This window comes from Trichechus manatus, unplaced genomic scaffold (genome assembly GCF_000243295.1).
Source record: "Trichechus manatus latirostris isolate Lorelei unplaced genomic scaffold, TriManLat1.0 scaffold00006, whole genome shotgun sequence".
Taxonomy (NCBI): domain Eukaryota; kingdom Metazoa; phylum Chordata; class Mammalia; order Sirenia; family Trichechidae; genus Trichechus; species Trichechus manatus.
The window spans coordinates 6,691,166-6,758,751 of NW_004443942.1; the positions used below are offsets into that span (position 1 = coordinate 6,691,166).

General features: G+C 36.4%; 2 protein-coding genes across 4 annotated transcripts in view; both read right to left on the minus strand.

Annotated features, from left to right (window-relative positions):
* Positions 1–12,493: 12,493 nt before the first annotated feature.
* COPB1 (COPI coat complex subunit beta 1) lies at positions 12,494–54,824 on the minus strand. 3 transcript variants are annotated; one of them, XM_023737409.1, is made up of 23 exons: positions 54,706–54,824; positions 53,871–54,020; positions 52,004–52,018; positions 50,156–50,385; positions 49,585–49,754; positions 47,847–47,961; positions 46,537–46,629; positions 44,588–44,725; positions 39,505–39,624; positions 38,169–38,276; positions 37,945–38,091; positions 37,347–37,492; positions 36,124–36,220; positions 29,817–29,977; positions 28,796–28,916; positions 25,328–25,555; positions 25,001–25,180; positions 19,642–19,786; positions 18,523–18,642; positions 15,084–15,229; positions 14,377–14,466; positions 13,309–13,464; positions 12,494–12,829 (listed from the first exon to the last, which is right to left on the minus strand). In XM_023737409.1, the coding sequence occupies exons 2-23, from the start codon at positions 53,959–53,961 to the stop codon at positions 12,770–12,772; spliced, it is 2,877 nt and encodes a 958-aa protein (XP_023593177.1). In that variant the 5' UTR covers positions 53,962–54,020; positions 54,706–54,824; the 3' UTR covers positions 12,494–12,769. The 3 variants fall into 3 exon arrangements, with proteins under 3 accessions (XP_023593177.1, XP_004369725.1, XP_023593192.1); XM_004369668.3 differs by lacking the exon at positions 52,004–52,018; XM_023737424.1 differs by lacking the exons at positions 12,494–12,829; positions 13,309–13,464; positions 14,377–14,466; positions 15,084–15,229 and adding an exon at positions 15,252–15,449.
* Positions 54,825–59,411: 4,587 nt separating this feature from the next.
* PSMA1 (proteasome 20S subunit alpha 1) overlaps positions 59,412–67,586 on the minus strand; it is a 16,994-nt gene continuing 8,819 nt past the window's right edge. The window contains exons 5-10 of the mRNA XM_023737436.1: positions 66,967–67,055; positions 65,817–65,887; positions 65,571–65,700; positions 64,276–64,355; positions 61,151–61,261; positions 59,412–59,777 (exon numbers count right to left, since the gene is read on the minus strand). Of these exons, the coding sequence (XP_023593204.1) occupies positions 59,721–59,777; positions 61,151–61,261; positions 64,276–64,355; positions 65,571–65,700; positions 65,817–65,887; positions 66,967–67,055 (538 nt within the window). The 3' untranslated portion in view covers positions 59,412–59,720. The remainder of the gene's footprint in view (positions 59,778–61,150; positions 61,262–64,275; positions 64,356–65,570; positions 65,701–65,816; positions 65,888–66,966; positions 67,056–67,586) is intronic.

Here is a 67,586-nt window from a genome sequence, read left to right on the forward strand (position 1 = left end):
ATATATAAATAACATTTTATTGTGGTTTGGTTAAAAGTTTACAGAGCAGATTAGTTTCCAATTCAACAATTTATACACATTTTGTTTCGTGACATTAGTTGCAATCCCCTCAATGTGACAGCACTCTACCCCCTTTCTCCCTGGGTTCCCTGTTTCCATTTGCCCATTTTTCCTGCCCCTTCCTGTCTTCTGAACTTTGTTTTTGGGCAAATGTTGCCCTTTTGGTCTTGTATGGTTGATTGTTCTGGGGAGCACGTTCCTCACTGGTGTTATTGTTCACCTATTGTTTGGCTGAAAGGTGATCTCTGGGAGTGGGTTCTGTTTCAGATTTGAAGGGTGTCTCAGGACCATAGTTTTGGGGGTTCCACCAGTCTCTATCAGACAAGTAAATCTGTTCTTTTTTATGAATTTGAATTTTGTTCTACATTTTTCTCCCACTCTGTCCAGGACCTTCTACTGTGATTCCAATCAGAGCTGTCAGTAGTGGTAGCTGGGCACCAACTAGTTCTTCTGGTCTCAGGCTAGTGGAGGCCGTGGTTCATGTGGTCTATTAGTTTTTTGGACTAATTGTTTCCCTGAGTCTTTGATTTTCTTCACCCTTCTTTTCTCTGGACAGGAAGAGACCAATAGTTGTATCTTAGATGGGCGCTTGCAAGGTTTTAAGACCCCAGACATTACTCATCAAAGTAAGATGTAGAAAATTGTCTTTATGGACTATTTTTACACCAGTTGAACTAGATAGCCCCTGAGACTCTGATCCTAAGTCTTCAAGCCCAGTGACCCAGTACTTCAAGGTGTTTGGTTATGGCTAAATAGTTTTCCTAACTTCGCCCCCTGTGTGCTGTACTATATACATGGATGTGTTTGCAGCACAAATACATACGTAGATCTTCTGCCAAACCTATATATGCTTGCTATATGTGCCATCCCACACTTGTTCAGCTTACATATCTACTTATGTATCCACTTGTAAATTATTGTTGGTTATTACTGTTACTGCAGGATTGTGTATGTAATAGTATTTACCATTGTTTCCTTTTACTCTTGCGTTCCTCCCAGTGTCTTCCTTTGCCTTCGTCATGTTGTGCTGACATCCCCCTTATAGTGTATTGCCTTTCCCTTTACCCAAGTTAATAAGTGTCTACTATCTTTGTGATTTTCCCTCCTTCCCCCTCCCATACCTGGTAACCATCAAAGAATGTTTCTTTCTGTATGTAAACCTTTTCTTGACTTTTTATAATAGTGGTCTCATACAATATTTGTCCTTTTGTGATTGACTTATTTCACTCACAATAATGTCCTCCAGGTTCATCCATGTTGTGAGATGTTTCGCAGATTCACCATTACTCTCTAACATTGCATAGTATTCCATTGCATGTACGTACCATAGTTTGTTTATTCATTCATCTGTTGATGGGCACTTAGGTTGTTTCCATCTTTTTGCTATTGTGAATAATGCTACGATGAACATGGTTGTGCTTATATCTATACATGGTAGGACTCTTATTTCTCTAGGATATATACCTAGTAGTGGGATTGCTGGATCATAAGGTATCTCTATTTCTAACTCACCTCAGGGTCTTGTTACTCTCTTACTTCCCTGAAACCCTTTCTATGTTACTCCCATCCACCAAAAACCAAACCCAAACCCATTGCTGCTGAGTCAATCCTGACTCATAGCAATCCTATAGCTCAGAGTAGAACTGCCCCATCGGGTTTCCAAGGCTGTAAATTTTTACCAAAGCAGACTGCCACATCTTTCTCCTGCAGAGTGGCTGGTGGGTTCGAACTGCCAACCTTCCAGTTAGCAGCTGAGCATTTAACCACTGTGCCACCTCCACTATTTATCCTATTAGTCAGTTTATTTCCTTTATAATACTTATCCACTATGAAAATATCTTCTTGTCACATGAATGTAAGCCCACTAGTACAAAGATTTTGTCTTTCTTGCTCACCATATACATGTTGTGACAAGAACAGTGCCTGCACAATGTAGAAGCTCAATAAAATATGAAGTAATGCAAAATCAGTACCTCATCAGAGACCAAAAATGTTGAACAGGCAAACTGAGGAGGGAATGCAGCTGAGCAATCAGGACCCAGGAGTGCATGTCAGCGGTTGAGGAAAGGTTACTGAACCCATGGGTTAAGTTCCCAGGAGAGGGGATGATTGGCAATTATGAGTTCAACTTTCAGAGTTAGATTCACAGTCAGGAATATAAGAAAATAAATACCATTTCAACTGCTGTTTTTTTTCCTTTGCAAAAGGCAATTACCACATTTTAAAAAAAAGTGATGACACTTTCAGAGGAATATGACACAGTCTGTATGTATGAGTTTATTGGAAATGTAGGCTAAATGAGTAACCTCCTGAATGACATGAAAAATGATGAGACTTGTGGCATTCTGGAAAAACTTGACACAAATTGTGCACAGAAGTAATTCCATGAAATGATGTTTGATAATTTAAATGGCCACTCAGTCTAAAAGATTTTATCTTGAAGTTATGACAGACGAACATTTCTTATACACACCCAAATCCCTGGCATGCAGCTATAACTTAGATTTCTGGGACAGAAAGAAGCAGATAACCCTGAGAGTTCCGTGCTAAACTTTCTATGAAGAAGTAAGAAAACTAAAGAGGGGAGGGACAGGGAACAGTTGAGACTAACTTTTATTCAACATCTTTTATATGCCATGTACTAACAGGGCTTTTTTTTTTTTTTTTTTTCATTTAATAACCCAACAAGACAGGCATCATTATTTCCATTTTCCAGATGAAAAAAAGTAAGGCTGAAACAGACTGATTTGCCCACGATCACAGCTAATAAATTACAGAGGAAAATCTGAATCCAGGTCTCTTTGACTTGAAGCCTGTACACTTTCCCTCTACCACAATTGCCTCTCCAGCATTCCTGAAAATCTCCTCGATGAAATGTATTGTTACTCTTAAAAAAAAAAGCAATGATATGGCCTAGCAGGGGGCAGAAATAGGAAAAACTAAGTAATCCACAAACTATTAGTTTTGATTATGTGAAATTGCTGATATTTGACTGTTTTTAATCCATAAAAGAGGCAATTTCATATTGTTCAACTCTGTGGCATTTGTTCTGTGAATGAAGATCATTATGACAACGATATTAATAATTATTCCATCTCCCATTTGCACACACCTTTACAGATTACATTTCATTGTCATTTCAGTACCACTTTAAGACAAGAAGGGTAAGGATAATCGTTTCCATTTTATAAATGAGGAAAAGGAGATTTGGTAACTCTATCTGCTTATCTGGAGCAGTATTTGCCCTTAGGAAAACCTGTAACCAGGGACAGATTAACCAGTAAGCAAGGTATGCATGAGCTTAATTGTGTTTATTTACCAATCTGCAGTGCACAATTTCACAGTGAAATTGGGCACTACAAATTGGTAAGTAAACACAATTAAACCCGTGCGCACCTTCCTTATTGGGTAATCCATCTCTGCCTGTAACTGTCTTTAGGCTCCTACCTATCCTCCAAACCCTGCCCCAGCTCTCCACATAAGTTCTATCAAAATAACTCCTGAATTTGATTTCTGTGCTTCATCACAACTACCATAATTTCAGCTCAGGTCTTCATCATTTCTCGCCGGTAACAATAGTCTCCTAACTGGCCTCCCGTACCTCCAATCTATTCTCCAAACTGTAGCTAGAGGTTTTGCTAAATGCAAATTTGATCATGTCATTCATCTGCTTAGAACTACTACTCCTTAGTAGTTCTTCATTCCCTACAAGATAAATTTTAATTGCCTTAGCCTGTCATTCATAACCTGACTTGTCTACATCTCCAGCCTCGCCATCTGCCACTGCCCGCCAACATGTTGAATAGAACTCACCTCTCTGCCACGCACCTCTGTGACTTTACCCAACTGTTCTGTTGCTGGAATGCCTTCCCCGCCCCCTCACCCAATCTCTCATCTGACATTCAATAGGCAAATTTATTCTTTCCAGTGCTTAGTTCCAAGGTCACCTTTGTCTGATTTTCTTCTGTTGGTGGTTGTTGTTAGTTGTCATACATGGCAACCCATGAACAAGAGAACAACTTTTCCCAGCAGTCCTGCTCCATCTTCATGATCATTGGTATGCTTGAGCCCATTGTTGCAGACATTGTGTATTTTGAGTCCCTTCCAACCCACGGGTTCATCTTCCAGAACTATATTGAACAATATTCTGCTGTGATACAAAGGATTTTCACTGGCTAATTTTCAGAAGTAGACTGCCAGGCCTGTCTTCCTAGTCTTAGTCTAGGAGCTCTGCTGAAACCTGTCCACCATGGGTGACCTTGCTAGTATTTGAAATATTGGTGGCATAGCTTCCAGCATCATAGTAACGTACAAGCCACCACAGTATAACGAACTGACAGACGGTGGTGGTTTCTTCTGGTAGTCACTCCTTTTCTGTGTTGACAGCAGTTGGTACATTTTTCTATTGTAAGACTAAGTAGTGCTGTTAGGTGTTTGCTCTTGAAATATTTACTAGACTGTATCTTACTCTTTGTAACTTCAGGATGTAGCATAACACTAAACACACAGCAGGTGTTATCAGTCAAAACCCAAGGGTTCTAGAAAGTCTCCATCTCTTACTCCTTAGGTTGAAGAATGACGGAAAAATCTTATTTACAGGTTGAGTGCTAAAAGCCAGGGTACACTCTTCAGGGCTTTTCCGGAGTTCTTTGCATTGAAGGCATAAGCCAGGGACTACTGAATTTGGATTTAGACTTCATTACCAAGGCTTATTTCCATTAAAGTAAACAGTGCTTATGAGTATATGATCTGCATGAATTACACAAGAGCATTTGGATTTTACAAGATATATTTTACAGCAGAGCCCCATGCCCCTTGTGGAACACCTAGAAGTCAATGTGCCCTTTATTGTCATCACGAAATATTGACGCATTTAATCCAGTTGGACAAAGAAACCATTTACTAGCAGAAAATATACTTACGCAATATAAAACCACCAGGAGCATACATGGCCACAAAGACAAGCTATCAGGCCAAGAACATTCAGCTAGCCAAATATTCCCATAATGCTTTATTACTTTTAAAATTTGGTAGCAGATATTAAAGTGCAAAAAAAGAAACATACGGAAAAGAAACATAAGATTGAAGAAGTTCTTTTCACCAGTTTGTGTTTTCCTGCACAAGGAAAAAGACCATTATTTGATCTTAGCTGTGGGAACACGTTGGTCTAGCTTATGAAATATTTGTGTTCTAGTGGAGATAGTTTGAAAACCACTTTCCTAGGTAATAGAAAATAGTCATACCTTTACTCAAAGCAGGAGGTTATTGGAAAAAAAAAGTTTTGACCTTAAACAACTTCATAGAAAGAACATTTTGATTACAATTCATTAAGTTCAATTTTTATGTTGTTGGGCTTTAAGAAATGGTTTGCATAGTTTAGTAGAGGTCAGTAATTTTCCAGGACAGACTCCTTGGGCCAAACCAGATGGGCGCTTTCCTCAAATTCTGGCTGGTGAAGTTCTGTGTGGTAAGCTTCAGTACCCACCTAAGAGAATGCAGTGCTTACTTACAAGGGGATGTCAGCTCTCTGGGTGGGCCCAGAAGAAACTGCGGTTTCAGTCACTTCGAAGCCTGAGAGATCAAGATCAAAGACCTAAAAATCACAAGAGCTGGAATCAGGGATTCCAGCCAATGAAATACCTTAGCCCCACCCAGTGACCTAAGCGGGTGGACAGCATTTATTTTCAACATGTATTAGTGATATGACTGATGTGATATTTTGATTTTCTACTCACTTGGAAAGACAGGCAATACAGCTATAATATATCCTAGTTAATCTTAATATAGGAGACATACAATCCTACAAGAGTGGTGTCGTTTTCTCACCTAACGTTATTTCATAGGCACACGTCAATGCTGCAATTTAATCCACACCACTTATTATCTCTAATGGCTACATGTTTCATTCATTCGCTCAACAAATACTGAGTACCTACCACCTACTGGTACTCTGGTACTCACTGTAGATACTTAACACCATTTGCTTGCCAATCCTCATTTTGGGGTGTCTGGATTGTCATTTTTTTTTTTTTTAAATTGTGCTTCCGGTGAAAGTTTACAAAGCAAATTAATTTCTCATTCAATAATTTATACACACATTGTTCCATGACATTGGTTCCAATTCCCGCAATGTGTCAGCACACTCCCCATTTCCACCTGGGTTCCCTGTTTGTCTGGTTTTCCTGCCCCTTCCTGCCTTCTCATTTTTGCTTTTGGGCAAATGTTGCCCTTTTGGTCTCATATAGTTGATTGTCCTAAGGAGCACTTTCCTCACAGGTGTTATTTTATAGGCCTGTTATTTGGCTGAAAGGTGATCTCCAGGAGTGGCTTCAGATCCAAGTTACAAGGGTGACTAAGGGCCATAGTCTCCGGGGTTCCTCCAGTCTCTATGAGACCAGTAAGTCTAGCCTTTTCTATGAATTTGAATTGTGTTCTACATTTTTCTCCAGCTCTGTCCAGGACCCTCTATTGTGATCCTGGTCAGAGCGACCAGTAGTGGTAGCCAGGCACCATCTAGTTCTGGTTTCAGGCTAGTGAAGGCTGTGGTTCATGTGGCCACTAGGCCTTTGGACTGTTTGCTTCCGTCAGTCTTTGGTTTTTTTCACTCTCCTTTGCTCCAGACAGGAAGAGATCAATAGTTGTATCTTAGATAACTGCTCACAAACTTTTAAGACCCCAGACCCTACTCACCAAAGTAGGATGTAGAACATTGACTTTGAGTTGTATGCCAATTGACCTAAATGTCCCCCGAGACTATGGTCCCCAGCCCTGAAGCCCAGTAACTCAGTCCCGTGAAGTATTTGGTTATGTCTAAGCAATTTCCCTGTGCTACTGTGCTCTATTGTATATATGATTATACATGCAGCACATATGAATATTTAGAAATATCCACAACTTAAGTCTATATATGCATGTGGGTGTACTCCCATATGCCCTCTCATACCTATTCAGGTACATATCTGCGTATGTATCCACTCAAATTGTTACTATTGTTACAAGGTTGTAGTATTTAGGTAGTTGCCTTTTATTCTTGTTTATCGCTCAGCATCTTTCTTTGTCTTGGTCATGTTGTGCTGACTTCCCCCATACCATGTACTGCCTTTCCCTTCACCAAAGTTAACATGTGTCTGTTATCTAGCTGGTGGTTTTTCCTCCCTCCCATCCCTGGTAACTATCAAAGAATGTTACTGTGTATGAACTTTTTTTAACTTTTTGTAATAAGTGGTCTTATACAATGTCCTTTTGTGATTGACTTATTTCACTCACCATAACATCTTCGATTCATCCATGTTGTGAGATGTTTCATGGATTCATCATCATTCTTTATTGTTGCCTAGTATTCCATTGTGTATAATACTTTTTTTTTTTTAATTGTGCTTTAGGCGACAGTTTACAGCTCAAGTTAATTTCTTATACAAAAATGTATACATATTGTTTTGATCCTAGTTGCAATCCCTATAATGTGACAGCACACTTCCCCTTTCCACCCAGGGTTTCCCATGTCCATTCACCGAGCTCCTATCCCTTTCTGCCTTCTCATCCCGCCTCCAGACAGTAGCTGCCCACTTAGTCTCGTTTACCAGTTTTCTTATCCATTCATCCATTGGTGGACATTTAGGCTGTTTCCAACTTTTTGCTATTGTGAGTAATGCTGCAACGAACATGGGTATATGCATTCTTCTTCTCATGGCTCTTATTTCTCTAGGATATATACAAAACAGTGGGATTGCTGGATCATATGGAATTTTTCTTGCTTTCTAAGGAAGCATCATACTGTTTTCCACAGCAGTTTTTACCATCTTACATTCCCACTAGCAGTACATAAGCGTTCCAATCTCCCCACAACCTTGTCAGCATTTGTTGTTTTCCAATTTTTCGGTCAGTGCCATTCTTGCCTGGGTGAGATGCTATCTTATTGTAGTTTTGATTTGCATCTTTCTAATGGCTAATGATAGCACGCATCTCTTCATGCGTTTGTTAGCCACCTGATTGTCTTCGTTGGCGAAGTGTTATTTCCATTCATTTTAAAAAATATTTAAATCTTTGGACTCGTTTTTTCTTTTTTAGTATGTCTCCCAAAGTGGTATTATCTGAGAAACAGCCTGACCAGGTCAAGGAACTATACAGCTACTGTTATATGCGGTCAAGATTAAAGCATGGGCTTTAATTTTAGAATTATACATGAAATTTATAGTTAGGCTACTGCAGTAGAACAGGCTCAAGATGACAAGAATCTAAACCAGGGACATGGAACTACGAGTAGGGAAAAAAAGAATTAGAGGAAAATAGAGGGAGAACATGGAGCTTGGCACCTGATGAGATGTAGATGGTGAGGGTAGAGTTAAGGGTGACTACTGGGTTTTTAGCATAAGTGACCACAAAGAGAACGTAATAGAGAAACAAGTTTGGGGGGAAAGACAAATTCCATTTTGTAATGCTGATTTTGAGGTGCCTGAAGATAATAGCCAGATAGACATATCCCAGTTGATTGTAAAGTTTGTTGAAGAGGTAGCTGTAAAAACACAAGGCTTTTTAACTATAGGTTTTTTTTGAGCCAGAAACACTGGATGTCAGCTATCTGAATTATTTCATTTTACAGATAAGGAGAGAAACCCAGACAGATACATCCTGCCTATTTTTAAGAAAGCTACTTACAGAATGGGGATTAGATTTAGGAAGACTCATTCAGGGCTACTTCAGTTCACCATGCTGCAACCCATTTGTATATCTTGTTGGTTTTACAATTACTCAAGAATATTCTCAGAATCCTATGATTATATACAGAACCCCAGATAAAAAGCACAAATTCCACTTGCATTCTTTTGTCACTGCATAACCAGCTTCTTAGTCAGAGAGATCCTGCTTTCACCAGATGGAGAAAATGAAGAAAAGTGGTGAGCTTATGCAACGTTAACTTCTGATCATAGTGAGCAACCATAAATATCACATTTTTTAAGGTAACTTAGCTGAACATATCTGTGTTCAGTTTTTAAAGAATCAGTCATTTGATTGTCATTCTGAAGGCAAATAAAACCAGTATGTTCATCAAAGACCATCCATCACATGAAGAATATGGGTTGTGACAGTTATTTAACTGTGATAACAACAGTTGTCACATAAAAGGGTTAAGAGCTTATTTTAAAAAGCTGACATAATACTGTTCTTAACTTGAGGGCCATGATACCCCAATTAAAGAATTCTCCAGAAATGAAGCTTCTTTTAAGTAAGTTACTGGTGCTAAAAACAAAAACAAAAGCATATGAGTACAAAAATAGGACCAAAATCCTGAGGGAGGTATGAAGATCGTAAGGAGAACAGATTTCAGTATTCTCTATAGCACAAGGAAGGACAGTGAATGGCGAAAGAAATGCAATGAACACTATTGATGAACATCTACTATGCGCCAAATACTTATAACAAACACATTACATCATTCCCTACTTGCATCAACCTTGTGAAGTAGACATTATAAGCACAATACAAATGAGGACACTGAGGCACAAAGAGATGATGCAATGGTGGCAACGTGTGATTAGTTACAAGGGCTTTAGTGTCAGGTATTCTGGCTTTGTATCTGGGCTCATCTCTTACTAGCTATTAGATCTTGAAAGTAACTTAACCTCTCTAAGACTATAACATCATTTGATATTGATATTAATTGTATTTGTGTCATACAGTCATTGTGATGATATGAGATGTGTCATGGAAAAAGATGTGTCATGGCACAAGCAAGCACTCAATAAATTAGCTATTACCATTGACTAAGACCACATAGCACAGAAGTGGCAGAGACAGAATACTATGCTTTTCTATTTCTAAATTGTACTTCTGCACTATACCTGGTTATCTCCTAAGGCTTCTGAGACCCTGGAGATGGAGAGTGGAGCTCAGGTAAAGGGATGGATAATACTGATGGTGTACTGAGAATCTGGGAGAGGGTAGTAAGGAAGGGAGCTGGTATGCCTGACCCTACTTTGAGGACAGCATTCAGAACTGTTAAGACAAAAGACAAAACTATAATTTTAAATTCCATCTTGATTTAAAGGTAAGGTGACAAATTATCAGCTGACTACAACATTTATCAATGTAGGCAGAACAAGTCACCAGTAAAACTACTTATGTTACCCAATACATAGCACAGATCTTTCACATTTGATACGAGTTTCTAAAAATACCCTGAAGTGAGTTCTTTTGCCACTTGTATTATTTTTATATCATGTAGTAGTTTCTTACAGCTAGCAAAATATCACCATAGACCTCCTTACTAACAGACTCACCTTGCTTTCCCTTCTTATAAAAACAACTTTAATCACTTCTAATCCCCAAAATGAAAGTAACTGCACAGAGCTCCCTCTAGCGTCATGACACTAGGGAAATATATCCAGTTGAACCTAGTTGCTGTTGAGTCACTTCCACTCATGGCAACCCCATGTACGTCAAAGAACTGTGCTCCACAGGATTTTCTTTCTTTTCATATTATTCTAAAGTTTATAGGGCTAAACATGGGAGGATTCACCTCCAGCTTTCAGTCAGCAACTGAGAGCTTTAACCATTTGCATCACCCAGGGATTTCAGTAAAATTTAATAAAGGCCACTTATTTCTCTCTTAAGATTTACAAGTTTATTCATTCCGTCTACTCATACATTACGCCTTCACTTGGTGTCAGATACTATGTTCATTCTCTTACCAGATATCATGGTCCTAATTATATGGGATCTCCTGATGTAAGCAACCACAACCTTTGAATGTATACTCTATCCAAATTAACAGGGTATAGTGTGATCACCTTCTCTAAAGAAAGTGCTGCTATCCAATTCACATTTATTTTGTGCACAAAGCTAAAAAATGCTAATGAAGTAAATAGCTTAATATAGGGACCTGAAATTATATTAACTTTTTTCTCTTTGTTCTCCTTATTTATTAATTTAAGAAAATGGCAATGTAAACCAATCTAATCTCAACAAAATTAAGCAGGCGATTTTCTGAGATCATCAGCAGACATACAGAGGCGTAATTCCTTGAGATTTTAAATGCAAACTGGTTGACTGTGACTTCAAGACTAAAATGCTAAGTTATTTTTCCTGTCCTATGTATTGTCAATAGATGTTCCACGAAAAAAAGATTCCTTGGTCAGATAAGACTAGGAAATGCTGGGTTAAACCAAACTAATTTGTTAATATGCTAATGTATACTATGAATTCCCAGTACAGGAGAGTATGCAGCTTTTTCCAAACTGACTTGACTATAGGATCCTTCTTCTCCCAGAATATGTACTGACTTCTAAGGCAGCTAATGTTCAATGGAACAGACATGATCGAATTCAAACAAAGTTACATCAGTTCCCCTGCTCTCATCACAAATCTCCAGCCCTTGACTCAATATATCAAACTGACCCCTTTCTTGCATTCCTAGTATCTTTCCCATTTGGGCTTTGTTTTGAGATCTCAGTGCTCTGAAATCTCAAATGCCCTGTATTCTTTGTTTCTTTCTGATTAGAAAAACAAGTGGCTTCAAAGTTTATGACATCATACAAGATATCAGTCTCCTCACACTCCAAACAAATCATTCCATTCTCACTCTAGGGCTGAAATAGAAGATGCTGCTTTCACTCTTTCATGGACTTTATCTCTGGGCTCATCCTGAATGGTGAATGTCAGAAGACAAAGTGTAACAGTTTAATGTTCAGACTTAGCTAACAGACCAGACTACTTTAATCATCCCCAAGGAGGGCAAGGGTCAAAATGACAGTACAATTAGAGAGACTCTGGGAAACTCAGCTCAGAAATGTATTTGGAATCAAACTGGGAGGTGATGGAGCTCAGCCCTAATGTAAGTTGAAGAAAAAGGGAGGATGGAGTAAGGCATGGGGGCAACATAGAGGACAGGTTTTTGAATCCTCTGGGGCTGAATCCTTCCAGTGCAGCTTTAGTAATCGGCTAGAATCAATTTACTTCCTAATAAAAGATTGTATTCCTAAATAACAATTTAATTCCTAATAAAAGAACATCCAAAGCTAAATGTCCACGATTTAAAATCGATTTCGGATTATCGACCCTACTACTTTTCATTATGACCCAGAATAATCAAGAATAACCTGTCTATTTTAGTCAGGGTTCATAAACTCAAGATGGTTCTATTTTCTCAAGTTATTCTGATACTTTTTCCCTAGAGTTAAATTCCAGAGAAAAGCTATAGAATTTGATAAAGCATTTTTAGATACTGATGTTGAAATATTAAATAAGTAAAAATCAATCAAGTTAAATCAAAGCCTGTCTCATGTTATATCACTCAGTTTATGTTAAGTCGCATATAGTCACAACTCAGAGTAATTTAAATTTATAATAGAAACTTATAACCCAATTAAAGAAATCATTGCTGCATAACTAAAATTATGTAATTATACATTTATTTATAAAATAACAAAAAATTTAGGAATAGATTTGTTTATTATACTGTGAAAATGGCCTTGGTACATGTGAGAAATATACTTTGAGGTCAGCATTCAGAACTGTTAAGACAAAAGATAAACTACAATTTTAAACTCAATCTTGATTTAAGGGAAAGACTATAAATTATTGGCTGGAATGCATTCAGCATGAACTCAGATTCTATATAACATAAAGCATGTAAGAGTATAAAAGATATTGGAGTTTAATAAGCCCATACCTAAATTTTAACTGTAAAGCTACAAGGACTTTTTGTTTATTCTTATATACTGGTTTTCTTCTGAGACAAGTTGATTTTATCTCCAAGACTTAAGGCCATTCCCTGTAAAGAAGAATGAAGATATTTATAACTCTTGAAACTACACACAATCGACAAGTTATTCCAACTTAACTAAGTCTCCATTCAATGACATCACATGAACAACAAAACCAAGGATCTACAAAACAAACTCACCAAAACTTTACTGGGCTAAGTACTTTTGGGGCTATAATTACAAAACAGCCACTAGATTTGTACCCCAGATTAAAAAAAAACTTTGAGGAACTCATTTCACAAATGCCCACAGGAATCAAAGTGTTAAGCAAATTAGCCGAAAAGATAAGCCATTTCAATGAAGCAAAAGCTGTATTTCTATTCACAGATTATACACACACACCCAATGTATATATGTATCATATATACACATCTAATGCACGAAACGCTAGTATGGTAGAGGATACTACAGATAGATGTAAAAAAGACATAAATTCTTCCTCATTTTGTTCAGATCAGAGATGATCTCCAAGAAAAACAACTGTTACCTGACTCTTTGCACGAATTCTTATATGGCCAGTAACAGGGGCCTCTGGTCCCTGGTGAATTGGCTTCTCAATGCTGACATTCGCAAGTGCGTCTTCTCCAAATATGGAGCGAGCGTAGAGGTTGGCTGCCATAAAGCCACAGTAGCCAGAGAGGGCCTAGAAGAAATTTGTGATAAATACTTTACTAGAGAACTACACATATAGGCAAACCAAACAGCACAGGCAAACCATTACTTAAAATAGTACTTATTGTGGTGGTAGTTACCCGACTATATGAGTTTGTCAAAACTCATAGAGCTATACATGTAAAAAGTGCAAATTTTACTGTGTGTATATTATACTTCAATAAATCTGACTTAAAAAAAATAGTACTTATTCCAATTTGTATATTCTGTTTGCCTCCTGCAACAGACCTTAAAATCCATGAAGGAAGAGACTATTTTTATTTTGTTCATTACTATGTATCTACTAGTTCATGGAGTACTTGGTTTAAACACGGACTCAGCATTTGTTGAATAGATGAATACACGGATTAAAACCTACTTGTTTGGGAGCATTCTTTTATTGATAAAATCAAGATTATAATATTAGCAGAAATTTTACAAGGAAAAAAAGTCCCTTAGAGCCCCACTTGCATTTTTCTTTCTTTCTAGTCTTTTTTCATAATATACATACACAGCACAAAATCAAATTACATCAACAATTCTGTATTTGAGAAGATACACTATGGCCTAAATCCAAGGCAACAAAGAGGTCATGGACATTTTCTAATCCAGTACCACAAATATAATATCTTGGAATAAGCCTCTAGCTGAAAAGGAAAGATGGAAAAAAAAAATTGGTTGACTATTCAATTCGATAACTGCACTAGGAACAAGCTGGCTGGTGTTCAGTGAGAGGTAAGCAGATTCACATATTCTCTGGGATAACTTATTTTAGCTACTCCAGAATGACAATGCTTTTCGCATGCTGAATAATAGCAAAAATACACTAGAGAAAATACAAAAAAGACAGCAATCTACCACAGTACTCTTTATCAGATTTAAGAAGTTCGCAATCAAATCTTACCTTTTCTGGAGTGAGGCATTTCATATTGGTTGACTTTAGTATGTGCTGTAAGTATTCATTTAAATCAATTATATTTGTGTTAACCGTCACCTGTAGAGAGGGAAAAAAAAATCAAGGCGATCATAATTCTTACAATGACAAAGTTGTGAATTTCTTATTTTGGGACTGAGGAAACAATCACTGGTATTTCATACTAGAACTTCCTTCCAACTAATTGGTGGGAAGGATATGCAACAAAAAAGTTAATGACATCTTCTATCAAATGCAACAACCGCAGGATGGTAACAGTACTTTCAGATATAGACGACTTCACAGAAAAGCAAAATGCTGCATGTAGAATATTTCTAATAAAAAAAAAAAAATCAAGGCTGGAAGTAATGAAGTTCCTTAGCAGGTCCCTGACTTTCAAAGCCTCTTTTAGACACGAGACTAAATAGTAAATTACTATTCATACCTAGAAGGGATGGGACAGTCCATAATATTTTGATCAGATTAATTATAGAAATGCTACTCTCCTCAGTATACAACAGCAACTTAGAAAACTACTTCCATCATTTCCACTTAAGCTAATTTATAAGAACAGACATTGAAAGTCTTTTTGCTTCTCACATCTGCCACTTTTTAATGGGATTAATTTTACATGAGAACGCCTCAACACTAGGCAAAATCAAGAAAGAGAAGTACAAGAAAATCTCTCCAGGACTAACTTTGTTTTCCCATTCAAATTCGGCCCACATTTGACGGAATTCAGCATCCGTGCAAGTTGCAGGCTGGATATAGTCCATGATGTCAATGTGGATATCACTGAGGACCACACAATTTCTGTCACTTGCTGCTCCAGAGACATCATAAACTGCAACATACATATACAAAAAGATTCCCAATTACCAGGGTCAAATTTTAATTCATAAGTTTTAATATTTCTAAATAATAATAATGACATTAACAAATATTTATATAATGCTTATTAGGTGCTGGATTCTATTCTATGCGCTTTATAAATATTACCTGCTTAAAACTCCCATCAATCCCATGTGACAGTATTATTATTTTCCATCTTCCAGATGAGGAAACTAAGGCACAGAGAAGTTAATTAAGTTCCTTAAGGTTAAACAACTGATGAGTGGCAGGGCCAGGATTCAAACTCAGGTACATTTTGTTTTTTGTTGGTTTTTAAAATTCAGTAAGTATATAGTAGTTGCAAAGTACTAGACACTGCAGGGAATACACAAGTAGTACAGTAGATGTTTACTATTTTTGAATGAATATTGCTGAGCCATAGCACTTAATGATGCAAGATTATTTGTTTATATGACTCTCTCTTCCACAGTAGAAAACAAACGACAAAAGAAAAAACAAAAACAAAACTTGGCATCAAGTCAATTCCAATTCATGGAGACTCCATGTGTTTCAGAGTAGAACTGCACTCCACAGGGTTTTCACAGCTGTGACCTTTGGAAGCAGATCACCAGGCCTTTCTCTGGATGCTCCTCTGGGCAGGTTTGAACTGCCAACCTTTCGGTTAGTAGCCCAGTGCTTAACTGTTTGTGCCACCCAGAGACTCCACAGTAGAAAGGCCCTTCATAATCCGACTGAAGCCTACCTTTCTCTTCTAGCCTCTTCTCCTGATACCCCCTCACCCTACCTACTTTCAGAGAAAACTGAGGTTACCAAGCATAAGCTCCTTTAATTTTCAGTTCCACATCTAAAAATAAATGTATCTCTCTCCGAATCCACTTTACCACCTTCCCTTTTGTGTCAGAGAAGTGCTGTCTCTTCTCTTCAAGGTTTATAATTCCTGCCATCTGCGATCCCTGCTTTGACCCAGGACCTCACTCCATCAATCATTACCTCTTTCACTCTTAAGTCTTTACCTTCCCGTTCTCTACTGACTTTCTTCCCTTGTAGTCTATAAACATACTCAAGGCTCTCTCATCTTAAAAAAATAAATCTTTCTTCATCCTTGCCTTCTCTTCTGGCTACTGCCCTCTCTCATTCCTGTCAAAGCCAAGTTCCAGAAAGAAGAGTCTGCACTTACTATCTTTATTTCCTCATCTCCTATTTAGTCTTCCACTGATCACCCTCACCTGACACATACCACAAGAAATGTTTTAAGACCACCAACTGCTAAATCCAAAGGAGTTCTCTTTCAGACTTCGTATCACTTGATCTTTGCAGCTTCAGTTAGTTCTTGAGGTTTATTCCTTACTTCTCTAATCACACTTTAGATTACTCTGTTGGTTCTTCCTTCTCTGACCAAGCTTTAAATATTGCTGTTCTCTCAGATTCTGTGTTCAAGTCTTCCTTTTTTCTCACTCTTCAGCCCTCTCTAGGTGATTTTTCCACTCCTATGGCTTCAACTACTGAAGATTTAAACAAATATTTATCTCTAGTTGAGACCTCCTGTTCAAGTTCCAGGCGCATATCAAACTGCCCTCAAGTATCTGTACACACTTTAATACTCAACCTGCCCAAGGTTTAACTTATTATCTGTCTCTCTCAAATTCGTTCTTCTCTCCTATATTTTTTGGTGACTGATATAAACATTAAACCAATAAACTCAATCCAGAAATCCTTGGGTTACTCTAGATACCTCCTCTTTAATCAGTAACCATGTCCTGGGCATTATATCTTAACATCTATTATTAACAGCTCATCTCTCCATTTTAGCAACTACTGAGTTGGTTCAAGCCCTCCATCATCTTTCACTTGGGCTACTGCAAGTCTCCTACTAAATCTTCCTGCCTTTTCCAATCAATCTTCTATAGTGCTGCCATAGATATATTTAATTATGTCACTCAATTCCTCAATGGCTCCCCTTTATGCCCAGAATAAAGCCCAAATTCCTTAGCATAGTAAGTAAAATATGGCTGCTGCTAATCTTCCTAACTTTATTTATTTTTTCTACCACCATCCTCCAGCCCAGTCTAAACTCCTGGTATATCGCACTACTTGTTTTTGTTGTAGCTATATCCTCAACTATCTAGACAGCACTTACTGATCTTTCAAAACCCCACTCAAGCATTACCTCCTCCATGAGGAAGAGCTTTCCTAAGGAGGAGCCTTTCCTAAGCTCCCCATGCTACCCTGAGAGAACTGACTAAAAGTCTTCATGGACTCCCACTTTACCTGGAACAGGTTCTTTCATACTTGTCTGGTGCCATCAAGTCAGTTCTGACTCATAGCAACCCTATGTACAACTGAACAAAACGCAGCCTGGCCCTGCGCCACCCTCACAATCATTGCTGTTTGAACCTATTGTTGCAGCCACTGTGTCAATCCACCACGTTGAGGGTCCTCCTCTTTTTCGCTGACCCGCTACTTTACCAAGCATGATGTCCTTCTCCAGGGACTGGTCCCTCCTGATAACATGTCCAAAGTGAGATGAAGTCTCACCATCCTCACCTCTAAGGAGTATTCTGGTTGTGCTTCTTCCAAGACAGATTTGTTCGTTCTTCTAGCAGTTCATGGTATATTCAATATTCTTCACCAACACCATACTTCAAAGCCATCAATTCTTCAGTCTTTCTTATTGTCCAGCTTTCGCATGCATATGAGGCGATTGAAAATACCATATACTGTACATATCTATCTGTGTTCCCTCATTTGACTGTAATCTATCCGAGGACAGAGATCTTGTTCTTCTCACCATGGCAGCTCTATCCCTAACCACAGAAGTAGCTAAAAAAACGCATACTGACTGAATGCCTCCATATGAGCTAATCCCTACATCTGGAATACCCATGTATGCCTGGGAATAAATGCCTATATGGAGTTTCAGACTGAGTTCCAATGTTATCCTTGGATAATAACATATCCTTCATAAAGTTTTCTATACTGTTAGCACTTTTTTCCCCTCTATGATCCCGAAGCACACAGTATATAAACTAGCCCTTATCACACTGCATTGTAATGATCTATTTACTATCCATCTTCTTCTGCCAGATCATTTCTTGAGGACAGTGACCCTATTTGGTTCATTCTGTACATCCAGTACCTAGTACAATGCCTGGCACCAATGACCCCATACATGATGAATGAATGAATATATTAACTTCCTGTCCTCAAGCAATGTCACACAACCATTCATTACAGAAAATCTTTAATAAAATTATTCAAACATCAGATGCTATAAAAGTTTCTTACCTATATTACCAAAAATTATTCCATTTTCTGTTGATGCTACTTTGACATTAGCTTTAATATTTGCAAAATCATGAGGAGCAAGAGTCAAAGGAGATGGCTTTTCCACAAGTTTCAGATCCCCTGAAAGAAAGAGTTTGGACATGGTTAAAAAAATATACATATTAACCTCGTAAATCATAAAACCTTAAAATGTATGATGCTGAATAGTATCTAACAAAATAAGGAATAAGGGTTATGATTCAAAGATTGTAAGGACAAGATAAAGAAATCATTTAACACCCTCATTATTCATATCAATATGCATATTTTCTTTTAAAAGGTAATAGGCATCTCAGAATAATTCTATATTTAATTCATGTATACATACAGGTACTTTGGGCATAAAATTCTATTTCAATGAACAAATACAACTTTCTCAAAAAATTTAGTTCTTAAAATATATATTACAAAGAAAGATAAAACAATCTGCACAAAGATTTGTAAATTCTTAGAGACACAGCTCTTTATTGGAGGCATCAAGCTATGCTGAAGACAACGTAAAAGTATGTTTTCTCCTATAATCCCTTAACTCTTGCCTAAACCATATGGAAATGCTAGACGCACTGCACTGTTCCTGTACACAATCTACATTTTTCAACTTCAAATTCAGAAGTAGCAGTGGTCAGAGTGAGTCTGATTCATGTGTCTTTCATAAAAAGAAAAAAAGACATCTCACGTTGCTAAATGTGGCAATATTACTTTGGCTACATATCGTACCTTATCAGTTATGGACTCAGAAAATACCTAGCTCTGTTCTAAGCCAATTAAAAATTTAACTAAGTGAGCTACTGGGTAAATCTGTTAACTTAAACAGCTCTTTTTTACATCTACAAAAACTGACATATGCTAGATCAAGCTCAGTGAATAACCCATCTAAATGTATCAAGGACATTAAGTATGACAAAAGTTCAGAAAACTGGAGTTGAAGGGACTAAATGTTAAATGTAAAACTAAGCCTTAATTCAAAATCTCACAAATGGCTCAAGATAATTCTTATATTGAAATTTGTGTACTTCTCTTAATAATCTGTAATAAAGATCTACTATGTAACAATCTTTCCTTTATGGTAAATTTCCTCACCTAGAGTAGCTAACTCTAAGGTGCAGTTCTGCAAAGTATCACTGGTTTGGTTCACAACAAGTACATCCAGGACGATATCATACTGGTTGACATGAACATAAGCTTCTGCATATACAGGATCTGAGAAGCCTGTCAATTGGGTGACCTGTCAAACAAAAATAAAGAGCTAATCAAATGACGACTGAGACAATTTAACCAAACATATCCTCGCCAAAGGACTAAGTATGATAGGTAATTAACAGAGGTGCTTAGACAAGCCATTTTGAAATAGATATAATAAAATTGTTTTGTAATGCAGAAGTAGAAACTGAAACTGTGATATCAGAAAGATCCTAGAGTTTACAAAAAGTTCTTAAAAGAATACGGAATTTAAAATTCTAAATTAAAAGCTGATAGCCAGGGCTCCTACTGGTTTTTAAGCTCTGTAGTTCAGTATACAGATGTTATATATGTTGACTTCGTGCTCAACAGCAGATAGATAATAAGTATGCTTAGTAAATATATTAAACATTATGCCAACTTACCAAGTAAATAGATTAGGATATATTTTCAGATGAATCTATCAATATCTAAACTATCTGCTCTCCAAAACTCAGGAATAAAGTAATTTTAGATCTTGTGGTATCCCCTACTATCCAAGCTCAAGAATTAAACTGATAACTTAAAAAGAAATGCTTGTAATGCCAAAGAGATAAACAAAATTAAAACACCCAAAATATATAGCACTTTAAAAATGTAATGTTGTTGATATCAATTCCTAATTTTAAGGGAGAGAAAGTGTTTTAGCAGTTCCAGTTCTGCCACTAACTTAATCCTGGACAATAAAATCAATTTGGGAGTGTCCATTCATCTAACAGACAAAGAGAATAAACTAGATAATTTCTTTTTTTTTGTGGTAAGTATAAACATATACATATTAAAAAACATTTGTCACTTCAGCATTTTTTATATGTATAATTAAATTACATTCATCATGTTGTGCAACCATCACCACTATCCATTTCTGAATTATTCCATCACCCTTAACAGAAGCTTAATGACTCCTAAGCAATGACCGCTTCTCTTCCCCTCTCTCCCTCCCCTGGTAACCACTATTAAATTTTGGTCTCTGTGTTGTCGTCATTAGGTGCCATGGAGTCGGATCTGACTCATAGCGACCTTGAATACAACAGAACGAAACACTGCCCAGTTCCGTACCATCCTCGCAATCCTTGCTATGTTTGAGTCCATTGTTGCAGCCACCATGTCAATCCATCTCATTAACGGTGTTCCTCTTTTTTGCTGACCCTCTACTTTACCGAGCATGATGTCCTTCTCCAGGGACTGGTCTCTCCTGATAACATGTCCCAAGTACGTAAGGTGAAGGCTTGTCATCCTCTCTTTTAAGGAGTATTGTGGCTGTACTCTTTTCAAGACAGATTTGTTCGTTCTTCTGGCAGTCCATGGTATAGTCAACATTCTTCCCAAACACCGTAAGTGAAAGGTGTCAATTCTTCTCTGGTCTTCCTTATTCATTGTGCAGCATTCACATGCGTATGAGGTGACTGAAAACACCACAGCTTGGACCAGGTGCATCTTAGTTCTCAAAGTGAGAACTTTGCTTTTTAACACTTTAAAGAGGTCTTCTGCAGCAGATGTGCCCAATGCAATATGTCCTTTGATTTTTGACTGCTACCTCCATGGGTGTTGACTGTGGATCCAACTAAACTGAAATCCTTGACAGCCTCCATATCTTCTACGTTTGAGGCCATTTATCATGATGTTGCCTATTCGTACAGTTGTGAGATTTTTGTTCTCTTTATGTTGAGTTGTAATCCATATCGAAAGCTGTAAGTGCTTCAGGTCCTCTTCACTTTCAGAAGCAAAGTTGTGTCATCTGCGTATCACAGGTTAAGTCTTCCTCCAATCGCGATGCCATGTTCTTCTCTATACGCTCCAACTTCTTGAATTATTTGCTCAGTGTACAGATTAAGCATGGTGAAAGGATACAATCCTGATGCACACCTTTCCTGATTTTAAACCTCACAGTACCCCCCTTGCTCTGTTCGAACGACTGCCTCTTGATCTATGTACAGTTTCCTCATTAGCACAATTAAGTGTTCTGGAATTCCCATTCTCTGCAATGTTATCCATAATTTGTTACGATTTACAGAGTTAAATGCCTTTGTATAGTCAATGAAACACAGGTAAACATCTTTCTGGTATTCTCTGGTTTCAGCTAAGATCCATCTGATAATGAGCAAAGATACTCCTCGTTCAACATCCTCTTCTGAATCTGGCAGAATTTCTGGCAATTCCCTGTCAATGTACTGCTGCAACCATTTTTGAATTATCTTCAGCAAAACTTTACTTGCCTGTGAAATTACTGATATTGTTCAATAATTTCCACATTCTGTTGGATCATCTTTGTTTGGAATGCACATAAATATGGTTCTCTTGCAGTTGGTTGGCCACTAGCTGTCTTCCAAACTTCTTGGCATGAACGAGTTAGCATTTCCTGTCTTTCATCTGTTTATTGAAACATCTCGATTAGTATTCCGTGAATTCCTGGAGCCTTGTTTTTTCACCAGTGCCTTCAGTGTAGCTTGGACATTTTCCCTCAATACCATCGGTTCTTGATAATATGCAACCTCCCGGAATGGCTGAACGTTGACCAATACTTCTTGGCACAGTGACTCAGTGTATTCCATCTTCTTTCAATGCTTCTTGCATCATTCAATATTTTGCTCTTAGAACCCTTTAAAATTGCAACTCGAGGCTTGAATTTTTTCTCCACTTTTTTCAGGTTGATTAATGCTGAGCATGTTCTTCCCTTTTGATTTCTAACTCCAGGTCTTTGCACATTTCATTATAATACTTTGCCTTATTGAGCTGCCCTTTGAAATCTTCTGTTCAGCTCTTTTACTTCACCGTTTCTTCCTTTTGCTTTAGCTGCTCTATGTTAAAGAGCAAGTTTCAGAGTCTCTCTTGACATCCATTTCAGTCTTTTCTTTCTTTCCTGTCTTCTTAATGACCTTTTGCTTTCTTCAGGTATGACATCCTTGATGTCATCCCACAACTCGTCTGGTCTTTGGTTATTAGTGTTCAATGTGTCAAATCTATTCTTTCGATGGTCTCTAAATTCAGGTACGATATAGTCAAGGTCGTACTTTGGCTCTTGTGGACTTGTTCTAATTTTCTTCAGCTTCAACTTGAACTTGCATATGGGCAGTTGATGGTCTGCTCCACAGTCGGCCCCTGGCCTTGCTCTGACTGATATCGAGCTTCTCCATTGTCTCTTTTCATAGACATAGTTGATTGATTCCTGTGTATTCCACCTGGCGAAGTCTACGTGTATAGTTGCCATTTTATGTTGTTGAAAAAAAGGTATTTGCAATGAACAGGTCACTGGTCTTGCAAAATTTTACCATGTGATCTCCAGCATCGTTTTTATCACCAAGGTCATATTTTCCAACTACTGATCCTTCTTCGTTTCCAACTTTCGCATTCCAATCATCAGTAATTATCAACGCATCTTGATTGCATGTTTGATCAATTTCAGACCGCAGAAGTTAGTAAAATCTTCGATTTCTTCATCTTTGGCATTAGTATTTGGTGCATAAATCTGAATAACAGTCATATTAACAGATGTGTGAATATTATCCTACCACTCACAGCACTGTACTTCAGAATACACCCTGAAACGTTCTTTTTGACAAAGAATGTGAATGCTGTTCCTCTTCAATTTGTCATTTCTGGCATTGTAGACCATATGACTTTCTGATTCAAAATGGTCAATACCAGTCCATTTCAGCTCACTAATGCCTAGGATATCAATCTTCACGTGTTCCATTTCATTTTTGACAACTTACAATTTTCCTAGATTGATACTTCATACACTCCGCATTCCAATTACTAATGGATGTTTTCAGTTGTTTTTTCTCATTTTTAATTATGCCACACCAGCAAATGAATGTCCCAAAAGCTGTACTCCATCCACGCCATTAAGCTCTTTCCCAGTCGTATTTTGAGTGCCCTTCAAGCTGACAGGCTCATCTTCTGGCACTGTATCAGAGAATGTTTCACTCTTATCCCTAAAAGTTTTCACTGGCCAATTTTTTTCAGAAGCAGATTGCCAGGTCCTTCTTCCTAGTCTGTCTTAGTCTGGAAGCTCTGCTAAAACCTATCTACCACAGGTGACCTTGCTGGCATTTGAATGACCAGAAGCACAGCTTCCAACACCATAGTAACATATAAGCCACCACAGTACCACAAACTGACAGTTGAGTGGTGGGTCGTCTCCATACATTTGCCTATTCTAGATGTTTCATTTAAGTGGGATCACACAGTGTTTGTTCTTTTGTGACTGACCTACTTCACTCGGCATAATGTTTTCAAGCTTTATCCATGTTGTACCATGTATCAAGCAGGACTTCATTTATTTTTATGGCAGAGTAATACTCCATTGTATTATGTACCACATTTTGTTTATTCTTTCATCTCTTGATGGGCATTTAGGTTGTTTCCACCTTTTGGCTATTGTGAATAGTGCTGCAATGAGCATTGCTGTACATTTATCTGTGTTCCTGCCTTCATTTCTTCTGGATATATGCCTAAGAGTGGAATTGCTGGATCATATAAGTCTATGTTTAACTTTTAAAGGAATCTTCAAACTGTTTTTCACAGTGGCTATACCATTTTACAGTCCCACCATCAGTGGATAAGGGTTCCAATTTCTCCACATCCTCGCCAACACTTTTTTTTTTGTAGATCATAAATTTTTTTAAGGTTTTTTTTTTTTAATTGTGGTAAATATATAGGTAACAAAACTTTTGCCATTTCAACACTTTTTAAACTTACATTTTTAAAGAGTAGAACAGTTTTCCCAATAGAATCCTATACAGAATTCAATGTATTTGGAATATGAGTAGAATTGCTCTGTTTAAAGTAGAAGATGAAGTCAGGGTGCGGGGAAAGAAGTCAAACCTTAAAAATTAAAAACCTCAGTTGACCTCTAAGGAGCCCCTAGCTCTATTTATTAGTCTAGTCTTATCATTCCACAAGGTGCCTTAGCAGTGCAATTGAAAAGCACTCAGCTGTTAACCCAACGGTTGGTGATTCCAATTTACCCAGCAGCTCCGTGGGAGGAAGACCTGGAGATCTACTTACGTAAACATTACAACCAAGAAAATCCTATGGGGCAATTCTACTCTGTCCTATATGGTTGCTATGAGTTGGAATCGACTCTATGATTTGACAAAAACTGATGTTGTATAACTATCTTTTAAAAAAAACAACAGCAGATCAGCAACTTCCAGATTACTGCTTTCCTTAAGTAGCCAACTTAAATAACCTACCAGTGTATTTGACATTTCATTACCTTGTTAAGTTTAGATGCTAGGGGATCTGCTGCCTCTTTCCTCTGTGTGTTACCCATTGCTGCCAGCAAACTCAGCTGAAACTGATCTTCCTTGCAGTTCATTTCATTCTTAGCAGTCAGTTGCATGAAGGAAATGGGGTCATCAGGCTGTACTGTCACATTCCTCTTTTCAGATTCTTTCTGTTTTGAGAAAACAGTACATCTTTTCAATACGGAAAGAAAGACAGCTTTTTGTGGGCCATTAACAGGGATAGCCCTCACCTATGAGGACTGAAAAATAACAAAATAAAAACACAAAGCACTTTCATGATCTTATATATACTTTACCTTCTGGGATAATTTCTCTTCTTCAAGTTTAGCAGATAACATGTGAGAAAGGGACTGTCTGCATTCTTTATTGAAAATGTCATTCATTAAAGGTGAACATTCAGACAAGACCTTGAGGCACAGGGAAATTCGATCTACATCATCATCTGTAATTGGCTTCTTAGGAAGAGAAGATTTGCCCAAATGAAGGATAGTAGCCATGAGTAACATAGCCTCTGCAACAAAGGACTAGAAAAATAGAGAAATGAGTTATTTATTGTCATGATTCTCCAACTGTAATAATGTCACTCACAATCCAAGAAATAAATATAATTTTTCATTTCACCTGAATAAGATTTTAAATCCTTTACATTTTATCTCCATACTTTTTGCACCCTTCTCCTTCCTTTCTATTCTAACTGCCACTCTCTAAGACCTTCATTAACCTTCAACTGAAATACAGCAATGGCTTTTTAACTGTTTTCCCTTACTTCAGTCTCTCACTTTAACCCCTCATATGCTGATGCTATCTTTTAAAATTCCAACTACAGAAGAGTTAAATGAATGACACACTTCATCATTCGTTAACATTTTGCCACATCTGCTTTCTTATTCTACCTACACATGTACACTTACTTTTCTTGGCTAAACATATGAAAGTAAGATTCTTCACTTCATAAATACTACAGCATACACCCCCTAAGAATAAGGACAGTTTCCTATATAATCACATTATCATTATCTCACCTGAGAAACTTAACAATTTCAAAATACATCTAATATACACTCGGATTTTTAATTGTTCCAAAATACTTTCTTTTATTTAAAATCCAGGATCAGTTTAATGCATTTTATTTGGCTGTTATTCTACTTAGTCCCTTTAATCTAGACTAGTCCCTTTGCCTTTTGTTTTGTTTTTTATGACATTGACTTTTTTAAAGAGTACAAGCCAGTTGTTTTATATAACGTCCAACATTTTGGGCTAGAATACCATATAAGTGGTATTTTCTTACTGTAATGTCAGGCTGTCCCATTACTGGTGAAGCTAAGTTTGATCACCTGCTGCTGCTATCTCACTTGCTAATCATTTCACTCCATGCAGATACTTTCAATAACTTCCCATACTCTTCATATTAAAGTTCATATTACTTAGCCTGCTATTCAAGGTCTTCCACAAGCAAATTCCAACTTACTTCTTTAGTCTCATTTAGCATTATCCCGTCACATATACGCTTGCCACACTGTCTTTAGCCGAGTACTAATCTGCACACATTTACAAATAAAAAACTACCACAGGCCTGAGAAAGAATCAGTGGAAGAGTAGGTATAATAACCCCCTGAGCTTTGATACTGTCTCTAGGAGCAGAGGAGAGAGGGGAGGGACAGAAAAAATATGTGAGGAAATAATGGCCAAAAATTTCTGAAGTTTGATGGGAACGATAAACCCACAGATTCAAGACGTTTAATGAATCACAATAAAAGAAACACAAAGAAAACCACACCAACACATATCATAATAAAACTACTAAAACTCATTGATAAGAAAATAAAAAACCAGTCAGTGAAAAAAAGACACATTCCACAGAAAGGCATAAGAATGACAGTAGACTTCTCATCAGAAAGCAAGAAAACAATGGAGTTATAACTTTATAGTAATAAAAGAAAAAAACTGTCCACCTAGAATTCTATACTCACAAAAATAGCTTTCAAAAATGAAGGAGAAATAAAGACTTTGTCAAACAAAAACCAAGAGAATTAATTACTAAGAGACCTGCACTACAAGCAAAGTTAAAGCAAGTTCTTTCAGGCAAAAGACATATGATACCAGAGAAACTCAGATCAACATAAAGAAATGAAGAGTGCTGGAAATGACATAAAAGAAGGAGAGCTGATGAGGTGATAAACAACTAAACTTCCTTCTCCCTTGGACCGTGACAAAACTTTACAAGCAAGATACGTTTAAAAAAAATTGGCTCTTAGTTATCAGCAAATGCTCTCACAACTTCAAGATGTAAAGTAGCCTATTTTATGAGAGGAAATCAAACATAAAAATGTTGAAGACTTTTTAAAAAATCATCATTAAAAAAAAAAAGACAACAACAACATGATGAGACCTGAATAAATGAACAATGGTTATGGGAGAGTTACAAAGTAAATTATTGGCCATTAATAAAAATAGATCAGTAAAGAAAGAGATAACATGACTTGTAAATTAACTGGTGCTCTAAATTTCATTTATGACTCTTTTTATTCTGGAAGTAAAAAAAGAAAACATTCTGAAAATTCCAAATCTTAAATGAAAATGTGCAAGGCTTAATTAAATGAAGGAATCACATACCTAATGGAATATTATGCAGCTATTAAACATTATGATTTTTATGATCAAGAACGGTTTAGAATAACATGGGAAAATGTTTGCTATAACATTAAGTGAAAATGCAATATTGTAAAACACAGAATAATTACTACTAGGGAAAAAGTGTTTTACAGATAAGGGCCACCTTAAACTTTTTCTGGAGGGAGGATCAATGTTACTATATCTGGTAATATAATCGTATTTCTATCATTTGATGTCTCTATTTCACCACAATATTAACAGGATTTGTACTTAAGTGCTATAAAGATGAGTAATTTTTTTTCTCTTGTAAGTATTTATTACATCACCCCTTCCTGCTCATTTAGCAATATTAAAAAAAAAGAAATGAACAAAAAAAAATTCACAATTCTATTACAAAGAGTTTTTTTTTTTAAATGGTGAAATAACCTTTTTAGGCAAATGAAAGCTGAAAGAATTTATCACCAGCTGACCTGCATTAAAAGAATGACCAAGTTCTTTCCTTTCAGGCAGAGAGAAAATATCAGATGGAAATCTGGATTTATACAAAGGAATCAAGAGCATCATAAATAGTAAATATGTGGGTAAATATAAGACTTCTTTCTCATTTTAAAAAATATTATTAAAATATAATTGGCTACTTAAAGCAAAAATAACAACAACGTATCATGGCATTTATAACCATGACATACAGAAGTAAAATGTAGGACAACAACAGTACAAAGGATGGGGGTAGGGGAATGGAAGTATACTACTGCAAATGAATGCACAGTCAAAACGGTCAGAAGCCACCATGAAAATATGAACCACAGAAGGGAACACATTTAAGAGATATTTCTGGGATAAAATAGGTAATGACTGACTAGATGAAGATGCTGGAGAGGCATTTCCTTCACTGGGCTTTGCCTAATCCTAGCAAACAGAAGTGACTTCATAAACCATTGTATCTCCTCCACTTGACAAATCACACTGTATTAATATTACTTTGTCAACTTCACAGTAGTATTATATCACTGTGCCCATTTCTCCTACTAAACCATAAGCTCTTCCATGACAGGAACCCTAGTATTCACTTTTGGGTCCCTCGCTGTTGACTACATACAGTAGGCACTCATTATTCATTTGTTGGGTAAATGTAGAATAAATGAACTTACATTTTGCTTCTTCTTCTCCTGAACCAAAGCTACATAGCGCAAGGCAACCTTGGTCAGAGTTGTGGCAAGGGAGGCAGCAACAAAGAAATCTCCATCCAGAAGGAAGCCTCTCAGGGGAGGTCTGCAAAGCAATCAAGGAAAATGAAAACTACCAGCTCCTTAAGCAGCATGCAGCTTTTGTATAAATGATTCAAGTAAGCCTATTTAACACTCTCATTTCCATCCATCAGTGAAGGAGCTCAATTAGCCCTTTTTAGCTCTCAGAAGCAAACAGAAATAGAATACAGAGCTTTAAAATTTGTCTTTAAATGATGCAGGAGCCAACTGAATACAAAAAGAAAAAACGGTTAAGGGTGTATGCACTGGAGCCAAAGAGCTACATTCAAATCTCAGCTTGTCTATTCACTGTATCCCCTTGGGTAAGTTACAAACCTCTCTAAGCCTCAAGTATCTCTTGTGTAAAATGGGAATAATAAAAGACTCTCTCTCGAAGGGTTGTTTCCAGGATTATATGAGACAAACTGCTTAGCACAATGCCTACCATATAGTAAGCATTCAATAAAATTTTAGGCATTATTTTCTTCACCTTCACCATAAAAATGGAGAGCAAAATCAAGGGTAAAATACCAACATTTTATTCCATCAATTAGAAATGGAAAGTCATCAAAATGTTGTAAATGCCTTGAAGTTAAAGCTATTTATATTATCCAGGTGCTCATGGGCAACAAAACTCAAAGTTACTTCCACTTATCATTTTACATGCAAGTTAAATAATTTTATTTTAAACAGAACACGGTTATTTAAATGAAAACAGTTGTAAAGGCAGAGGATTACAACTATCAACATAATTCCTGGGGGAAAGAACTTAGATACCCTCCTCCTTCCCAGTACCTCAAACGGCACAGACTTCCATTTCAGTCACAAAAGCAAATTAACGAGAGAAGAGAAATCATTTAACCATTTTATATACGAGTAATAATTACAGAGGTACAGCTGGCAGGGCACAGGTGCATTACATTACCTGTCTTCCTCTTTCTTGGTGGGTCTAGAACTGCTAAGGGCACTCTGAGTTGCATAGGTGCCCATCTCAGTTACCAATTTCTGAACTGGCCCCACAGTTATTTCTTCTTCAGGTTTTAATTCACCTGCTTCTTTCTTTATTTCTGACTCCACAATTGGGATCTAAAAGTCAATTTGAAACATCAATTTAGTGTTAACATCAATAGTAAGCAAAATCATATTTAAATAATTCAATCATTTCTATAGAGAAGGCAATCCCCAATGGACTTTTTGGAACTCAGAACTCGGTGCTTCCAATTTTCTTTTCTTTGCAGGATGATGTAGTGGGAAGAACAGAGGCTTTGGACTTGGATGTTCCTGGGTTTGAATTCTTCCTCTGCCACTTACTAGTTGTATGGCCATGGGCAAGTTAATTAAAGCACATTGGGCCTCAGTTTCTTTTTTTTTTTTTTATTGTGCTTTAGATGAAGGTTTACAGAGCAAATTAGTTTTTCATTAAACAATTAAAACACATATTGTGACACTGGTTGCCATCCACAACGTGTCAACACTCTCCCCTTCTGAACCTTAGGTTTCTTATTTCCAGCTTTCCTGTCCCCTCCTGCCTTCTTGTCCTTGTCCCTGGGCTGGTGTACCCATTTAGTCTCATTCTGTTTTACAGAGCCTCAGTTTCTTAATCTGTTAAATGGAAATATTATTCTTTCCACACAAGTTACCTAATAGGAAAATGCTAAGGGAAGTGCCTAACGCCAAATAGATACTAAATCTTATTTTCTCTTCTCCATCCCTCCCTTGAAATACTAACAAAAAATAGCATTTGTTCTTCAAAACTGAAATAAATATATTTGTACATAATAACTTAATCAACTACCTTTACTGACAGAAGCAAGATTAGAACCAAGTCTTCTGACAAGAAATCCACTGTTCTTCCTGCTCTACCATAAGGAAGAATGAGGAAATACTGTTAATTTTAGGACACAGATATTTGAAAGTTGGCCTTGTTCTTATAATATTTACATTTTCCTTTCAGAACATATAGGCTAAAACTGAATTTTTTTCATACCTATCAATAATCACACTGAATGTAAATGGTTTAAATGCACCAGTCAAGAGACAAAAAGAATGGCAGAATGGATTAAAAAAAAAAAAAAAAACAACACACAGGACCCATCAATATGTTGCCTTTAAGAGACACACCTGAGACAGAGAGACATTAAATAGGTTAAAAATCAAAGGATGGAAAAAAATATATCAAGCAAACAGTAATCAAAAAGAGCAGGAATGGCAACATTAATTTGGTAAAACAGACTTTAACTCAAAATCCATTAAAAGAGACAAGAAAGGGCATTATATAATGATTAAAGGGTCAACCCACCAAGAGGACATAACCAGAATAAATATTTATGCATTCAATGACAGGGCTCCAAAATACATAAAAACTCTAACAGTACTGAAAAGAGAAACAGACAATTCCACAATAATAGTTGGAGACTTTAACATACCACTTTTGATGAAGAACAGAACTAGAAAGAAACTCTAACAAACATACAGAAGACCTAAATAACACAATCAACCAACTTGACCTCATAGACATATATGAACACTCCACCTGACAGCAGCACAGTATACATTCTTCTCCAATGCACATGGACCATTCTCCAGAACAGACCATATTTTAGGACACAAAGCAAGCCTCAGTAAATATAAAAACATCGATATAATGCAGAGCATCTTCTCTGATCACAACACTGTAAGACTATATAAATCAGTAACAGGAAGAACAAGGAAAAAAAATCAAACGGATGGAAACTGAATAACACTTTGCTTAAAAACCACTGCATAATAAGAAGAAATTAAAAATGAAGTTTAAAAATTTCTAGAATTAAATGAGAATGAAAATACAATGTACCAAAACGTTTGAGACAAAGCAAAAGCAGTGCTCAGAGGAGAACTAACAGCAATAAATGCACACATCAAAAAAGGACCAAAATCAATAGCTTAACTCTACAACTCAAACAGAAAAAGAGCAACAAAAGAAGCCCAGTCACCACAAGAAAGGAAATAATAAAAAGATTAGAACAGAAATAAATGAAACAAAATAGAATCAACAAGACTAGAAGCTGGTTCTTTGAGAGGATCAATAAAACTGACAAACCACTGGCTAAAGCGACAAAGAAAAAGAATGAGAAGATGCAAATAACCAAAATAAGAAATGGGATGGGTGATGTTACAATAGAACCAGCTGAGATAAAAAGGATCATAATAGAATATTATGAAAAACTGTACTCCAACAAATCTGAAAACCTAGAAGAAATGGACAAATTCTAGAAACACACTACCTACCTAAACTCACATAAATTGAGGTAGAAAGCTAAACAGACCCATAACAAAAGAAGAAACTGAACAGGTCATAAAAAAATTCCCAACCAAAAAAAAAAGTGCCAGCCCAGCGGGCTTCACTGGAAGAGTTCTACCAAACATTCAGAGAAGAGTTGACACCAATTCATCAAACTATTCCAGAACACAGAAAAGGAAGGAATACTCCCTAACTCATTCTAAGAAGTCAGGAAATACCAAAGCTAGATGAAGACACCACTAAAAAAGAAAATTACAGACCAATATCCTTCATGAATATGATGTAAAAATTCTCAACAAAATTCTAACCAACAGAATACCACAGCATATCAAATAAAATAATACATCATGATCAAATGGGATTCATACCAGGGATACAAGGATGGTTCAACATTAGAAAATCAACCATCGTAATTCACCACATAAATAAAACAAAGGAAAAGAATCAAATGATCATCTCAATCAATGCAAAAAAGGTATCTGATAAAATCCAACACACTTTCCTGATAAAAAACTCTCAGCAAAATAGTAATAGAAAGGAAATTCCTCAACATAATTAAGGGCATATATACAAAACCAACAGCCAACGTTATTCTCAATGGACAGAGACTGAAAGCATTCCCTTTGAGAACAGGAACCAGATAAGGATGCCCTTTATCACTACTCTTACTCAGTACTGTACTGAAGTCCTAGCTAGAGCAATAAGGCAAGAAAAGGAAGTAAAGGGCACCCAAATTGGCAAGGAAGAAGTAAAACTATCTCTATTTGCAGATGACATGATCCTATACATAGAATACCCCAAAGACTCCACAAGTTGCTGGAACTAACAGAAGGGTTCAGCAAAGTAGCAGGGTACAACAAGATCAACATACATAAGAAATCACGAAAACAGTACCATTTACAATAGCCCCCACAAGGATAAAATACTTAGGAATATAAATCTAACTAGGGATGTAAAAGACTTATACAAAGAAAACTACAAAACACTACTGCAAGATACCAAGAAAGAACTACCTAAATGGAAAAACATACCACGCTCACGGATAGGAAAACTTAACATTGCAAAAATGTCAGTAGTTCACAAAGTGAACTATAGATACAACACAATTCCGATCCAAATTCCAACATTCTTTAACAAAATGGAAAAACTAATCTCCAACTTTGTATGGAAAGGAAAGAGGCTCTGGATAGCTAAAGTGTTACTGAAGAACAAAGTAGGAGGCCTCACATTTCCTGATCTCAGAACCTACTATACAGCCACGGTAGTCAAAACAGCCTGTTACTGGTACAATGACAGACACACAGACCAATGGAACAGAACTGAGACTCCAGAAATAAATCCATCCAGCTACGGACAGCTGATCTTTGACAAAGGGTTGAAGTCCATTAAATGAGGAAGAGATGGACTCTTAACAAATGGTGCTGGCAAAACCGGATATCCATTTGCAGAAAAATGAAACCGGATCCATACTACACACCATACACAAAAACTAACGCAAATGGATCAAAGACCTGAATGTTAAACCAAAAACTATAAAGTTCATGGAAGAAAACATAGGGAGAAAGCTAGGGGTCCTAATGTATGGCATAAATAGACTATCAAACATAACTAAAAATGTACAAACAGCAGAAAATAAACTAGATAACTGGGACCTTCTAAAAATTAAACATGTATGCTCATGAAAAGACTTCAACAAAAAAGTAAAAAGAGAACCTACAGACTGGGGAAAACATTTTGGCAATGACATATCTAACAAGGGCCTAATCTCTAAAACAATATAGAAAACTTCAACAGCTCAATAACAAAAAACAAACAATCCAATTAAAAAATGGGCAAAGGACATGAACAGACATTTCACCAAAGAAGACATTCAGGCAGCTAACAAACACACGAAGAGATGCTCACAAACATTAGCCATTAGAGAAACGCAAATCAAAATTACAATAAGATATCATCTCATGCTGGCAACAATGGCGCTGATCGAAAAAACAGAAAACAACCAATGATGATGAGGATGTGGAGAGACTGGAACTCTTACACACTGCTGGTGGGACTATAAAATGGTACAACCACTATGGAAAACAGTATTGTGCCTCCTTAAAAAGCCAGAAATAGAAATACCTTATGATCCAGCAATCCCACTCCTAGGTATATATCCTAGAGAAGAGCTGTGGACGTACGCACACTCATGTTCATTGCCACATTATTCACAAATGCAAAAATATGCAAACCTAAATGACCATAAACGGATGAATGGATAGACAAACTGTAGTATATACATGCAATGGAATACTATACAATGATAAAGAATAATGATGAATCCGTGAAAAATCTCACAACACGGCTGAATTTGGAGAACATTATGCTGGGTGAAATAAAGTCAATCACAAAAGGATAAATATTGCATGAGACTGATATTATAAAAAGTTTTAAAAAAAAGTTTACACATAAAAGAAATATTCTTTGATGGATACCAGGGATGGGAGGGGGAGGAAGGGATAATCACTAAATAGATAGTGGATACGTGTTAATTCTGGTGAAGGGAAAGGCAATACACAATATGAGGGAGGTCACCACAACGTGACCAAGGCAAAGAAAGATACTAAGCAGTATGCAAGAATAAAGGACAACTAAGGTAAATATTATAGCATACACAATCCTGCAACAACAGTAATAACAAATAGTAATTTGTGAGAAGACACACAGGTAGATATGTATGCTAAATAAGTGTGGGAGGTCATACGAGAGTACACCTGCATGCCTATATAGGTATGGTTGTGGAAATTTCTACATAAGTATTTGTATGTACTATATGCGCATTCATATATATAATAGAGCGCACAGAGGGCACAGTTATGGAAACTTCTCAGACAAAACCAAACACCTCATGACTGAGTTACTGGGCTTAAAGGCTAAGGACCCCAGTCTTGGGGACATCTAGGTCAACTGGCTTAACAAAGTTCATAAAGATAATGTTCTACATTCTAGGTTGGCGAGTAGCATCTGGGGTCTTCTTAAAAGCTTGAAAGCAGCCATCTAAGATACAACTACTGATCTCTACCTGTCTGGAGCAAAGGAGAATGAGGAAAAACCAAAGACTCAAGAAAGCACTTAGTCCAAAGGACTAATGACATACATGAACAACAAACAGCCTCTTCTTGCCTGAGACCAGAAGAACTAGATGGTGCCTGGCTACACTACCAATCGCTGTGACCAGGAACACAATAGAAGGTCCCAGTAAGAATGGGTGAAAAATGTAAAACAAAATTCAAATTCATAAAAAAGACCAGATTTACTGGTCTGATAGAGACTAGAGGAACCCACAAGACTACGTACGGCCCTAAGACACCCTTCAAACTTGTAGCTGAAGCCACTACTGGAGGCCATCTTTCAGCCAAATAATAGACTGGCCTATAAAATAAACAATAATACCCATGTGGAATGTGCTCCATAAAACAATCAACTATACAAGACCAAAAGGGCAACAAATGCCCAAAACCAAAGATGAGAAGGTAGTATAGGGGCAGGGAAACAGGACGAATGAAAACGGGGAACGCAGGGTAGAAATGAGGAGAGTGCTGACACATTCCAGGGATTGCAACCAATGTCACGGAACAATTTGTGCATGAATTATTGAATGGAAAACTAATTTTCTGTGTAAACTTTCACCTAAAGCACAATAAAATGTTAAAAAACAACACAAAACTGAGTTTTTAAACACAGTACTCTTCGTTCAAACAAAATCTTATCCTGAAAAGTAAATAATATAAATAAGAGCTGTGATGGTTCAAAAGGGGATGGGGGGAACCCCCTCTAAGTGCCCACATCTCCTAGGGCTTAATTATCTTAATGTATTAAAATACATTTTCAGTGTTCTTTAGCCCAGACCCTACTAAACAAAAACACAAAACAAACCATTCCATAAAGTAGGATTTACTAAAGTAAAACATACCTCCCCAAGGGACCTGCGGACCTCAGTCATCACACTTTGAATGTCTTCCTTGGTACTACAGTATTCTCCCAGGATCCATAATGCTCCTCGGTAGATCCTAGAACAGGAATACAAGTTCTGAAACACTGATCTTGCAAACAAATATTAATGCAGAGATCTTTGTGAATTCAAGCTCAAGCAAGAAACTACGATTCTGTGTTATGAAAGAACTATGGATGAAAATTTATCAGTTTCTTTGATTCTCTCCAGAAAGAAAATAACTGCTCTCATTCATTGTTATTAGGAACATTCTAAAAATGGGCAAACCCAGCAGTAAAAATAATACCAAAATGTTTCCCAGAAAGGGGTTATCTTCCATTTATGACAGCTTTAATGTAAAAAGTAATTTATTTTTTATTTGTAATCACTAAAAAGAAAAGGCTAAGTGCTGAACAGACAACGGACAAGGAAGGAAGCAAGGGATCAGTAAAAAACAAAAACCCCAAAAAGTAAACAAAGCAACAAATTTCCAGTCTAAAATGTTAAACTGAATAAAATCTTCAGTCATGTTTTTTCTAAGATTTTCATTAAATATATTCAGAAAAACATTAACTACAGAAACTGAAGCTCTAAGAGATTATGCCCATCAAAGCAAAACCTTAATAGGACTTTTTTTCCTTACAAAGGAAGCAAATCTTGTTCACTTGTATAAATACATTTTCATATTGTAAAAATAATTTTGTACTGGCCTTTTTCTTCCTATGTAGGCAGAGAGACTATAAGTTTGTTATGGTCTATCAATCAGATGCTTTAAATGAAGCAAAATGTGAATGCCAACACTCCTTTCACATTAGCAAAGGCTATCTGAAGGGGAACACATGTCAGATTTAGGCTGCATTTTCAATCCTTCTCTTTAAATGCTAAAGAATGATATAAATGATAATGATATCCAAAAAGTGATGTCATCTAAATCTATGTTCCTGAGTCACTTAGGATTCAGATTCTTTTTGAGGAAATCAGGATAGAGAAAACTACCCAAATTACCCCTACTTAAAAAAAAAAAAAGTCATTCTGCCCATACAGTACGAACCAACCAAGTGTGGGGTGATGTTTACTGTCGTGCTTATCTTATTTTGGCCCCACTGTCTTGAATCTCCATTATATTTTCTATCAAATGACCCTTTAAAGGCAAAAACTGATAAAATGCTTACTTGACCTTGTATTTTAAAGTATGGTAAACCTACTTGACAGATTTAATAGCATGAAAGACTTCAAGCATCTTTTCTACAATAAGCATTCTTAAGTTATCAAAGCGCTGAATGGCTTCACGAACAAACTCCAAGACATCAGCAGCTGCTGCTTCATTACTGTCACTGAGAAATTCCATTAACTAAAAAAAACAAAAAAAAAGGGGAGGAGGGGAGGAAAAGAGAACTGCATGATTTTTAGAAAGAAATTATGTAAGGCCAAAACTAAATTAACAAATCTACAAAGAATGTAATTTTTATTAATTTTCAAATAAGTAATAAAATGTGAGTTGAGAGACAGTATTACCTAAACAAAGTCATAATGGCTTTTTTTATGTTATGTGCAGCAAAGTTTATTATAAAACTCACAATAAAAAGCAGCTGGAAATTCACAACTCAAAATAAATCGAATAATCCTAAATTGTAACTACAAGTAAATGACTTTAGAGAAAATTTAGAGCTGAAAAGCAAAACTTGGACCATGAGATTTAGTGATTCCTGTCAGCTGAGATTTCTGGAATTTAACTGTTGAATAACTAGATTTTTAAAAATTCTCTTAGAGAATTTCAAAATTAAGGTAGTCAAAATTACATACCACAGGAATAACATTTGCAGCCATATCTGGAAATCGGACAGAACAGGAATGCAATGTTCGCACAAGGAGTTGTCTGTATTTGTCAGTATCTTCATGCTCAGACACATTATTTGTTTTAATCACTTCCTTTTTCAGGACAATAACCAGCTACAGCAGAAAGTAAAAATAAATTAGAATTACATCACATTTGGACTGACAGCTTGTAAGTACTGTTAGAGTTTTACCTCTTCAACATTCCTAGAAGACACAAGATCCAGTGCTAACTGCAGAGTTTTCTTGCGTACTTCTAAATCTGGTGTGCTCAATACTCTTAGGATGTCCATAACCAGATCCTGAAAAAAAAGCAAAAAATCCAGAAGTAACACCAATCTTTCCGGTCATAAGAAGAAAAACTTAATTGTAGAATAGAGGGTTCTGTCCATCATCACCTTAATCCTTAGATCAGTCATAAAATCACTAGTAGTTGAATAATCAGGTATTTTGTATCATCTGATGTAATGCAATATAAAGTATACAGTATCACATACGCTCCATTCAAGCTGAAAATGTTTACTTTTGAATCAAGCTTTAGATCTAACTTACTGTTTACAGGGATACAGAGGACAGAAGAACAAGCTAAACACCACCACAAGAAAGTAACCACACATAGCTAAAACGAGGGTCATTTTACAGGACATTTGGCTTGGTCTCAACAAGTCAGTGTCATGAAAAAAGATACTATTCAAAATTAAGAGATGTACCAACCAGATATGTTATCTGGCCATGAACTGAACAAATCACCCTCGTAAAGGCATCTCTGGGACAACTGCGAAAATCTGAATCTGGACTTGGTAATTAGAAAATATTAGGAAATTATTAACAATTTTGTTAAGCGTGACAATGCTATTTTGGATCTGAAGGGAGAAGTATTTTTAAAAAATCTATGGCAGATTAATATTTTAAAATACAGCAAAACTCTAATTTACACATGGTTTTATTTTTTAAATTTATATATTTCAAAATAATTAGAAACAGGTTTTAAAATAACAAAAATAGTAATTATGAATGCCTGTATACCTTTCATCTACATTACCAATTGTTAGTATTTTGCCACATTAGCTTTACCATACTCTCTCTCTACTCCTGAACATCTCAGCATATTTCCCAAGAATAAGGATACCTTCTTACATAACCATAATGCAATTATTAAACTCAGAGAATATTGATAACACTATTAACTAATATATAACCTATACTGACATTTCTCCAATTGTCCCAATAATCCCCTTTATAGCTATAATTTTGTTACGATCCAGGATTCAATCCGTGATCAGCACTGCATTTAGTGGCCACGGAGTTTCATTTTTATAACAATTTATTCTCATGGATTAAATAGGTATTTTTATGGCAAAGACTATACCTCAAAAAAATATGGTAATTCAAGACTTACACCTTAATTGACCAAAACTTAAATTGCTTAGTCGCCAAGCCTTTACGTTAACCAAGATGGCAAGGCTTGGGAATTATCTCAATTGAAAAACAGTTTATTTAGGACCAATCTCTCTTGTAGACAACACTTACCTGTAGGACTCGTTCATGAGCAGGATGTTCTTTTAATTCTATCAAACGATCCAGAACTATGAGTTTTACGTTATTGTCACTCTCCTTAATAATTAAATCAATGTAACACTGAGCAGCAGCCTATATAAAAAAAGAAACACAATGTAAGAACACACTCTTGTTGTTGAGTGCTGTCCAGTCAAACATATAGAATCCATGTGAAAGGGTAGAACTGCCTCATAGGGTTTTCTTGGCTGTAATCTTTGCGGAAGCAGATTGCCCGGTCTTTTTCCTACAGAGCCATGGGGTGGGACTGAACCACCAATCTTCTGCTTAGCAGCCAAGTGCTTAACCGTTGTGCCAACAAAGAAACTGAAAAGAAGTTACAAGAAAAACCAAGAAGCCAAAGTACACTCACTAACCTCTGCATGAAAGTCTACACGTTTTACCCAGAGGAATCTGTCTCCCTACTCCTACATTCTAACCAACTTTGTTTTTCAAGCTTATAAAAGATTACAAACATCACAAACTGAAAGGATGGAAAGCAGTTGCTCTGGGCAGAAATGACAACAAAAAAACCCCAATAAAAATAAATTAATAAAAAAATTTAAAAAAGTAAAAAACTAAAGGTTAAAACTAAAGAACAAGGCAGATAAAAAGTAGACAAAGAATCTCAGAAAGGATACCTTTGGGTATCTTTTAGTTTAGGGGAAAAGTCTAATACATCTGCATTACAACACAGAATATTTAACAATATAAAAATGACCCTGGTGATCTGCTCCCACAAAAACTGTTGTTGTTAGGTGCCCCTAAGTCAGTTCTGACTCACAGCAACCCAATGTACAACAGACCAAAACACTGCCCGGTCCTGTGCCATCCTCATAATCATTGCTATGTTTGAGCCCACTGTTGCAGCCACTGTGTCAATCTATCTTATTGAGGGTCTTCCTCTTTTTCAACGACCCTCTACTCCACCAAGCATGATGTCCTTCTCCAAGACTGGTCCCTCCTGATTTCATGTCCAACAAACATGAAATGAAGTCTTGCCATCCTTGCTATTAGGAAGCATTCTGGCTATACTTCTTCCAAGACAGATTTGTTTGTTCTTCTGGCAGTCCATGGCATATTCTATATTCTTCGCCAACACCATAATTCAAAGGCATCAATTCTTCTTCAGTCTTCCTTATTCATTGTCCAGCTTTTGCATGCATATGAGGCAATTCAAACTACTATGGCTGGGTAAGGGACACCTTAGGAAAAGTGACTCTCAAAGTGACATTTCTGCTTTTTAAAACTTTAAAGAGGTTTTTGCAGCAGATCTGCCTAATGCAATACATGGTGACTTCTTGACTGCTGCTTCCAGGGGCGTTGATTGTGGATACAAGTAAAAGGAAATCCTTGACAGTTCCCTGTCAATGTACCATTTTTAATTATCTTCAGAAAAATTTTACTTGGGTGTGATATTATTGATATTGTTTGATAATTTCCATATTTTGCTGGATCACCTCTCTTTGGATTAGGTATAAATACTGATCTCTTCCAGTCGGTTAGCCAGGAGGTAGCTGTCTTACAAATTTCTTGGCCCAGATGAGTGAGCACTTCCAGTGTTGCATTTGTTTGCTGAACATCTCAATTGGTACTGTCAATTCTTGAAGCCTTGTTTTTCTACAATTCCTTCAGTGCAGCTTAGACTTCTTCCTTCAATACCACTGGCTCTTGATCATATGCAACCTCTTGAAATGGCTGAACGTCGACCAATTCTTTTTGGTATAGTGACTCTGTATTCCTTCTGTCTTCTTTTGATGCTTCGTCATTCAATATTTTGCCCATATAATCCTTCAATACTGCAACTTGAGACTTGAATTTTTTCAGCTTGAGAAATGCCGAGCGTGTTCTTCCCTTTTGGTTTTCTAACTCCAGATCTTTCCAAATTTCATTATAATACTTGCTTCGTCTTCTTGGGCCACTTTTGAAATCTTCTGTTCAGCTTTTTTACTTCATTTCTTCCTTTCACTTTAGTTACTCTATGTTCAAGAGCCAAGTTTCAGAGTCTCTTCTGACAACCACTTTGGTCTTTTCTTTCTTTCCTGTCTTTTTAATGACCTCTTGCTCTCTTCATGTATGATGTCCTTGATGTCATCTCACAACTCCTCTGGTCTTTGGTCATTAGTGTTCAGTGAGTCAAATGTACCCTTTAAGATGGTCTCCAAATTCAAGTGGGACATACTCAAGGTCATACTTTGGTTCTCGTGGACTTAACTTTCTTCAGTTTCAAACTTGAACTTGTATATGAGCAACTGATGGTCTATTCCACAGTTGGCTCTTGGCCTTGCTCTGACTGATGATACTGAGCTTTTTCCATCGTCTCTTTCCACAAATGTAGTTGATTTGATTCCTGTGTATTCCATCTGGTGAGGTGCACGTGTTGTTGAAAATGGGTATTTCCAAGGAACAGGTCGTTGGCCTTTCAAAATACTATCGTGTGATCTCTGGCACTGTTTCTATCACCAAGGCCCTATTTTCCAACCACCAATCTTTGTTTCCAACTTTCACATTCCAATCTCCACTAATTATCAATGCATCTTGATTGTATTTTTGATCAATCTCAGACTGGAGAAGTTGGTAAAAATCCTCAATTTCTTCATCTTTGCTATTAGTGGTTGGTGCATAAATCTGAATAATAATCATGTTACCTGGTCTTTTTTATAGAAATAATCGTTATCACCGATAGTGCTGTACTTCAGGATAGATCTTGAAATATTCTTTTTGGCAATGAATGCAACGCCATTCCTCTTCAATTTGTAATTCCTGGCATAGTAGACCATATAATTGTCCTATTCAAAATGGCCAATGCCAGTCCATTTCAGCTAATACCTAGGATGGCAATCTTTTAAGTGTTCCATTTCATTTTTGACAACTTCCACTTTTCCTAGATTCATACTTCGTATATTCCACATTCCAATTATTAACAGATGTTTCAGCTGTTTCTTCTCATTTTGAGTTGTGCCACATCAGCAAATGAAAGTCCTGAAAGCTTGACTCCATCCATGTCATCAAAGTTGACTCTACTTTGAGGAGACAGCTCTTCCCCAGTCATATTTTGAATGCCTTCCAACTTGAGGGGCTCATCTTCTGGCACTGTATCAGACGATGTTCTGCTGCTATTCATAAGGTTTTCACTGGCCAATTTTTTAGAAGTAGATTGCCAGGTCCTTCTTCCTAATTTGTCTTAGTCTGGAAGCTCTGCTGAAACCCGTCCACCAGGGGTGACCCTGCTGGTATTTGAAATACCAGTGGCATAGCTTCCAGCATCACTGCAACATGCAAGCCACCACAGTAGGACAAACTGACAGATGAGTAGTGGCCATGAAGACTACATCATAGAAAATCCTATAGGGCAGTTCTATTTTGTTACTTGGGCTCTCTGAGTTGAAATAGACTTGATGGCACCTAAAAACATTTAAAAGCAACAGACAAAGGCACAAATCTGAGAGTTCCCAATGGTCAAAAGTGGAATGACTGGATCAGTAAAATAAATAACAATAGGATTATAACTCATAGAATAAAATAAAATATCCATACTGAATATAAGCAAAGTAAGAAAAGAAGGGAAGGAGGAAGAAAAAAGGACAGCTTTTCCTTGCAGAATAATTCCAATTAGTAAATGTAAAAGGTATGAGGGAGAGAAATTACAAGTAGAATACCACAGTAATAACTGCTGTAGAGAAGATCTACCATGGATGTTAAAATTAGCAGATATAAGTTTGAGGAAAAACAGGTTATTTGCATAGTCTCAAAGAATCTCTCCCACAATATTAATTTATTAGGAAGGGAAAAATAGTAACTCAACAGTGGAGAAACCTGGCATACATCACCTTAATGTAATGATCAAGGTTAACATTACCAGTAATTATAAGTAATGAAATATATTAACATCATGTACTCTGATAATGATAAAATGAGAAGAGCACATCGCTTCTGTGGCATTCTTCCCAAAACTGTATAACCTCAATCTAATCATAAGAAAATATCAGACAAACCCAAATTGGAGGATATTTTATAAAATAACTGACCAGTACTCTTCAGAAGTATCAAGATCATGAAAAACAAAAGAAAACAAAAAACCTGTGGAACTGTCATGGATTGGAGGAGACTAAGAAGACATGATAACTAAATGTAGTGTGGGATCCTGGACTAGATACTGAAACAGAAAGGGGCATTAGTGGGAAAACTGGTGAAATCTGAATAAAATCCATCATTTAGTTAATAGCTTTACACTAATACTGGAGTTAATTTCTTAGTTTTGACAATTACGTACCAGTTATGCAAGATATTAACATTAGGGGAAACTGGGTGAAGGGTACATGGGAATTCTGCCCCTATTTTTACAACTTTTCTGTAAGTCTAATATCATCTCAAAATAAAATCCACTGCTGTCGAGTTGATTCTGACCCACAGTGACCCTAGAGAACAGAACAGAACTGCCCCACAAGATTTCCAAGAAGCGGCTGGTAGATTTGAACTGCCAACCTTTTGGCTGGCAGGTGGGCTCTTAACCACTACACCACCAGGGATCCCATTTCAAAATAAAAAGTTAAAAAAAACTTTTCAGGTATTGGTGGATAAAGCAGTAAATTTCCCTGTGTATAAAATGTTGGCTTTCTAGAACCATTCAATCTCTGAATATATTAAGGGTTCCTGGATATGGTCTATATAGAACAAACTAAAGAAGAAAAAGATAATATTCCATTATTGAAAATACTGACTGGGACCTTTTTAGGATTCATCATTTAGAATACAGAACTCATTTTCCCAGATTACATTTTTTAATGAAATTAAAGTTCAGGGAGAGATTTTAAATACCAGTATCATTTTACAGAAACTAGAAATATTGATATTCTCTGAGAACACATATACACACACACAAAAGGAGAAAGAATGGAAGAACAGAAGAAGAAAGGAAAAATTTTAAAAATTCGTAGTTGTTCTCTCTATGCCACATAATGCCATGTAATGTCATGTAACCACAAAGTAATCTGCAATGTCACTAAATCACAAGTGATAAGAAAACATTCAATCTGGTCTCCCAAGAAATAAGCAGTACCTTGATCGCAGTTGGTGCACTAGAGAGTGTCACTAATGTTCCAGCAGCTTCGTATTTTACAGCAGGGCTAGATGACTGTAATAAGTTATAGATGCAGCGAATGAAACGAGCCCTTTCTGATGGGTTAGCATGACAGACCTGGAGAAAAAAACACTTAGATTTCAACTGACTCCAAGGACATTTGCTTTCAGAATTATTTTATTTATTTATTTATTTTACAGATGTCAGCTTATGGGATGCTGGTTTTCTTAATTTGAAAGCTAAGAATATTCTTATTCAAGGACTTATGGAAATGTTGGCCAACATGGGGTGAGACACTGTGACACAACTCTGGTAATTTCAGAAAGAAAAAGATTTTAGTTCAAGTATTTACAATACTAATTCAATCATAATTTGCATTTTCCCTACTTCACAAAAGGTTTTTATATGGCTTATAATAAGATATACTTACTATACGCCAAGTAAAATAGAAAAGAAAACGTAAAGTAACAAGAGCACGGACAGCAAAACATTTGCCAAGTACACTAATACAGGCACTGTGATACGATATTAAATATTGTCCTAAATTTCCTGGATGTCATGTCAAAAAGGGAAACTTCATGTATTACATAAACTCAGTAACCAGTGAAAGGAAAATATCAGTTCGTCAGGCAAGAAAAATAAACTTTCTTTCAAGTACTACTTTCTATTACTTAGGACCATATTCAATACTGGATAGGCAACTAAAATTTTCCATCCCATTCCACATGCATCCTGATATCTTTACCTATGAAGAAAATGACTTTTATTTTTTCTTTCTTGAAGTTAGTATTTATATTAGATTTTCCTAAAATATATACAGTCAAATCTCTATTACTTGAGCATGACCACAAAGCTATTCACTCTTACTATAACCTGGACTCTAAAGGACGTCAATGAATAGCAGAAAATATTACTTTTGAGAACCTCAGTGTCATCCCTAAATGATACACATGAATTAGAATAAACTATCTTTACTGTCCTGGTTTCATCTTAAATGCCAAATTCAAAATGATTGGTACCTTTTTTTATAGTAGCAAGACTGCTGTGATCAGTTACCAGTGTCAGCTATGGGTATTTTGGCCATATAAACCTGTTTAAAAAACCTACTCCTAATACATATCTTTGCTGGTGTACAACTATATCAGCAGCAAACTGGATGTTACTACATCTTTTATCTTATCAGAGTATTAAGATGCAATCAATTCTTTCAAAGGATATATCACATTAACATGTTGGCAATAAAGTATTTCACTTTAAAATCCAAATTTCTACCTGGTTTTAGACTTCCCATTAATGACCTGCAATGTCACCTCAACACACTTAAAATTTCTCTATTCTATTTTACAAACAAGGAGCATAAAAAAAATTTTAGGCTTTTTTGTTTTTAGATTTCCAAAGTAGTGTGGTATACATACGTATTCACTGCTGCCAAGTCGATTCCAACACATAGCAACCCTATAGGACAGAGCAGAACTGCCCTATAGGGATTCCAAGGACTGGCTGATGGATTCGAACTGCCAGCCTTTCGGACTGCAGCTGAATGCTTAACCACTACACCACCAGGGCTCCATGTGGTGTACACTCAAGAAAAGATCTTGAATTTTACTCCAAATCCTAATTCATTATCTATTCAGTGACTAGAAGGAATAAAATAATTTCTTTGCAACTCTATTGGGTCAAGGCATGAACTTTTACAGAGAAATTTCTTACAGAGGTTTCGAATGGATGGAAGCAACTACTTGGAAAATACAATAAACCAAGGAAAAAACAAACAAAAATAACGGGTCATGCTATAGAATATTCCTACTGCTACAACATATTATCCTGGCAATTAAATAGAATCCCAGAAAGAGGTATCTAACTACTTAAGTTTATTTTAAAGTAGAAGTTTAAAGTTTATTTTAGCCATCGTCAATTATCATTCTTACCTTATAAATTAGTTCAACAATAACTAACTGAAGAATGTCTCCAAATGTTTGAACTTGATCAATACAAGTACTTAGGTAATCCAAAGCTCGATCCTAAAAAAAAATGAGAATATATTTATCAATCTCCAGTTCATTCAATAAAAGAACGGAAGGCAGCTTAAAAGAATATACACATTAACACTAAATATAAAAACAAATGAAGAAATCAGAGCAAAACGAAAATAACTGAAGGAAAAAAAAACCAGAGAAACCAAGAATGAGGTTAACACATAAAATATACAAAATCAAACACATTTTCTAGAAATTAGCAAAAAAACTGGATCTGAATTTTCTAGTAACTACACCGAAGAGAAAAACACTATGTGTTACATAATTCAGTGTATCCATACAATCAAAACAAACCAGCTGCTTCAGAGAATAGTTACTCCTATTACTGAGATGTGAAGGAAAAATCTTCTACGAGTCCTCATAAATTGGACACCGTGACATACAGAACTATAGCCTCAACAACATCTCTACAGTAAAAATATCTGCAAATTTTATTGGACTAATTCTTACTATGTCCCTTAATGTAGGCTAACGGCACAACACTAAAGCACAGTTCAGTAAAACTAATTCTACATGAGGATAAAACATCGCGATCTAAGTAAGCAGCTTTCTCATAATCTTTTTTACAAAGATAAAATAACAGTATCAAGTTTTAGAAGAATGGAGACTCCCTATTTTTCAGTCATCGTGTATATTATTTCCCACATTTTGACAATATGTGACAAAAATTTCAAGATTATGTGCCACCAAGGTGTGCAGAGCAGCTGCTAACCAAAAGCAGATCAGTATCTGAAGAGACTAAAAAGGACATGTTATCTACATGGAAAGTCACTCCACTTCCGCAAACAAGACTACGGTAGATCCCTATACAAACCTACTATTTTTGCTATGAAACTATTTTAGATTTAGACCAAATAAAGAAAAACAGGCAATCAAAGCCCCAAAGTAGGGTGCCACAGAACATAGGTACGATAATTTCAATCTTGAAAAACTGTAAAGTGGCTGATATTGAGTTTTTGACGTTTACTTTTTTAAAAAAGAATATATGTACAATCAATAGTTCAGAGAAGGGTTAAGAAAAAAATTGTAGGTTTATACAAATTAAGTTCAAATATCTAAAAAACTCAAAAATAAAATATACAAATCACATTATAATAAACAAAATTACTGACTAAAATTGCTAAAAACATGACTAGGCCTATGTAATACTTTTAATTTTCATTTAAATACAGCTATAATGTATTTTTTAAAAAGTACTTCACCTGATCTGCATGAATTAGCATCATAAATGCATTCCTTTTGCAACTTGCATCCTTCTCATTCACCAGAAAATCATGTATCAGTTCAGGAGCATCAGGTATTAAATGTTCAAAATTCCTTTACATAAAAGAGGTAATATTCATATTTAGTTAACAGCCTTCTTTGCTATTTTAGTAACTCTCTGGACAATATTAAAATTAAACTCCAACAACCTTTGTAACACTATTGATTGCTCTGCTTTTTGAAACTTTATAAATCAATTAAAGTTGTGGGTAGGAATCACAAGCTTCCACCTTCATCTACTAAATTATCAAATTAGATGTTTTCCAGTTCAACAGAGAAAAAGTTAATCTACAGAACATACTATCAACTAAAAAAAGGTCTGAATAATTATCTTTCACATATTTGAGGGATATAATATCGATGCTCATAATGACGACCTTCAGATACTGAAAGATCCTTCATTATATTTTTTTCTCTAGTAATCCTTAATCTTTTGAGTTTTATTAGTTCTGTATTGTAGTTTTATTTATTTACTTCTTACTTTGAAAACTTTTAAATATTTGTAGTACACAGAATAATGAACACCAGCTTCATAAAAACCACCACCTAGCTTCAACAATTATTAATTCATAGCCAATTCTGTTTCATCTATACCTCTGCCCATTTACCCGTCTCCCATATTATTCTGGAGCAAATCCCAGACAACTTATCATTGCATCTATAAACATATCGGCATGCTTTTCCTAAAATCAAGAATTCTTTTTAAAATTAAAAATACCATTATCATACTTTAAAAAATTAACAATACCTTAATATCATCATATAGCCACTGTTCAGATTTCCAATTGCTTATGTCATAATTTTTGTGTGTGCACTGTACTTTAAATTCTCAAATTTGTGTAGTGTATATGGTAACTTTCAAAGAATTTAAATACATTATTAATCAGAATGCTACTTTCCCTAACAGATAATGAAACCTAAAATAACAGTAAGATAACTGTAAAATTATATATGAATCAGCTAACATATTAAAGTACAAAGACGCTTATAAGAATTACATTCTACTTCAACATGGATCGACACAAAGATTGTAAAAACCAAGCATTCTAGCCTCACCTAACTGGTCCTTTGAATTGTTTTTAAAGTCCAAAATCTTCAGCTTTCTAAGAACAGGAATCGTTAAGAAAAAACCCAACTCACATTTCACAAAAAGAATTCTAAAACAGGGTTAAAAACTCAAAACCTATAGAAGCTAAGCAAGTAAATGAATTTAGTGGGCTGGAGCAACGAATAAGGAGCTCCTGGTGGCACAGTGGTTAAAACGCTCGGCTGCTAACCGAAAGGTTGGCAGTTCGAACCCACCAACTGCTCCGGGGGAGAAAGATAAGGCAGTCTGCTTCCGTAAAGACTTATAGTCTTGGAAACCCTATGGGGCAGTTCTACTCTGTCCTATATGGTCGCTATGAGTCAGAGTCGGAATCAAACTGATAGCAACAGGTTTTAGTTGGTCATGCAATTCCAGCAGATTGTCGTCATGCAGAAACTAGGGCCCAGCGCTGCCAGATCTTTTAACTTTTCAATGTTAACAACTTAACTATAATAAAGAAAAAACACCGTGTAGGCCAAACAAATGTATCTGCAAGGTGTACACAGCCTACAAGCCATCACTATGGAACCTCCAGTCTAAAAGACTAAACAGTCCTCAGAAAGCTAAGTCAAGGGAATATCTTTATTTACCTGTAGATAGTATAGATGGCCAAAACAGCATTTCTTCTAACATAGCTGTGTCGATGCTCCAAACAAGCACGAATAGCTGGCATTAAAGGTTCTAACAATTCTGCTTCTTTCAATTTGCAAAGAAAACGAAGAGTAGATCCTCGAATAAACTCATTAGGATGCTGAAGATCCTGATATAAAAATTTAAATAGGAAATGCTGAGTTTCAGCTTTCTACAAAATAAAACCCCAATTTTTAAATATAAAAATTTCCAATGAAAAAGTCAGAAAGTATGTTTGAGGAAAAAGACCTACATTATCAGATAGCTTCTCCTGTTGACTGAAGCAATTGTTACCTGTTATCAATGTCTTCTATGTGTCACTGTTTTTTATTAATAACACATGTACATAAAAAATCATTTTCCAGTAACTCTTTATAACTTTCATATATAAATATTTTAAACAATCTCTATTATCTACAACTTACATTTTATTCAAGATTTAATTTTAAAACTTAGAGTATATTCCACCAATTTTACAATTGTCTAAAATCAAAGCAATATTCAGAAATAATTATACATTGGTTGGTTTACCTTCCTATATGCATCACACACAAGGATCATTTCATGTAAAAGTCTCCCATCTGGAGTTGTTTTAGGAACAATTTCCCAAAACACCAGAAGTAATTTTTTGATGGTGTGATCCTGAAGTGGGAGCACAAAACGAATGATGGTCATCAGAAGTCCAGGAAGCTTTTCACCATTCAGAATCATTATGATTACTTTCTTCAAAGCTTCAGTCTTTGACTTCACATCTCCTTTTTCTGATTAAAAAATTAAAAACAAAACAAAAAACACAATTATTCTGAAAAAAAATTCCTCAAATAATTTTAAAAAGCAATTAACAAAACGTATTTTCTCACTTTGTTAAGGGCAATGGTCATAAAGGTACCAACCCAAGTGACATGGGTTATCTAGCTGGCTTTACCACGAATATGCTATGTATCTCGGCACAAGTCATTTATCTCTGAACCTCAGAGGTTCTTTACGTATAACATGAAGACACTGATCAGCTCTCTGGTCCCTAATCAATGGGTCATGGAGTTAATGCCGAGTCCATGAATCTATAGGTATACCAGTAATATACATCTCAAATACACACACACACACTTAGCTATTTTTCAAAATGTATATAGATGCTGCTATGACAAGTGCTTCTGAATTCAAAGTAGTTTTTTGTCAGTATATTTTCTCACAGTTACAACCACTAGTAAGGGGAGGGGATAATCTGTGACATTTTTTCAACATTAGGAAGAAGATCCTAATACTCAAAGATTGGGAACTAATGGACTAGACTAATTCTAAAATCTCGTCATATTTCTACAGGCTATAAAAAAAACTTCAGGAAAAAAAAACCCTTTAGAATCTTTGTTAAGAAATTACCTGAAAAACTGCAGGAAAATTAAAATGTTCTAGATTAGTAACCATTGTTTAGAATTAAGGATGACACACTTAAGATATGATGGTAGCTTACTGCTACTTAGCCTAAAAACTATGCAATATACTTTATGGAAAATAATCTATAATTTTACATCATTATCACTGGTGCATACTAAAAATCTTCTGAATCCAAAATTCAAAGGCAGAAATATTAAGAGACAAACACATAGCTACTACAATTGTGTAGATCATAAAAATAACATGAGGAAGGGAAGACAAAGAGGGATGGCAAAAGTTTTCAATAATGTTAGGGTTATCATAAGGAATAGAACAGAATTAGAACTAATGAGTAGAAGCACTGTGGTTCTCAAAATTTAATATACATAAGAATCACCTTGGGATCTTGTTAAACTATAGATTCTGATTCAGTATATCCGGGGTGAAAATGCAAATTCTCAGTAGGAGGTTGAACCTGAAGGAATGGGTTCGAAGCCCTGGGTAGAAATTACCAGGAGGCAGATTTGGTCTTAGACAAATTTCCAACAATTAGACCTAAGTGGCTATTAAGTAACTGACTGCCTTAAGAAGCGAAAGTTCCCTGTTGTCACAGGTGGTTTATCAGAGACCGTGCATGACAACTTGGTATGCTTACAGGAAAGATTTAGGCTTAGAAGAACTGTACTAGGTAAAACCAAAAGTTCTTTCTAGCCCCCAAAGGGTAAGTACCTGTTACTAGGTTAATATGATAGTTTTAACATATTGCATGATAGAGAATACCCTCAGGTATTTGGGCTGAAACCACAGTGAGGGTTCCTGCCAAATTTAACCCACAAAGCAATATTTTTGTTTAAAACAGACTAACTTCTCATGTTGCTCCCTCTGCTTCAGAGTTTTCTATCTCCTGCTACATACGAAAAAAAAAAAAAAAAATTGATGGGTACCATATCGAATCAAGAAATACATAACTGTAAAAGGATAAAGTAAAAATCAATCTGGGCAAACCTTCAGTCTTTGAATCTGTGAGGATGACAAAAATAAAGTATCAAAAGAACTGGTAGTAGCTGATAGCAATAACTAAGGAAAAAAGACAATAAGATTTGGCTAAGTTTCAAGTCTTAGCTAAAGTTCTATTCAATAATCCTAAACAGGTTTTTACTCTCTTGTCCCAGAGGTTTCTTTTTTTTTTTTGGAAAGGGGTGGAGGGGGCTCCTAATCTGTTTGATATCATAAAGGACAAAAAGTCCGAAAAACATAAAATTGTTATCTCCATAATGCCAGTGGCTTTTTTTGCTCTAGTTTTTGACCACTTTTTACAAATTAGCAAATTCCTTAAAGTTTAGCACCATAAAACTCCATTTGCAACAAAAGGTTAAAAAAATTTAAGTACGTTTAAATGGTGAACTTAAAAAATCTACGCTACTTTTATTTCAAGCCTCCACCCTTCCACACACACCCCAACTTCCATTTTATCCCAACAATTCAAATTGAGACGAGGGAAGAATATTTCTTTCCATTTTTTTCAAAATTTCCAGAACTTTTTTCTCTCAATGTAACACTATAAAAAAATAAAAAGTTTCAAATATCAATTAAATTCACCAAAATAATATTAAGTACTTCCTAGTCCAAGGAACACAGTCATCAGAGCTCATACACAGGTAAAGAAAGGTAAATAGTTAAAGCAACTCAATATTTCACCAAATAAAAATGCATTTATTACTCAATGCTGGAAACTAGTCCTAAACTTTTTCTCATCTCAACTGTTCTGAGCTAAAGGAAATAAAATACACAAAATTTGAGACTACTTATTTATTTATGGGTTGGGAGGGTAGTTAAGGCAGTTGGAATTAAGGATATTATTCCAATTAAGGAGAGATTTGTTCTTTACCTGACCAGTTATAACTTTAAGCATCCTAAGAGTCTAGTAATGAAAGCTTTTACTACCAAACATGAATGTTAAAAAAAAAAAGTGACTTTTGTGTATAATGGTATCAGTTTAAGTGTCATAAAAGAGGGTTTCTTTTCTCTTCCCTAAAAATAGACTGCAACAGAAATCTAATACAAAGTAACCTAAAATCAGGAGGTATTCCATTACTGCTGAGTAAAAGGTGGAAATAAGCAAGTAAAATATTAGGTCTCTTTTCAAACAGCAAACTACATTTTGAAACATAGCTTCAAGTTTTGAAACATACTTTTCACTCTACTATTTAGTAGTTATCAGTTTAAGTTATATTTACATTTAGTAGTTCGATTAAACAAGCATCATTACCTTGGAATGTGCATTACTTCTTAAAAAATTTTTTCATGATTGAATCACTCACAAACAGGAGATACAGTACACACTTTTAGCTTTGTGTTTTCTTCTGTGCAAAGTACTTTTAAAACGAAAAGCTTAAACCTTTCTGTCTGGGAAATGCATTTTTATTCCAGTGTTGACTTCACTGGTTCAACAAGTGGGGAACCCAAAGAACAAAGTCCACTTGGTTTTACAATCCAAGTAATATGAAGTTTAATTTTACAAAGGAATTAAGAATTCAAATCCTCAACCTACTATCTACAGAGCACTGCCTGATACATTTAAGTATAATACACTTAACTGCACAAGACCATTATGTTATTTTGAAGAACATCTAACAACTAAACTGTTACATTTCTTTAGCTTTTACTAAACTGAAATGTTCCACTTCAAAATCCGATATGGCAAGTCTAGAGTCACAAGTTTTCATTTTTAGTAAGACAAAAGGTCCACTGAAGAGATTCTAGAAAGAAATATTTAGACAAAATTAAGCATTTCTAATTATAAAGAACTTAAAGTGCAAATGAGTTTTTACTCTCACTTTTATTTTATTTCCAAAATATTATTAGAGTTTACCTAGATCATTCTTTAAGCTAATTTCCGATGGTGGTTCTGAATCCATTGGCACGTTAATTAACGTATAGCACACGTTCTCAGCAGCCGTCATGGTTTCCGGTTATAATCAACCCTCGATAAAAAATTTAAGGAAGATATAGGCCAGAAAATCTAGAAGAATAAATAAGGGATATCATTACACGGTAAACAAAAACAAAACCAAAAACTATCCTGATCTTTACTACCTAAAGTTCATTTAGTTTGGCTTATAGTTATAAAACATTAAAAGAGGAGATCAATCTATACAAAACAAGTACTAATATAAAACACACCTGTCAGCCTCAAGCTGTTTATTATCCATCCCCCCCCCCCATGGCTTGAGAATCCTGTACTGCAGAATTAAGGTCCACAATATAGTGACAATCCTCCAGCCCCACCTCACCAGATTACAAAACAGTGATTTTTAATATAATATACAATAGCACTATTCACGTTAACAGCCCCTGTACATGAATACTATGTCAAAATCTTAAAGCACTTTATTGGGTCTGTCGGTCCCTCGATCTCTGCGCTGCACTCCCGCCCCCACCCCACGCTCCCTCGTCTTCCTCCTGCAAAGCAAGTCTTGCACTGAAAGGGCGAGCCTCGGTGTCCTAAGAGGAAGAAGGCCCCTGGCCAGTACGCAAGCCCGGATAAGGCGTTCGGTCCAAAGCTCCCCAGCCCCTCGTTCCCTTCGCCAGGCCCCGACGCGAGCGGCCTAGGCGCTCCCCTTCCGCATCTTCCTGCTAGAAAGCCAGTTCTCCCGACTCTGCCCGGCCCTCCACACCTCCAGGGTTTGGGGCCAGTGGCCCGCTACCTGGCTTCGAGGGGCAGCAGCTGGGGCAACGGTGGAACCGTCTACTTCGGTTCCAAACCGCGGCAGCAGCAGCAGCTTCTCAGAGACCTCGGCTGACGTGGAACAGGGTGGAGACGCGGTCGGGAACGTAGCCACCTAGCACCTACGGCAACGCAGAGAGGACATACCTTCTCCGTCCTGCAGTTGCGCACCGCAAGTCTGTCCGGTTATCCCCGTGCCCCCACCCTCCGCCCGTGTCTTGTCCACGAGTGCTTTAGGTCACCGAGTGGAAACACGAATTTTAAGTTTTTCCCTACAAGCGAAGCGCTAAACTGAGCGCTATGGTCACTTAAACGCTACTTGGAAATTGTTCATTTTTCCAGGAAGTGAAATAGCCAAGGGGAAGAAGTACTAGTAGATAGGGGAGATAATTTTACAGGGTTTTGTAGTCCAGTGGAAAGCACCCTGAACTGGGAGCTGGAAGCCCAAGATTCTTTTCTAGCTCACCCATTAATCAGTGGGAAAGTAACTAATTACTAGTTGGTATAGTAACTCCAGTTCTTCTAATAAGGAACACTAGATTTTCTGGAAGATCCATTTCAGCTCTTAACATCCCCAGTATTCTGGATCTCCGCCTCTGCATTTGGGCTGGGGTAGGTTGGAACATCCAAGTCGCACGGATGCTATTTATGCCTTTTATCTAGTAATAGTCCTTCTTGTAATCCCTTCCGAGCACCCAGTAGGTTAAAACTGGGTAAACTCTTTATGTATAAAGGGAGATTGACAGTCAATGTTTTTAAAATATTTTACCGATTTCCGCAGGTTGTTAGAGCTATAGTCAGCCGTAGCACTTTTGGTTTTGTCCATTTGAGGTTCCTTACCCGCTGCCTTCCCCCTGCCCCACCCCCCAGTAAGTTTTCTGGCAAATTTAATAACTAAACATTCAAAGGCTTGAACAAAACATACGAAGAGATCTGACAGAATCTGTCCTTATAGTGCCACATCTATCTAGAATCCATCTATTTTGAGATTTCTCCTTTTTGGAACCATTAAGCAAAAAAATTCTTTGACCACCCAAAATATGTCACAAGGTCTATGTGTACACTGCACTTTGAGTGCCCTCTGATGCTGCATATTCATTTTCTTAAAAAAACTTTTTATTTTGAGATAATCCACATTGTAAAATAACAGAGATCCCCATACCCTTCACCCAGTTTCTCCTAATGGTAGCATCTTGCACAATTATAGTACAATATCAAATCCAGGAAGTCGACTTTGATACAATCTACCCATCCTTATTCAGATTTTACCAGCTTTACATGCACTCATTTGTGTATTTACTCCTATACACTTTTATCATGTTTAGATTCATGTAACCATACCAGTCAAGATACAGAAAAGTTCCATCACAAGGACCCCTCTTGGTACCTTTTCACAGCCAGTCACCTCCCACTCTTCCTCTGTCCCTAACCTGTGGCAGCCACTAAAATGTTCTCCATCTCTCTAATTTTGTCATTTCATTTATATAAATGGAATCATACAATGTAACCTTTTGAGACTGTTTTTTTTGACTCAGCATTATTCCTTTGAGCTCCGAGATGTATCAATAATCCTTTCCTTTTCTGTTATTTAACATGGAATTCTTACAAATGCAGTTATTTTGTTCCCAAGCCTATTTTATTTAGCAACAAGTGACAATCTGTCAGCAGAAAATTAGTACCCCCACCCCCACCCGCCAAACGAAACTACTTAGCAATAAGAAAGCTCAGCAGTTTGGGGCCACCAATAGCATAAAATCAACCATACCCACTTCAGATGCCCAAGGCTCATTTTATTAAATAAATCTTGAAGTTTATCAAGATGAGCCCTAGTCATTAAGGAAACTAATATGAAAAGGCAAGAAAATGTAGTATCTTTTATAAAACTTTATTTTAGATCTACACCTAAAATTGGCTTGGATGGTACATTAAACCTTTTTTTTTTTCTTGAATACAAACCTTGTTGAACAGGTATCAGGACCTTGTACAGCCTCACTAATTCTTTCCTGATATAACATGCACTTTTGTTTTGGGACTTTTTACTCTAGGAGGTAATTATAGCACTTTGAATGCTTTTCTGGTTATAAATTATTTGAGAGCAAGGACCTTGTCATATTTCAAAAATCATAAAAATTTAGATGTCTAGGAAATTGACACCTAGAGAAAAGTGACTTGCCCAAAAATCACAGTGGTCAAACACTGAAAAAGCTAGGATTAGAACCTAATCCTGTCACCTACTTTAGTGCCTTTTATTTTTAACCATGCCAGTTCTTCAGAGCTGCACATATAAATGTTCAACAAATTCTGGGTGATTATCTTTATGTCAAGGTGATAGGTTTTATGCATCATCTAATTGTTAATAGAGGGGACATTATTAGAAATTTTATCATTTATAATTACTCAACACAGGTTAAATGGAATAACTTCGAATATAACAGACTAGACAAACAACATGAAAGAGCATCACAATGAACTTTGTACGTACGGTATGGCTGAATGTTATTGGGGTGGGGAGGATTTTAAGTTCTAGAGTCAGTGGATAAGACCAAAATCACATAGTGTAAAAAATTACTAAAATTGCCCCTAAAGTACAATAGAGATCACTTTTTTTTTTCAGCTGAGCACCAAGGCAAGTACTTGGTTTGCATTTAGGGTACAAGTACAAAACAAAAACAAAAACACAATGATGCACATAGTCTTTATCTTTAAATAAAACAGAATCACTCAGCAAAGACAGGCGCTCTCACAATGAAAGGTGCAAGGGACACGAGACCTTGCTAAGGGAAAGAGATTATTAAATTTCCCACTTATGCTCCCTCTCCAGGCTATAAACTCATTTTGGCAATGATGGCAGGTGGGAAAAGTCCCTCTCCTTCACTAGTTTGTTATTTGTATGTGTGTGTGTGTGTGTGTGTGAAAGTTACACGTGCTTGATGTAGGTCATTGTAGATCAAATGGTCACATGGTAATTGTGGCCTGGTCCCAAGCTTAAATGGCAGATTGATTACCCTTGAGGCTACTTCCAGAGACCAACATCTCACAGGTTCCAGTACTTAGTAAGAGGTCTTTCTCTCAGCTAGGCAGCCACGGTTTCTCTTACTACTCTCCCTTTAGGAAGTCACAAAGATTTAAACTCACTAAAGCTTTTTAAATTTTGAGCAACCTGAAAAAAATTTTTTTAACATCTTACTGACTTTACAGTTTACAAAACGTTTTCACATCAATTCTCCAATTTAATCTTCACAATGATTCTCCAAAGGGTTTCCTTAAAATAGGGCTAAGTAACCTGCCCAAAGCCAATGCAGCTAATTGGTAAAATTGGGACTAAAATCTAGGTTCCTATCTATAAACCTCTCCTCTCTAAAAGCATGTAATAGCTCAGAAAATAAATAACTGCTCTATGCCTCTTGGCGCAGTGGATAAAGCGCTTGACTGCTAACCGAAAGGTGGGCAGCTTGAAACCACTAGCGGCTCCGCAGGAGAAAGATGTGGCAGTCTGCTTCTGTAGAGACTTAAAACCTTGGAAACCCTATGGAGTCGGTATGAATCGGAATCGACTTGATGGCAGTGTGTATGCCTCTTAGCCAGAGGCCTAATTGGGGGTGGGGGGTCGCAGGTAGGGCGTGTGCCCTGGGCAGCCTGTGCATGCCCTGGGCACCCATTGAGATGGAGGGCCAATTAGTTTCTATCGGCCATCACGGAAACCCTGGTGGCGTGGTGGTTAAGAGTCACGGCTGCTAACCAAAAGGTCGGCAGTTTGAATCCACCAGGTGCTCCTTGGAAACCCTATGGGGCAGTTCTACTCTGTCCTTTAGGGTGACTATGAGTTGGAATCGACTCGACGGCAATGGGTAATGGGTTATTGGCCATCACAGTTTCCATCACCAGCTGTGAGAGATCACTCAGCAACTTAACACTAATTACCCTAGGTGCTATTTTTCGTAGTTTTGTTCTTAGCAGTAGAAGTTTGGTATTGTTGATTTTTAACAAAAAGTCAGATTTCCTCTAATTTCATTTGCATGGTCTAAAATAAAAATTATTCTGCAATATCTGTGTACATAGCTCACGGGCAGGGATGATTACCCAATAAGCATGGTATGCACAGGTTTAATTGTGCTTCCTTACTAATCTGTAGTGCACAGTTTCACCTGGTTTTTAAAAACTACAGATTAGTAAACACAATTCAGCCCACGCGCACCTTCCTTACTGTCCCTCGCTTACTATCAGCCGGTGCATACTGTACTTACTGGGTAATCCGCCCCTGCTTATAGGAATAATGAGAAGGCAGTCTGAATACTATGCTGGAGTGGGGCTAGAAGGATAAGAGGAAATGATGGTTTTAGATTAAAGTGTCCGTTTTATTATTTTTACACTAGTTGACTATGCAGAGATCAGAGCTATCACTACTGCCATCTGCTGGTTGAAAAGAAAAGGAGCTCATATGTTAATAATCTTGGTACATTTGTTAGAAGTGGTAGTTTCTTAGGTTTTAATTAAGAATTTGTATTATGAACCATATCTCCAAGAGATTCTCATGCAGCCAGCCATACATTGGGAAATTGTTAAGAAGTATTATTTTTCCACATCACTAAAAAGAAGGTAATTTGGCAACATGGCAAATACCAGTTGTAATCCCAGATTACAATTTACAGTTGAAGCTACTTAAAAACAAACAAAAAAAACCAATACACCAGGTGAAAATTTATTTCATAGTTGTCTTTAAAACCACAAAGACACTATGTTCTTCATATAAAAACAGCAGTACAGATACCCTATACTTTCTAGAAAATGATCATACAGACCCTCTCAAAGAAAAATGAACCCCCTTATACAGTTTCAATTAGGTTGCCTGGAAAAAACTCACATCTGGACTAATTCCTAAAACATACCATTCTACCACTCTGCATCTTCTGATTCTTAAAGTATAGATTACTATCATCCAGTTACGTTCCTGCATTCTTAGATATTTAATAATACATATATAGACTGGTTTATCACTTAATGTTCCATTGGTTCATCAGCCTTTTCTGCAGGTTCATCAGAAGGTTGAGCAGGCTTAAGGGGGAAAGAAAAAAGAAAATATGTTAAAAGAAAGAAAAGAAAGAAACAAAAAACACGAGCATGATCAAGAGATACTTCTAATCATGAATGTTACACTATGAAAATTATTTCTTAAATACTTTTTTAAAAAGGGGGTTAGGAGATATTTTGGATACCCAATTTTAGTTCATTATCCTGCAAAATTTCTGAACAAAGTCGTCTAAAAATAGATATAATTACAGTTTATAGATATAGTTACAGCTCTGAAAATCTAAACATCATTGAATAATTCCAGCATTTTATCAAACTTCACTCTTGCTCAAGAGTAAAGGCCTTCCTAATATTATCACTACTAGCCCTAAAATACAATCAGCACTTTTTAGACATTCTTATTCCCTTTACCGCCAATAAACACAGCACAAATACCATCAAATAAATCAGCTGTGTGGCACTCTTCACAGTGTTAGTTCACGTAACTGACAGCAGTTTAAATAATCCAAATAATACCAACAATATCCTTGGCAAGTTGAAAAAACTCACGCTGTAGAAGAAATTTCTGCACAGTCTATTTCTTTATTTTCAATTATACAACCATCAAATACACATCTCTAAGAAGCAATGTGTATTCTAAATATCCAATAAGACCCCTATTTAACCTGAGGTTCAAACACTTCTTGAACCTTTTTCTCACTATTTATGAAGAGCCAACTTAAGTCTCCAAAGCTGGTTCCCAACTAACCACTTCTAGTCCCCACCTACATCAAATCTGGGCTAGCCCTGTGACTAGCTTTAACCAAAAGAATGTGCAAAAGTGATGCTGTGCTAGTCCTGAGCCTCACCTGAAAAAAGCCTGGCAGCTTCTAATTTTGAAATTTTGCAAGCCCTGAGCTACCCTGCTAGAGACCGTGGTAAAAGAGAGGTCCTGAGACAAGGCCCAGCCATTGCAGCTGAGGTCTCTGCATTCTAGCTGTCCCTCCAAGGCACCAGATATCTAAGTAAAGCTATGTTGGACGTTCTAGTCCCATTCCCTAATCTGTCTGCAACATTTGACACCCAAAGTGAGACCAGCAAAAAAAGCCATCCAGCTGAGCCCCAGTCAACCCACAAAACTGTAATAATGTTTGCTTTTTAAGCCCGTAAATTTTGGGGTAGCTTATTATATAGCAATACCTAACCAAATCATCAATTCCTTTCCCCTTTTTGTATTTATGGAAATCACTGCCCCTTCAATGTTTTACTTTACTTAGTTCTTAATTTTCCTACTACCATTTGAATGATGGACTTAATAATTAAAGACAAAAATGGCAGATTTACACAGTTGTTATGGGAACAGTGGTTTAAGGTAGAAGAACGTGCTCTTATGTTTTATGGTTAGTTATTTTATATACCTGGGCCTTTCTCTGTGGTCTTTCTTCAAGACCTTCCAGGAATGGAGACACATCATCATCATCATAAATTGTAAACTCCAAGTCTTTACCAACAATACCAATGGAAACATTCTGAGGGGAAAAATAAAAGAAAAAGAAAAAAAAAAAATCAGAACTTAGGTTGGAAAAATGTTTATGATAAAATTTTGAGTGAAAAAAGCAGGATAAAAATTTACATGGCATTTGAATGAGACTTAAAAATACTTAAGTACAAGGGACAAAAGCTAGAAGGAAAATAGTAAACCCATGTCATTTGCAGATTTAATATTCAATTGTGATTATCACAAATAACCTCTAGAAATTAGCAACTTGGCTCATAATGGGAATGTGCTAGAGATCAGTGTTAGGGAGCAAGTCACTCAGCTGGAAAATAAGTCTAACTCCTAAAAAATAATTAAATTTGTTTTTGTTTAAGCTAAGAAATGACTGATTCTTAACCAGGAAATAAATTTTGGGTTATAGAGTGTTAAATTTGGTGGGGGGTTGGAACTGTATTCTGCATGGGAAAATTAAAGAGCAATTTTTAAAAAATGTTCAGTGAACACTAACCAGTATGAAAACAACTCATGTGATATTAAAATTTTAGTGAAAACTTGAGGTATAAGGACACATAGGCCATCCTCCATGATTCAGTAAAAACATGAAATCAGAAAGCCAGATACTTGAAGAAACTTTTCCAAACTGTGAATGTCAATGGTCAACTGTATACCCAAACTAAAAAGCCAGTCACCATGGGATAACAGCATGATGAGTATTTTGAACAAATAGAAACAATTAAATTTTTCTAATTTTTTTGAAAAGATAGTTATTATTTTTATAATAGGAGTAATACTTTAAAAAATATTACACAGGCTATAAATCTCCACATAGATATTAAGTAATAATTCTCCAAACACTAAAAAATTGAATTTATAATGCTGACTTCACTTTAATTAATGATCATTAACTTCAAGTAGGCCCTTAGTGGTTCCAGATCAAACTATAAAGTTCTCCAGATCATTTAATCTCTCACTGTCCTGGACAACCCTAACATTCTCTATTCTCCTTTCAGCTCAGAACCTTGCTCCTATTTCACTAACCAGAAGCAATTGGAAGAGAACTTTAACAAGCTCCCAGTGTATCTACTCTCTTTCCTGTATGTATGCCCTTAGACACCCACTCTTCCTGTTACTCTAAATGAATAGTCCAAATTCCTAACGCCAAACCCTCCAGCTGTACGCTATTCAAGGACATTGCTCCAGCAGTTTCTCTCATAGTTTTCCTATATAAATACTTCCTTTTACACTGGATTATTCTCATAACCATGTGGCAAACACACTGTAATTTCTCCCCTTTAAACAAACAAACAAAAAGCCCTTATTACATCCTTTTCCAGCCACCACCCTATTTCTCTGTATTCCCAAAAGAAAATCTCCTCCAAAGAGTTTTCTCCCATTTCTCTTCTCCCATTCTCTCCTGATTCCACCTCTATCAGGTTTCTGCTTCACCATTCCATTAAAACTGTCTTGTCAAGTCCCCAGAGACTGTATCATTGCTAATACAATGGTTAATTCTCAGTCTGCATCTTCCTTGATTAGCAGTTTTTTACATAGTTAATCATTCCTTCCTGCCTGAAATAGTTTCCAAGGATGCCTCATTTTCCAAGTTTTCCTCCTACCTGGCCATCAGTCTATTTTGCTGACACTTACTTATCTCCCAACCTCTAACGGTTAGTGTGCCCATGGCCCAGTCCTCAAATCTTGTCTTGTCCAGTCAAGTCCCATGGCTCTAACTACCATTTCTACATAAAGACTCCAAAATTTATATGTCTAGGCTAGACCATTCTCCCCTGAACTCCAGGGGGTACAGGTCCAACTGCTTACCCTACATCTCCAATTAGACAAACAACAGACAATTCAAACCTTACATGTCCAAAACTGAGTGCCTGATATTCCCCCATAAGCCCTAACCCAAAACTTGTTCCTTCCACTGTCCTACCCATCTAAATAAATCATAAATCTCTCCTCCCAGTTAATCAGGTCAAAAACTTAGGCGACATCTCCCCCGGCCCCCAACAACTCACACCCTATTTGTTAGCAAATCTTTTTGGCTCTAATTTCAAAACATCCAAAACTGAACTACTTCTCATTATCTCCAACTCTATTACTCTGCTGTAATCTACCATCATCTCTCATCTGAATTACTTCAACAGCCTTAAAACTATTTCCATCCATTTTCCCACCACAATCTGTTCTCAAAACACTCTTATAACCTAAAAATCAAATCACGTATTCCTCTGCTGAAACCCCTCTAACAGCCCACTCAGTAAAATCCCACGCAACTACAATGGCCTATAAGACATACACAATCTGGCCTCCATTACCTCTCTGACTTTTCTTCTCTTCTTCCCTTTGCTCACTGACTCCAACACTACTGGCCTCCTTGCCTTGATCACGAGGAACATTCCAGCCTCAGGTCCTTTGCACTTACATTCCCTTTATCCACAATGATCTTGCTCTAGATATCAGCACAGCCTTGCTCCCTCATCTCCTTTAGGTTTTGTGCTCAAATTTCACCTTCTCAGTGAGGCCTTCCTCGACTCCCCTAATTTAAATTATAACCTACACCCAATTGGTCATTCTTTCTCTTAACTGATTTTTTCCCCTCCCTATAATATTTATCACTTTACTTATGTGTATATTGTCTATCTCCCCCTACTAGAAAGTATGCTCCACAGGGGCCAAGATGTTTGTCTGTTGTGTTTACCAAATGCTCAATGCCTAGAAAGTGCCTGGCACATGGTAGGTACTCAACATATAGCTTTGTTGACTGAATTAATAATACCAAGATATACCTATCTGCTGAAGAAATGACAAACATTCTATATTAGACTTACTGGTTTTATTGTTTTATACCAAAAGAAAGTTAAAAAAAAAAAATTACATTTCAAATCAGGTCATTTAGTGAATAGCTTAAAGGGAAGTAACGAACCGAAGCAACCATCTGCCAAATTAAACAACTGTAAGTATACACTCACCTACTACTTACATTATAGAATAAAGGACTAAACTGTAATAACATCTACCACTGGGAAATGTAATATTTACCTTTGTAGTTAGGTCCTGCTCAGCAGGAAGTGTCTCTCTTAAGGCACGCAGACCATGTTTAACCAGTTCATTCAAATTGCCTACATGTAATAAATTAACAATTATTTTTTAATTTCATCTTCAGTCTGAAATCTTAGTTTTACCTACATACTAAATATGTCACAAGAACAGCCAAAAGTTTAATGTCCACTCATAAAACCTTTTAATAACCATAAGTAACATTGCTGTTATTTTATTTAATGAGAAGATACATGACTTCTGTCATTAAATTGGACCTTTTCTTATGCTAGGTTAAATCAAAGTACTGATTTACAAATTATGCAACTCAGAATGATAGTTCTTGTATTTGCTCTTTAAAAATGGAGTCTTCAATTCATTCTCTGTGGCCAGTATCACCTTGATACCAACACCTGACAGATATCACAAGAAAACTATAAACCAATATCCCTTGTGAATATAGATGCAAAAATCCTCAACAAAATACTAGCAAACCGAATCCAGTAACATATAAAAAAGATTTTACACCATGAGTGTGAGATTAATTCCAGGAATGCAAGGTTGGCTCAATGTAATACACTACATTAATAAAATGAAGGAAAAAAAAACCCATATGATTGTTTCAATAGACACAAAGAGAGTATCTGATAAAATCCAACACCCTTGCATAATAAAAATACTCAACAAACTAGTAATAGAAAGGAACTTTCTTAACTTGATAAAGGGCATCTAAGAAAAACTCACAGCTAAGGTTAGATTTAATAATAAATAATTGAATGTTTTCCCCCAAAGATCAGGATCCAAGTGAAGCAATGTGAAGCAAAACCTGCCCTATCACCACATCTTACATCTTTTACCTTTCTTTCCCACAGTTACACTGTCTTTTTACTTGTGGTTTATGGACTACGTGCTGCAGAAATGTCTGTGTGGTTAAAAATAAGAGAAGAATGGCAGAAAACTTAAAGTTATAAACAGAACTTATAATTGGTTGCTGGTACACTGGTTCTCAACTCTGGCTGGGGCATACTGCAAACTAACTGAATCAAGAATCTTCAAGGTTGAGGTAACATATTTACATTTTGAAAAAGTTCAGCTGGTGACTGAAACTGCTACAGTAGCCCAAAGGGGGAAAGCTAGTACGTGTGACAGAAACAATAAACACTTCATAACTTAATTAAAAAAAGAAAAAAAACTCTATAGGGCTGATCATTTTCTTTATTTAAGATGATACTGTTTATTCACTATATAAAGACTGGGAGGCAGAAAAACAAAACAAATAAAAAAAGGCTATCACTTACACTCCATAAACTCAGACATATGTCTCTCCAAGTAAGTACGTGCTGACTGAGAACGGGCTCCAATGGACATAGCTCTGCAGTCAAAATAGTTAGCAGATGGACAGGTTTGGAAAATGTGAGGACCCATATCCTACAAACAGAAAAAATACATTACACAATTTTTGACTTTGGTTTAGCTAAAAATTACAAAAATTTTTAGGTAGTTTCTTAATACCAGTAAAATGTAACGATACTCTATGAACTTACATCATAACCAGCAATGAGCAGCCCCACACCATATGGTCTCCGGCCATATCGTTGCGTTGGTATCTGGGTCTCTTAACTAGTTAAAGAGGCTGTTCTAACAAGAAATGAAGTTCTATCTTTATTTTCAATATAGCTCAAACTAATCAAGCATTATAACGAAGACCTGTAGCTTCTTCTTTAATTGTCGCATAATCCACCACATATTAGACACAGGAAGAACAAAATAAAACACAGCAGTATTTCTTTGGCTTAACATCAAAATATACTTGACCCTTCACCAAACCCAAGAACGAGTGCTAGCAAACTGATCTGTTCCCATATAGCACAACTATCGCTTTGGATATAAGAGGTCCAGGACATAGAACTACTAATAAGAAACGTTAAACTTCTCTAAAAACCCTTGAATTGTTTTCTGGAAATGGGACTACCGGTTTCCCCTGCTATCCAAAAATAGAGCGTTACCATGAAAACTTTTGTAAGCTAAAATGGTATAAAGAGAAGAAGCAATTACCATTAATTTATACGGGAAAATTTTTTGAGCGTTCCCAGACCCAAAAAACCAAATCATACCAAATAACACATAAAACCTAAAATAACACTAACATACAGTAAAAGCTGGAATGATACAAAAGGAGTCTGGTGATGCCACTCTGGCTGCTCAGGGTGTGCGCTCCCTCTTTAACGGTTCGCTGCAAAATAAAAGCTGAATGCCCTTTCTGCTTTTCACTTTTTGTAAAAGCGAAAATCTTCTTCAGATTTCCTTCAGTTAGCAAAAGCAGGTACTAATGTAGGTCTTTCGTAAAAGTGAAGTGGCATAAAGTGAACTTTTGAAAAGCAGGAGTACCTGTATCTACGTCTGGAAAATATCAATTGCTTACAAGGGCCGATGAAAGAGTCAACACAATTCCTTATTTAGTACCCATTTTTCCAAGGGAAAATTTCCTAACACCCACACCTACACACACATGGAGACACTTGACGTACATTATGTGGAAATCCATTTCTAAATTTAAATGAAAACTAACTGACTTTAACATTTTCACGAGCTTACTTATGCTATGTATTATCAGATTTCTAATAACTGATACAAGGATTAAGTATCAAAATACTTTAAAGTTCACATCCATAAATGCTAACATAAAAAGGATACTGCTTCCAATTAGAGATACGAGACGAGAAACAGGAAGAGGTCTGTCAAACACAAATCTCGAATCCAAACACTCCTGGCGCATGAAATTACTAAAAAAGAAACAAGAAAAATTAGTAATTTCAAATCACATAGAGGAAGTCCATTCTAAATAAAACAGTCTGATTTAATTTTGTTTTCTTTCAGACATTTATATGCATTACATCCACATAAAACCAAGAAGGTAAGAAAGACATGGCTACAGGGATATATTTTTGTACCAAACTCTGGGGCCACATGAGGTTTTTCTAAGACTAAAATATTCTGTAGCTTTAGAAAACTTTTCTCTCAGAGCACTGTACAGAATAGAGAGAAGGCTGACCAAGGGAATAGGAGCAATCTTTCTTCTCCACCATCACCATCATTTGTCTTTTTAATTCTAGGTCTTGAACCAGCAAAAGATCACCTACAGTACTCTGCTTGTTTCTTTCTTTTTTCTTTTTTTATTATTCTACTTCAGGTGAAGGTTTACAGAACAAGTAGTTTCTCATTAAACAGTAGTACACGTATTGTTTTATGACATTGGTTAACAACCCCTCAACGTATCAACCCTCTCCCTTCTCAACCTTTTTTTTTTTTTTTTT

Excerpts from the sequence above, each read along its gene's own strand:
- COPB1 (XM_023737409.1), bottom strand. The coding sequence starts at position 53,961 with ATGACGGCTGCTGAGAACGTGTGCTATACGTTAATTAACGTGCCAATG. Across the intron at positions 29,978-36,123 it reads TCCGCAGGTCCCTTGGGGAG|ATCCCAATTGTGGAGTCAGA; the intron begins GTATGTTTTACT and ends ATTGACTTTTAG. Across the intron at positions 12,830-13,308 it reads GAATTCGTGCAAAGAGTCAG|GGAATGGCCTTAAGTCTTGG; the intron begins GTAACAGTTGTT and ends TCTTCTTTACAG.